Source organism: Triticum urartu, chromosome 6 (genome assembly GCF_003073215.2).
Source record: "Triticum urartu cultivar G1812 chromosome 6, Tu2.1, whole genome shotgun sequence".
In the NCBI taxonomy this organism is placed as follows: Eukaryota; Viridiplantae; Streptophyta; class Magnoliopsida; order Poales; family Poaceae; genus Triticum; species Triticum urartu.
Window position 1 is genome coordinate 5,401,375 of NC_053027.1, and position 72,089 is coordinate 5,473,463.

General features: G+C 46.7%; 2 protein-coding genes across 2 annotated transcripts; both read left to right on the forward strand.

Moving 5' to 3' along the window:
- The first annotated feature begins 2,481 nt into the window (after positions 1-2,481).
- Positions 2,482-14,236, forward strand: LOC125516104 (disease resistance protein RGA5-like). Its single transcript, XM_048681583.1, has 13 exons — positions 2,482-2,833; positions 4,825-6,363; positions 6,443-6,523; positions 6,802-6,954; positions 7,204-7,367; positions 7,462-7,609; positions 7,690-7,812; positions 8,035-8,122; positions 8,212-8,652; positions 9,048-9,879; positions 10,825-12,873; positions 13,127-13,235; positions 13,362-14,236. Exons 2-13 carry the CDS (start codon positions 4,936-4,938, stop codon positions 13,545-13,547), a joined length of 5,802 nt encoding a protein of 1,933 aa, XP_048537540.1. The 5' UTR covers positions 2,482-2,833; positions 4,825-4,935; the 3' UTR covers positions 13,548-14,236.
- A 16,567-nt stretch (positions 14,237-30,803) lies between these two features.
- On the forward strand, positions 30,804-40,146 carry LOC125517004 (disease resistance protein Pik-2-like). The gene is made up of 4 exons (XM_048682242.1): positions 30,804-31,950; positions 34,230-34,823; positions 35,052-35,621; positions 37,955-40,146. The coding sequence occupies exons 1-4, from the start codon at positions 30,865-30,867 to the stop codon at positions 39,944-39,946; spliced, it is 4,242 nt and encodes a 1,413-aa protein (XP_048538199.1). The 5' UTR covers positions 30,804-30,864; the 3' UTR covers positions 39,947-40,146.
- Positions 40,147-72,089: the final 31,943 nt, after the last annotated feature.

Here is a 72,089-nt window from a genome sequence, read left to right on the forward strand (position 1 = left end):
TTCAGGCCACGGCTACAGGCCGTGCCGCCCTTGAACCGCTGCCACCACTCCACAACCGCCCATGGAGCCGCCGCCATAGTGCACTCTCCTCTCCACCATCTTTAGACGAGAAGGGCGCCGCCACCACTCCACAACCGCCCATGGAGCCGCCGCCACAGTGCACTCTCCTTCCCACCATCTATAGACGAGAACGGCGCCGCCACCGGCATCGGCGGCGGCCGCAGCCTGGGGCACGCCGATGAAGGGGACTGGAGGGGACATGGGAGGATCCTCCGGAGTCGCCTGATCGAAGGCGACCTGGGAGGCGGTTAGGTTTCGGATCGCCGATGCGGATCTGGGGCCTTCCCTACCTTGGCAGAGAAGGTGAGGGTCGCGGGAGAGGGATGGAGCGGCGTCCCTGGAGGGAGAGGAGGTGGCCGGAGTTGGGGCTAGGGCGACGACGAGGTTGGGGTAGAGGCTCAGTGAGATGCGATCTGGGAGCCGCCGGCTTCCTGAGCGCATAGGGGGCGAAAGGCCCATATATAGCAGCCAGATTAGGGATTTTTTTTTCAAAACTATGACGTATTTTATAGCAAATTCGGAAAATATAGCAAAGAGTGGAGAAAAACAAAACTAGCACCCTGTCGGCCACGCGTGGGCCGAAAAGGGTGTTTTCGGCCTCCCTTTGGCCGAAAAGGTGCGTACCTGAGCCGAAAAGACCTTTTTGGTGAGTAGTAGGACGAAAAGTACTTTTTGGTCAGGAGTAGGCCGAAAAGTCCCTTGGGCCCACCTTTCCACGTTAATGGTTGACCGAAGGTGCATGGCTCCACTCTTCGGCTTATGTTAGGCCGAAGAAATTTTTTTTAAAATTTTGGTATATAAATACTGTGCAACCATTGTCCATCTTAGACACTAAAAAAAAATTCCGCGCAACCCTTTCCCCTCAATATTTCCCCGTCAACTCTTTCCCGCCATCCGTTTCCCGCCAACTCCTTCCCGCCATATGTTCCCGCCACCCGTTGACGGGAACATATGAAGAATTTATTTAATGGTATACTGTGGTATGGCGGGAAAGGGTTGGCGGGAACATATGGCAGGAAGGGGTTGGTGGGAAACGGGTGGCAGGAACATATGACGGGAAGGGGTTGGCGGGAAACGGGTGGCGGGAAAATATTGAGGGAAAAGGGTTGCGCGAAAATACATTTTTTCAATGTCTAAGATGGGCAATGGTTGCATAGTATTTATATACCAAAATTTTCAAAAAAATTGCTTGGGCCTAACGTAAGCCGAAGAGTGGAGCCATGCTACTTTGGTCAACCATTAACGTGAAAAGGTGGGCCCAAGAGACTTTTCGGCCTACTCCTGACCAAAAAGGTCTTTCGGCCCAAGTACGCACCTTTTCGCCCAAGGCAAGGCCGAAAAGTCCAATTAGGCACTTTTTCGTCCAAGGCAAGGCCGAAAAGTCCATTTCGGCCAAAGGAAGGCCGAAAACACCATTTTCGGCCCACGCGTGGCCGACGGGGTGCTAGTTTTGATTTTTCTCCATTCTTTGCTATAGTTTCCGAATTTGCTATAAAATGCGTCATAGTTTTGAAAAAAAATCCAGATTAGAACCGATTGATAAATAGTTAACTAGTACTACGATTGATAAATAGTTAACTACCTAAAATGCCCTTAACTACTCAATACACTACCAGAGATCTAGTGTAGTATTGGCTCATTTGGACCCTCCAATCAAATAAAATGAATGGTCCAAATATATTTAATGTACCGTAAAAAGTTTCAAAAACAATCTGTATTGACCTAAAAGAAATAGCGCTGGACATGCAAAACGATGAGAGGGACTCAGTTAGGAAAAGAGTTGTATATTCGTAGGCATCAACCCACCCGTTGGCTATAAAAAAAACAAGGCCATTCAAGACTTGCCCTTGAAGGTATATTTTGTAGAAAAAATTCCAAACATCACGAATCACTTCGTGACTCGAACCCAGATGAGCTAGATAACACCGTGCTATCCTAGCCAACAAGGTGACACCTTATTATCAAATCTCAACCCGTTGGCTATACACTACGACATTTTTGTGCTGAGCTTAGAGGCTGGGCATGGGTGGTCCCGGCTTAGAGGCAAGCCAGCCTCCAACCACCGTGTGGATGCCCTTATACGTTAATTGCTTGCATAAAAAATGGAGAAAATATAATAATACTGTACTACCAAAGATCCTAAGGCCCTCCACTATGTATCTGGTGCCAAAATTCTGACAAGTGTGCCACATATACATCAATGTCAGATGAAAAGCTTTTGGCACCCCTCTCACAATGTAGATAATTTGGCACCGGTGAAAGACTGGCCCACATCTAGCAGAATAATTGATCGAAGTACTAGTCTTCCTCTCACACAGAACCCATTCCATCTAGTCTGCATGCAAGATATGGATTTCCTATTGCCTCACTGAATTTGGCATCGGAGCATCTAGTTGCTCCGGTTCCCATAATTTTTCTTAAGGCACCAGCTGGGTAATGAAGAGCACCGATGTCAAATGAATCAAAAGTGAATATGGCACCACTTTTGGTCTACATAGTGGAAGCCTAACACGCACCCTCTGCTCCTTCTCCATTCCTCTTGTCTTCATCCCCTTCTCTTCTCTGCTCTCTCTCTCTTCTCCTCTCCTGTGCCATGTGTGCTTGTGCGCAACAAGTTTCAAATCCGCTCGTCCTCTCCGACCACCCAGTCTCAACCTCAAGCGCGCCCACCAATTACTCCCTTCGCCGCCGCGGCGCCTCTGCTGGACTGGCGACCCGGCGACCCGGCGGCGGGGAGCGGAGATCCACTCCACCGGGACTCGGAACTTGGACGGTAACCAGCCTTAACTTTCTTCGATAATACTAGCGAGCGCTAATCCCAGCTTCCGTCGGGTCAATAACTATTCCCGAATCCACCCTGATGCCCCCATCCCATGTTTACTCACCTAGGGTTCACTTTTCTTCTTCTCCTTCTATACTACCTGTATCTCTGCTGTATCCATCTATGTATTTTGTCATCGCTTACCATGGAAATTTGTGGGCAATCCCTTGAAACCACGGACGGATTTATTCTTGTTTAATCTCCATGCCTGATTCCACCAATCTGCACCTACACCAGCAACCGCTGCTTACTTCACTTTGACTCCAATCGACTCCTAGACCTTATTAGTTGCTTGCTTGCACATCCACCGATTTTTACTGCCTGTATGCTCTGTTTGTTTGTTTGTATGTAACCTCAACAACAGGCGATCTCCTGTCGGCGCCACCGCTAGTCTGCCCCATCTTCGATGGCCTTTCGGACATGGAGGTGTGGAGCATCTCGGCCCCCTACCGGCGGTAGGAATAATGTCTATCATGTTCTATCCCCGTCCCGATGATGCGTTTAGCATCGCCGGAGGACATGTGGAGGTGTGCCTCCAACGGATCTCGCGGGATTCGGTCGGTGCTGATCTTTGATGGATTTGTCTGGATCCAGTCTTTGTTTCTCTTGTTTGGTGCTTTCGATATATGACTTTCTTCATCAGCGACAACTTCCCGTCTAGTGCGCTGGTCCTACGGGGCCTTAGCATGACAACTTCCCGACTGTCTACTACAACAAGGTTTGCTCGGCTCCAGCGAGGGAGGGGTGATGACCGCGGTGCCTCGAATGCACTGATACGGATATGGGTACCAGTATCGGGCCAATGCGGATACATAAATTCGTCATTAAAAGTACCAATACGGATAAGTTGTAGCTATACTCAAAGCAATCTGGAGGAGATGAGAATAAGAGATCTTCAGAGATTAGAGAAGAAAGAAGAGGATATGAGCTTGGCTGGGAAGGACAAGTGTACATACATGGCTGCTGCGTGAGGGGACATTGGTGAAGAGGAGGAGCAGCTCGTCGCCGGCTAGCCGCCGCCGCCACTGGCCTTGGGACCTGGGTGAGCAGCCGCTGGCGACACAACCGCTGCCTGGTGCGAGCACGGGAGGGAGAAAAGACGCTGTGAGGGAAAGGATGGGGGGCATTGGGGCACTAGGGTTGCTAATTTTGCCTCTGAACTGGGCTGAGTGGGCTCTTACCTGGGCTGGAAAAGTATCCAAAACGTACTGGCTAAGTATCCCTTGAGTATCGCAATTGTTTTAAATTATTTACTCTCGGATACTCCAGGGATATGTATCAAGGGCGTATTGGAGGAGTATCGGTATCGGATACGGTATCTGATACGGATTCGGTTGTCGGTTGAAGTATCCGTGCATTCGAGGCGGCGTGCCTTCCGGTCGCTCTAGTGCTTGTAGTCGTCGCTAGGTGGTCCATGGATCTGGTTGTAATTCTTATTACCTCTAGTGTTTTTTGTACTATCGTTATTGGAGATGAATAGACTGGAAGTTTCTCAACAGGCGACCTATTCCTTGCAAGGAAATGGAACAAGCGTATCATATAATATAACTCATATTGGAACAATGTCTATCTAGTGTAGGCTTGTATAGTTTCAGGTGTCCCCTGTTCATTTTTCTAGTGTAGACTTGTGTAGTTTGTATACTCCATTTTTTGAATCGGACCAACTTGTGTACGTCGGCAACCTCTTGTTTACTTGGCTTTGACTCGAATAGGTTCCTAAGTCTTGCTTGCTTGCACACCCTCTGAGTTTTACTACTTGTGTACAGCGAAATGGAAGGAGTGTGTGTGCGTGCGCGCGCCCCTCTGTGTTACCCATAAGGGAGCAGCATCAGCATGTATCTAGTGTAGGCTTGTATAGTTTCAGGTGTTCCTTGCTAATGAATAATGATCTTGTTCGTTTCATGGTTACATCTGACATACATTCTTATGCCTGTTTACTTCAGGTCAGGTTCACATTTCCCTTCCTGCCTGCCAAGTGCCAACTCTTCGACACACTGCTCGCAAGTAGTAAGGAAGCGTCAATGATATGAACTGCAACAACACTTGACAGCGCAATGGACCCTCCAAGGGACGCGGCTGGCTCTGCTGCCCAGAGAGCCATGCACGTGCCGTCGACTTCGCCTTCCACTGCTACTCCTCGCCTCCCCGAGTGCCATGCGCCGGGCACTGTCAAGCCCATTCTCAATTATTCTATCCAGACCGGGGAGGAGTTTGCCCTCGAGTTCACGAGGGACAGTGCTATGTCCCAGAAACACCTTGGTACGTCTGGGGACCAGAACGCTGCGACAAGTGGTTACATGGACTTGAGAGGAATGCTTGGTGCCAGCCACACGGCATCAGAAACTGGTCCTGATATATTCATGCTCACACCTATTGTCGATCCGCAGCAGGAGTCTGAAAGAAAACCTGTTACTCAGGTTCAGAATAGAAGCAGGCACTCGTCGACTAGGTCGGGTCCGCGAGCTCTGTCAGGTGATGGCAGTAGTCGGGGACTGTCTCACGGCTATGCTTCTTCCGAAGCTTCAGATACCTTCAGGAGAATCAATTTCCTATGCACCTTTGGGGGCAAAATCTTACCCCGGCCCAGTGACGGGAAGCTTACGTATGTTGGTGGTGAGACGCGCATAATTCGAATCAGCAAGGATATTTCCTGGCAGGAGCTCAGACAAAAGACGCTTGCCATCTTCAACCAGCCCCATATCATCAAGTACCAGCTTCCTGGTGAAGATCTCGATTCTTTGGTCTTGGTGTCAAGCGATGAGGATTTGACAAACATGATGGATGAATTCGCCATGATTGAAAGTGAAGGAGGTCCTCAGAAGCGCCGTGTTTTTCTGATTTCCTCGCTCGATTTTGATGATAACCGGTTGTCAAAATCTGATGATTCAGTTGCTCAGTTTCTAATACCTCAGTCTCAGTCTGGTGCGGCTAGAGAATTCATTGCAGAGGCTGCTGATTCTGTCGAAGGAGTTGAAAATTTAAATTCAGGGGCCCCATCACTTAACCTGAATGAACCATCTAGCGATGATTGCCTAGTACAGTTTGAGAAAAACTTCTGGAGCACTACTCGAGCTGTTGTAGACAGTGAATCTACAGCTGCTAACTCAGAGAACATAGATATTTTTGTGGACATCAATGACCGCCTCCCCCCTGATATTCTTTCTGATTTCTTTGCAAAGGATGAGTTCCCAAATAAGAATAATGACCAACGCCTGGTAAAGATTGACGAAGGGGTTTATACATTCCGAGAAGATAATGATGCAATCAGCATGAAGGGTTTGTATCCTAATTACAATTTTGACGCTGAGAAGAAGGCAGAGCCTTCCATCATAGTTGCTGATGTTAGCAGCATGCCTCCAGCTTATGCCTCATCACATATTGACCATCACCCAAAGATGAAGAGGAGTGTTGAAGCATTTCAAGTTGACAATCCATATGTACCTATGGGGGACAATACGAATCTGCCTGCTCCAGATTTTGAGGTATGCATGTTTAGTAGAAGTCCACTGTCTCTTTTATCATCGCACTGTGTTGTCATATTTATGATTATAATGGCTTCAGGAACCAAAGTTCAAAGAGGACAGAACTGCCGCACAAGTCATGGATGCTTCTCTTCGAGATTCTGATTTTGAACAGTTGCAGGTATGGTGGTTTTGTGTTGCAACAAACTTAATATGTTTTAGCTAAATTCTCAAAGCAGAATCATCTAAAGCCACATGACATTGCTATCTTTGTTCATTTTTGTCAACACGTTTAAGTGTTATTGTTAGATCTGGAAAGACAATATTAGCATTTTTTGGGTGCATAATATCCAATGGTTCTGCCAACCAAAGGGCACCTCACAACCTCTGTTACGAGCATGACCAGTGACATGCCAACAATGCTCACTTTATTCTTTTGGGAAAAATATATTTTAACAGATTATCAAGAATGAAGATCTCGATGAGCTTAGGGAACTTGCTTCTGGCACTTTCGGAACCGTTTACCATGGGAAATGGAGAGGAATTGATGTGGCTGTCAAGCGCATCAAGAAAAGCTGTTTCACAGGACAATCATCTGAGCAAGAAAGGCTGGTTAGCTCCTGAACGTGTGTTGAACTTGTGTTTTAAGTATGCTAGTTTGATTTCACGCTTTTCTAGCATATACTATATGACAGTAGGCTCTGAATATGAAAGGTAGTTGTAGCATTACTGAACATTAACATTCTCGAAATCTGTGAGTCATATTATCAATGTGGTGTTATATACCACAGCTGAAATTTCAGTAGAACGGAGTTGTTGGGTGCGGTAATGATATGATGGTCTAAATATTGTGGTTTCTAGGCACAAGAATTCTGGCGAGAAGCTGAGATTCTGTCAAAGCTTCACCATCCAAACGTCGTAGAGTTCTATGGCGTCGTGAAGGACGGGCCAGGCGGTACCCTAGCGATTTTGACAGAGTTCATGGTTAATGGTTCTCTTTGGCATGTCTTGCAGCGGAAGGACAAGTAAGATCTTCTGGTGTTTTTCTTGTACTTGTCCTTCTTTGGATCTAAAACGTAAATAGCTAAGCAAAAAAAAATTTCTCTTGTAACTTGAAAGGTGTCCTGATCTCCGTAAGCGGCTCATCATAGCGATGGATGCGGCGTTCGGAATGGAGTATCTGCATTCGAAGAAAATTGTGCATTTTGACCTGAAGTGCGATAACCTGCTGGTCAACCTCAGAGACCACGCACGCCCTATCTGCAAAGTAAGTCGAATTTCTGTTCCATCCATTTAAAATAGTGTTGTAATGACCACCTGAGTAAATTTACCGTCGTCGTTATCTAGGTGGGTGATTTTGGATTGTCCAAAATCAAAAGGAACACCTTGGTTTTGGGGGGCGTGAGGGGGACGCTGCCGTGGATGGCCCCAGAGTTGCTCAACGGGAGCAGCAGCAAGGTGTCTGAGAAGGTAAATCATGTCTGCCCCTGGCTGCAGCAACTCTATTTTTTGTAGAGATTGTTCTTGTTTGTTTAGAAATATAGGCCTGACTAACCTACATCACGTATGTATGTTAGTGGTTGTTTTGTTTCTGGCCTGACCGACTAGCTTAGAGTTTGGTGAGGAAGAAGTTAAACTAGTACTAGTAACTACAGTAATAGGGCAAGCTTGTTGTTTTCGGCATGGATGCAGGTCGACGTGTTCTCGTTCGGCATCGTGCTGTGGGAGATCCTGACCGGGGAGGAACCCTATGCCAATATGCACTACAGCACGATAATAGGTACGTCTGATGATTCCTTGAGATGTTTTTCTTTTTTCCTCACTTGTGAGGTGTATATATCTTTAAACTGTGGTTGACCGAACATCCAGGTGGCATCGTGAACAACACGCTGCGCCCGCCGGTGCCGTCCAACTGCGGGCCGGAGTGGAGGAGGCTGATGGAGCAGTGCTGGTCCCCGGACCCAGCGCAGCGGCCGGTCTTCACGGAGATTGCGGCGCGGCTGCAGTCCATGTCAGCGGCGGCCAACCAGCAGGCCAAGCCGTTCCTGATGGGGATAACGGGGGGCCAAAAGGTGCTGCAGGCGCCGGCGGACGCGGCTGTCGAGTGGGTGCCCATGCGTGACGGGGTTCTCTTGGATGTCGAGGTCATGCAGGTCCTCACCCCCGAGATGGCTACACCGGCCCCCGACCACGCCGCGTCCGCGCCCGCCTCCGTCCTCGCGCCGGAATCGCTGCCCACGACCACCCCCTGGCCGATGCGGCTGCCACCAAAGACAGAGACCATGCTCTCCAAGCTTGAGATCTCAAAAGGTAAGCTTGTTACTCCTTGTTTATACCATTCTCATACCTTAATTGGGCTAATTGTACTAAACTATCTGAATGGTCTAAAACTTGTCCCATCTAGATCTAGTCTTGATTGGCATTTGGGATCTGGGATGGCTGTTATGATTTAGGTCTTGCAGAGCCTCACTTGAGAATTAGTTAAATCAGTATAGCATGTTTCGTTATGTTAGATAGATCACCTGATCGATGCCCGCCGGCGGTGAGCTCCAGTGCCACCTGCCCTCCTCCGCCCGAGTAGCTGTAGTTCAAACATCCAGACCTGGATCTCTTCTTCTGTAGGCTTCCTCTCTCCTACTTTTATCCTGCATGTGTAGAAAGTGGTAGCGAAATTTCACATCTAACAATCTATGTTTTGGTGACAGATATGGACATGGAGCTGAGTCCAATTAGTGCTTCTCTGGGCGCCATGGGCTCCCTTCCACGGAAGCTCCACGAGCTCCTTGCGACCAAACACTGGGCTCTGCGGGGGGTTCTGATGGATGAGATCCATCATCTCACGGCTGATCTGTGCATCCTATACAACTTCATGCTGAAGCTCTCAGATGCGCCGCAGGACCCTCCTATGGCCGCGAGGTACTGGATGAAGGATGTGCGCGAGCTGTCCTATGACATGGAGGACTTTGCCGACCAATTCGTCCATGCTCATGGCCGTGCCAAGATCCCTATAGCTAATCACCGCAAAAATAAAACCCTTTCTCGGGTAAAGATTGACCGCCTTCCAGAGAGGCACAAGTGGCGACCTGGGATCTCCCACAAAATTTCAGAATTCAGGTCTCGAGCATATGAGGCGATTCAGCGATACTGGCGGTACAAGTTTGATGATTGCGGCTCCGATCCTGGGTACTCACGTATTGCCCATGGCCGTCCAACTAATTTGCCAGATCCTGATGATCTTGTTGGCATAGAAGGCCCATCGAAAGAGCTCGAGCGGTGGTTGATCGATGGAGAAGAGCAGCTCAAGGTGGTGTCCATTGTTGGTGTTGCAGGGATCGGTAAGACCACTCTTGCCTTAAGGTTGTGGGGTATGCTCCGTGGACAATTTGAGTGCGGGGCATTTGTGCAGACAGCCCAAAAACCCGATATGAGAGGTATTCTTAGGAACATACTCTTCCAAGTTCGGCCGCACCAACCTCCAAACCATGGCGAGATGCGCCACCTCATCAACGGCCTCAGGGAATATCTACAAGACAAGAGGTAATAGTGCTCTGTAGCCATTTCATTTACTGCTATACTAGTCTATTCAGAAATTTTCAGTTTGTGGAGCCGATGATTATAATCGCTGTCCAATTATATGCACATTTCAATTTGCAACATAGATCTATTTTCTTGGGAAGGAAAATCAGCATACAGTATTTCAATTCTCTAGCTCCACTTTAATAATGCGGAATAGTAGTGTCAAGTGAAGACAACAGTACACCCGACGCCACAAGCCACATGAGAAGACGTCAGATGTGGCAAGGGATTAGAGATAAGCCAAATTACTTTGTTCCCAAGTTTACCTCTGTCGTATTCGAGAAAAAGTTTACCTCTGTTCATTTGGGCTTCAGCTCCTGGCCCGTAGAAATCACCCACATCTTGTGCATCCATGTTGTTTTTCTGGACTGCTTTCCAGCAGTTACTTCTGAAAACAACTACACTCAAAACACGCCCTTAGAAGATATACTGAAAATAACATAAGTTCGTTGGTTTGCTAAATTGAGATTGATTATATTGCTTTTCTAGGAGCGATCCCATAAAGGGATTAGGCACTCTCCCTACTGTTCTTAAAAAAGGAAACAGAAAAGAAAAGAGAGTCAACATCTAGGAATTCTGTCACTGCCGTTTGCTATGGTTTTCTTGGTCGATGTTTTTCTGATCTCTTAACAGGGCCAATGAATTTTTTGTCAGGTTAATTATACTATCCATGGAGTGCCATAAAGAGTATCTATTCATAAAAAGAATTGACATTCAATGAAACAGGTGTCCTGACATCACATTGAAAATCACAGAAGTCAATGCGCTGCACTGTACAGTAGAATTCTCTGAATCATCTTAAAAAAATGATGCTCTTGAAAAACCTCAAATGTTACTCTTTTTCTATTTTATATTGTCCCCTTGGTGTTTGGCTAACAAGCATGCTATGTATAAAATATCTGTCAGGTACTTAATTATAATTGATGACATGTGGGCTACATCAGTGTGGGATGTGGTTAGTCGCGCTTTTCCACAGAGTGATTGTTTCAGCAGAATAGTTACTACGACAGAAATTATGGAAGTAGCTCTTGCATGTTGTTGTTTTTTCCCTGAGCATATTTTAAAAATGGAACCTCTCAGTGATATTGACTCGGAGAAGTTACTGCTCCAAAGAATTCTTGTCTCACGAAATCAAAGTCCTCCACAGTCTGATGATGTTACACCTCAGATTATAAGAAGTTGTGGTGGCTTGCCACTAGCAATCATCATTGTAGCCAGAATTTTAGCAAGCCAACCTGAGAAACTAGAGCAGTGGGGCAGTACACAGAATTCTTTTGATTGCATTATTGGGGATAATCCTACAATGGAAGGGTTTATGGGACCAATATTGAACATTTGCTTCATTAATCTTCCACATCATTTGAAGACTTGTCTGCTCCATCTTAGTACATATCCAGAGGGCTACCTATTCTTGAAAGAAGACTCAGTGAAGCAATGGGTAGCTGAGGGTTTCATATGTGCAAACGAAGGTGAAGACATGGAGGAAGTTGCTGGGTGCTATTTTGAGGAGCTTGTCTGTATGGGCCTGATCCAAGCTATGGATATCAACTGCGATTATGAGTTGTTATCTTATTTAGTACACCAGGTGGTACTTGATCTCATTACATACAAGTCCATTGAAGAGAACTTCATCACTGTAGTGGATTATTCGCAAACAACAATACCACTTGCTGATAAAGTTCGTCGATTGTCGCTCCACTTCGGCAGTGCAACATGTGCAACTACACCAGAAAGCACCAGATTATCACAAGTTCGATCACTTTTCTTTTCTGGCCTGTTTAACTGCATGCCTTCATTTGTCGTGTTTAAGCTTCTTCGAGTACTAATACTTCATCTTTGGGATGATACTGGAACCAAGACATTGAACCTCGCAGGAATTTGTGAACTTTTTCGGTTGAGATATTTGCAGATCACATGCAATGTCACTGTAAAGCTACCAGATAAGATTGAAGGGATGAAACACCTGGAAACACTGCAAATAAATGCACAAGTACTTGATATTCCACCGGACATTGTTAGACTTCCGAGCTTGTTGCATCTCAGTCTTCGAGGTGCAAATCTACCTAGTGGGATTGGGTGCATCAGATCTCTACGTACACTCATGTATTTTGACCTTGGCAATTGTTCTGAAGACAACCTATGGGGCATTGGTGAGCTGACAAACCTGCGGGATCTTCATCTCACATATTCTTCATCACTCTCTAGTGAACATTTGAAGAGAAATCTGATAGCTCTGGCCTCTTCACTCGGGAAACTTTGTAACCTCAAATCTCTCACTCTGGCTGCCCGTACCACTGGTACTGCTGGAACGGTGGTTCTTTTTGATGGTTCGAGCGGCATGTCTGCCCCCTTCTTTCTCGAGAGACTTGAGTTGTTGATGCCCATTTGCATCTTTTCCAGACTTCCCAAGTGCATCGGACAACTCCGCAAAATCTGCATTATAAAAGTTGCTGTCAGAGAACTGCCGATGAGTGATATTGCTATCCTTACAGGATTACCTTCTCTCACAGTTCTCTGGCTGTCTGTGCAGACAGCTCCTGAGGGAAGGATCGTCTTCAACGACAAGGCATTCCCCGTTCTCAAGTATTTCAAGTTTAGATGTGGTGTACTTTGCATGTCTTTCATGGCAGGAGCCATGCCCAATCTTCGTAGGCTCAAGCTAGGTTTCAATTCCCATATCGGGGAGAAGTATGACAATATGCTAGCCGGAATTGAGCACCTTCTAACCCTCCAGTGCATTGCTGCACAAATTGGAGCTACCACCGAATCTGACTGGAGGGCTGCAGAGTCAGCGATCCACGATGCCATTGACAAGCACCCAAGGTTTCCTAGAAGTAACACACAGTGGGTGGATCTGATTGAGGAAGAATGTCGTCCTTCAGAGAAACATCATTGGAGCCAAGAAAAAGTCTCATTAGGTGAAAAATATGTGATGAACAAACATGCTGATAGTGGGTACGAATCTTCCTTATTCACGAAGCAATTCCTCGCAACTTTGCCTTTATTCAACGGTTTCTTTTCCTTCAATGCTACCATTATCTGTCAGGAAAAAAGACCAAGTGCTATAACAAATCTTTCTTGGCCATTTTCCAAGCACTGTAAAACATCGCACAATGTGGTTTTAGCCAGAACAAAGCTTGCTATAGTGTACGTATATTGTCATTTCCTCTTGTCTTTAACGTTTTGACGTTTTTTTTGTTCTCTCCAGGTTGTCTCAACTTCCCAATCTGCCATCAACTATCGCTTCAGGTCACCTGAAGTCAGGTAGTTCAATCGAGGAACCAAAAAAGTCGGTAGCACCATCGTTACCCTGTACGGTGAGTTCCCTCCCCTCAAATATAATCGTAGTTCCATCAATCTGTTTTCTGAAAAGGAGAATAGAGCTGGACTGCAAGTAGTTTTAGTAAATTCTGATTTGCAAAAGATGTGCATGGATATTTCAGTTACACCACACACGGATATCAATTCGAAAGGATGCATACAAGAACCAGAGAGCCCGGCTGCCCTGGGCGGCGGTGGTGGATCTAGCGGCGGTGGCGGGGTGTCGTTGTTTGCTGGGACTGGCAGTACACCACAGAAGACGCCGAGCTGGTAGGGGCAGACGCCGAGCCGGTATGAGGAGACGCTGAGCGCCCTGCCCCTGCCCCTGCCCCTGCCCACTGCACCAGCCACCAGGCGTGGGGGTCACTCAGATGCGCTCGACGCCTTCGTGCTGCGTTCCAGGAGCATGGTGGCCAGCCCGAGTCCAACCCCTTCGCCACCCACGCGTGCGGTCTGCCTCTACCTTAGCGAGGTCTGCGAGCACCTGGCTCACGGTCGTGGCGTCAGCTACGGGAAGAAGCAGCACAAGAAGCCGACGCCTGGTGATACCAGCAGCAGCAGCAGCCACCAGTCTCCACCCCCACGGCAAGAAGCCTGGTGACACCAGCAGCAGCAGCAGGGGCAGGCGGCAGCCACTAGCCACGAGGCTCTACCCGGCCACCCACACCGGAAACCGACGCCTGGTGACACCAACAGCGGCGGCTGCTACGAGCCTCAACCCCCACTGCGGCCTGCTGACGATTAGCACTACGCAGGTGCCCATTTGGTGTGACCGACTGACGAGGGAAATACACCTTGGTTCCTGGTTGTAGGTACATCCTATATGGAGATATATTTTTAATAATTGAACAAAATGTTAAAATAGTTTACAAGTATTTTTAAAATAATCTTTACTTATTTTCGCAGTTAGTATAAATTTTCAGGAACAAAAAATCAATGTCGACTTCAGAGCAAAGAAGACAAATTTATTTGCTATGATAGATCACTATTCACATCATTTTGGTCAATTTTTTTGTTTTTTTAAAAGAAGTCAAAGGGGGATTTTCTTTAGGTACGAGAACTATGATGGTGTCATTCCAACACTCCGAAACTATGTTATTATAGATTGCTTCCAAAACCTCATCAGTAAGTTTATCTGCCAAAATATGCCAGCACTTCTTAAAGAATATTGCATTAGGACCATTTGGGCCCGCGGCCTTCAAATCCCCGCAGAGGAAAGCACACGTTCACCTCTTCCGTCATGCAATCTTGTAAAAGTGCATCTTAATTTCATCATCTTTCAGACCCTCAACATGACCTCATTTGGAGGTTTGTATTCAGGCCGCTAACTTGGTTGTGAACGAACCTATAAAGTAGTCTGAGATGAAAGGATTAAGGGCTGATAGATCATCATGCCAAACACCTGGGTCATCTTTGATACTTTCGATTTCACTCCACTCCCGAAGTAGCTTGTATTATTATCACCAGATTTAGCCAGTTAATACGACTCCTTTGTCCCCAATACATCTAATCCTGCTCAAGAACTTTCCCTATACCACACCCCTCCCCCTACTTATGAGGTGAGTGGCGTTGGTCGAGATGCGGTCTTGAAAACCATTTTAGTTCAGGCGCTTTTGTATTGTGTTTTTTAGGGTGCTTTTGTATTGTGGTTGTGAGGTGCATCCGTAATCAAGTGTCCAGGTGCTGAACCTCGTTAAAATGCACTCAAACGGTGTTTTCCTTTTTACCAAGAAAACTTTCAATCTATTAATTAACTGTCAAGACAGTACAAACAACATCAAAAGTAAAAAAATACATCAAGGTCTGTAGACCATATAGTGACGACTACAAGTATTGGAGCGAGCTGAAGACGCGCTGCCTGATGAGGTCACCTACTACAAGTAGGGTCATGGACCTGACATCTGAGACCCGCCTAGGGCCTCACACCATCATTGATAGGTTTTTGGACCATAGAAGCATTCCGATGCGTATAAGAAAGTACACTCGGACGCGCCGACAATACTTGGAAGTCTTCTCTCCACTCGACCCGGCCATCACGACTAGGACAAGGAAGGTGAAGGGACGACGTAGGAACTGCAATGGTCGAGCAGTCTCAAGTCAGACTTTAAGCATAGTCAAGACTATGTTACCTGTAATTGCCGCAGTTGTGGCTATTAACACAAGTAACTGCCATAGTTATCTCTATTAAGCCACCCTTGTACGTGGAAGTAAAGAGGCGGCGTCGCACACCATATAAGCTGCCCTCAACCTCCTTGACAAGGGCTAGGCACTCTCTGTAATCTTAAACCCCCCCCCCCCCCCCCCCCCCCCCAAAGAGAAAACAAGCCTAAGGGCGAAGTAGGGTTGTTATGAATTCGTAAAGACCGACTGTTACATCTGTGCCGTAGCTAGGCTCTACCCCTCTTTCATACCCCTAGTACTCATTGTCAGGATCATAACCCCGACACCGCCGTCATCGCTCCTCCCACGTCGGAGCCGGGCAAACCTTGTTGTATTAGACAGTCGGAAAGTCGTCATGCTAAGGCCCCATAGGACCAGCGCACCAGAACAGCAATAGCCGCCAATGAAGAGAAGTGTAGATCTGAAGTATCCAACCTGTAGATAGACGAACACAGATGAATGAAGACTGGATCCACGTGGATACACTAAAGACAAACGCTGGCCGAATCCCATGAGATTTGCCAAAGACAAAACTCCACACGCCCTTCGATGATGCTAGAAACACAACCGGAATGGGGACTAGGCAAGGAGGACAATATTCCATCTGCAGAGAGCCGCCTCCACCTCGCACCTCTGAGTAGGACAGAAACCCTAACAAAACTAAAAAAAAGTATAAGAAAATGGAGCTCTCCCATCAGCAATGGTCGGGATCCATAGTGCCTCCATGGTCCTAAGACCACAAAAGACGAGGTAGACCGACGACGGCACCTGCGGGCTGCAGGAGAAACCCTAGCATAAGGTGCATGGTACGAGCGGCTGCCCGCCGCCATGCGTGGTGTCCTTACGATGTTTGGTTGGTGTTCGATGCAAGTAAAGCACCACCTCTCTCTTTAGTTTGTGGGCCTGACAGAAACAGGTAGCTAGCATCATTGGGTGATGGAAGAAGACTGATCTCCACGAAAGCATTTCTCTCCTAGATGAGCTGTAATTAGCAGCTTTGTCTCCAAAAAAGATGGGAACCAATGAAGCATTCTAGAGTAGTTTTAGCATCCAGGGAAGCATGGGCATGCAGAAATGGTGAGGTGATGGCAGATTGTTCTGCAAGAAAGCATTGCCTGATTGCCTCTGGACATGATCGATCATAGCGTGCAACTTTGTCAACGAACTCAATCCGGCTTACTCTGACGAATATTTGTTACTGCTGTAGAAAAAGGTGTGTATTAGATTGTTTTAAGGCATACTATTAATTTGGATCAGCAAGTAGTGTCTATGGAGAATCTTATCAACATCTATAGTACCAAGTCAATACCATTTGATTCGTCCAAAAAAATCTCTACGGTATATAAATATAAATAATTTTCTCTATAAACTTGATCAAAAATTGTAAAGATTGACTTTTTGAAAAACAAACAAATGAGCACTATATTCACTACCGGAAAAGGGTCCTACCCCGACAGACAAAACAATGCCGACGGCCACCGTCGGCCTACTTGGAGCTATGTCGACAGCCACGTCCTGGCCGTCGGCTTATCCTAGCCGTCGGGCTACCCCGAGCTAAGCCGACGGCACCCGTCGGCACAATATGGCCGTCGGCCTAGCTGCGAATACGCCGACAGCAGCCGTCGGCATAACCCAGCCGTCGGCATAGCAGTGGGCCCGGCGACCCTACCCGTGACCAGCGACTAACGCCGTCAAATCTATGCCGACGGTCGGAACGGGCGTCGTCGGCATATCTCCGCATGCCACGTCACCAATCCGCGGCGCACCGTCCAGCACATATGCCGACGGCGGCCATCGGCATACCCACCACGTCACCGATCTGCGGCACGCCGCCCACCCAAACCCTGCCGTCTCTATGCCGACGGCAATGCCGTCGGCATAGTTATTTTATTTTTTATATATGTTTTTATTCTTTTTATGTATTATTATATTAACTGACATGTAGCATATGCTTTTTATGTATTATTATATGAATATATATGTACTTTGTCATTTTTTCCATAGATTATGAATATATATATATATATAGTTTGTATTTTTTTCGAGCACGTTAATAATGTGCCATCATGTTCTTTTGAATATAGGTCCTTATATTTTATTAAAATGAAAAACAGCTATGCCGATAGAAGTTTTGTGGCGGTTGCAAACGCCCGGCACCCGTCTCCGGAGTGTGACCCCCTCACGTCCGCGGTGTGCCCCCCTCACGGACGGCGCCACTGCCGGCACCTGGAGGACGAAAACAGCCGCATCGGGTCTATACGGAGGGGACGTTGCTCCCAAGTGTTTCTATAGGATGACCTACCACAACCGGGTGGTGTTTTGGCATGTCCCCCCCCCTAACGGACGGCGCCGCCGCCGGCACCTGGAGGGGGGAAACAGACGCGTCGGGTCTTAGTATTTAGATCCAACTGCCATCAAGGAGAATTTCATGTCCCTTAAGCGGGACGGGTGGTGTTGTGGCATGTCCGAAGAGGCGACACGCATCTCCGGGGCGTGGCCCCCCTCACGGACGGCGCCGCCGCCGGCACCTGGAGGGGGGAAACGGACGCGTCGGGTCTACACGGAGGGTATGTAGTTGTGGGTTTGGCCCGGATGTTGCTCCCAGGTGTCCCTCTGGGCTGACCTGACATAACCGGATGGAGAGGTCCACTGGTCAAAGCCCGTCCGCAGAAAGTCAAAGGGCTAGATCTTGTGGTCAACCGCTCCAGGGTTAGGCGAGACGGGGGCCCTGGGGAGGTAGCAATGCCACCAGAGCGTCGCACCGGCCCCTCATACATGTGGGGTGGTGTTGTGGCATGTCCGAAGAGGCGGCATGCATCTCCAGGACGTGGCGCCCCTCACGGACGGCGCCGCCGCCAGCACCTGGAGGGGGGAAACGGACGCGTCGGGTCTACACGAAGGGGATGTAGCAGTGGGTTTCGCCCCGGATGTTGCTCCCAGGTGTCCCTATGGCTGACCCGACACAACTGGGTGGAGAGGTCCACTGGTCAAAGCCCGTCCGTGGAGAGTCAAAGGGCTAGATCTCGTGGTCAACCGCTCCAGGGTTAGGTGGGACGGGGGCCCTGGGGGTAGCAATGCCACCGGAGCGTCGCACCGGCCCCTCATACATGCGGATGGTGTTGTGGCATGTCCGAAGAGGCGACACGCATCTCCGGGGTGTGGCCCCCCTCACGGACGGTGCCGCCATCGGCACCTGGAGGGGGGAAACGAACGCGTCGGGTCCACACGGAGGGGATGTAGCTGTGTGTTTGGCCCGGATGTTGCTCCCAGGTGTCCCTCTGGGCTGACCTGACACAACCTGGTGGAGAGGTCCACTGTTCAAAGCCTGTCCGTGGAAAGTCAAAGGGCTAGATCTCATGGTCAACCGCTCCAGGGTTAGGCGGGACGGGGGCCCTGGGGGTAGCAATGCCACCGGAGCGTCGCACTGGCCCCTCATACATGCGGGGTGGTGTTGTGGCATGTCCGAAGAAACGGCATGCGTCTCCAAGACGTGGCCCCCCTCATGGACGTTGCCGCCGCCGGCACCTGGAGGGGGGAAACGGACGCGTCGGGTCTACATGGAGGGGATGTTGCTGTGTGTTTGGCCCGGATGTTGCTCCCAGGTGTCCCTCTAGGTTGACCTGACACAACCGGGTGGAGAGGTCCACTGGTCAAAGCCCGTCCGTGGAAAGTCAAAGGGCTAGATCTCGTGGTCAACCGCTCTAGGGTTAGGCGGGACGTGGGCCCTGGGGGGGTAGCAATGCCACCGAAAGCGTCGCACCGGCCCCTCATACATGCGGGGTGGTGCTGTGGCATGCCTGAAGAGGCGGCACACGTCTCTCGAGCGTGGCCCCCCTCACGGACGGCACCGCCGCCGGCACCTGGAGGGGGGAAACAGACCCGTCGGGTCTACACGGAGGAGATGTAGCTGTGGGTTTGGCCCGGATGTTGCTCCCAGGTGTCCCTTTGGGCTAACCTGACACAACCGGGTGGAGAGGTCCACTTGTCAAAGCCCATCCGTGGAAAGTCAAACGACTAGATCTCGCGGTCAACCGCTCCACGGTTAGGAAGGACGAGGGCCCTGGGGGTAGCAATGCCACCGGAGCATCGCATTGGCCCCTCATACATGCGGGTGGTGTTATGGCATGTCTGCAGAGGCGGCACGCGTCTCGAGGACGTGGCCCCCTCACGGACGGCGCCGCCGCCAGCACCTAGAGGGGGGAAACGGAAGCGTCGGGTCTGCACGGAGGGGATGTAGATGTGGGTTTGGCCCGGATGTTGCTCCCAGGTGTCCCTGTGTGCTGACCTGACACAACCGGGTGGAGAGGTCCACTGGTCAAAGCCCATCCACGGAAAGTCAAAGTGCTAGATCTCGTGGTCAACCGCTCCAGGGTTAGGTGGGACGGGGGCCCTGGGAGGGTAGCAATGCCACCGGAGCGTCGCACCGGCCCCTCATACATGTGGGGCGGTGTTGTGGCATGTCCGAAGAGGCGGCACGCGTCTCCGGGACGTGGCCCCCCTCACGGACGGCGCCGCCGCCGGCACCTGGAGGGGGGAAACGGACGCGTCGGGTCTACACAGAGGGGATGTAGCTGTGGGTTTGGCCCGGATGTTGCTCCCAGGTGTCCCTTTATGCTGACCTGACACAACCGCGTGGAGAGGTCCACTGTTCAAAGCCCGTCCGTGGGAAGTCAAAGGGCTAGATATCGTGGTCAACCGCTCCAGGGTTAGGCGGGACGGGGGCCCTGGGGGGTAGCAATGCCACCGGAGCGTCGCACCGGCCCCTCATACATGCGCGGTGGTGCGGTGGCATGTCCGAAGAGGTGGCACGCGTCTCCGGGGTTTGGCGCCCCTCGCGGACGGCGCCACCGCCGGCACCTGGAGGGGGAAACGGACGCGTCGGGTCTACACGAAGGGGATCTTGCTGTGGGTCTGGCCCGGATGTTGCTCCAAAGTGTTCCTATGGGCTGACCTAACACAACCGGGTGGAGAGGTCCACTGGTCAAAGCCCGTCTGTGCAAAGTCAAAGCCCGACCGCCGCCGGCACCTCGAGGGGGAAACGGACGCGTCGGGTCTACACGGAGGGGATGTAGCTGTCGGTTTGGCCCGGATGTTGTTTCTAGGTGTCCCTCTGAGCTGACCTGACACAACCGGGTGGAGAGGTCCACTGTTCAAAGCCCGTACGTGGAAAGTCAAAGGGCTAGATCTCGTGGTCAACCGCTCCAGGGTTAGGCGGGACGAGGACCCTGGGGGGTAGCAATGCCACCGGAGCGTCGCACCGGCCCCTCATACATGCGGGGTGGTGTTGTGGCATGTCTGAAGAGGCGGCACGCGTCTCCAGGACGTGGCCCCCCTCACGGACGGCGCCGCCGCCGGCACGTGGAGGGGGAAAACGGACGCGTCGGGTCTACATGGAGGGGATGTAACCGTGGTTTGGCCCGGATGTTGCTCCCAGGTGTCCCCGCGCGAAGCATCTCCCTCCGATGGACTTGGATCCGCCGCCTCCCCCACCCCACCCCCCGTCGACGACCCCCCTCCCCCTTCAGTCACCTGACCTACTAAGCTCCAGATCAAGCACGCGAGGCGGCGGCCGTGCGCTCTCAGACCAGCGACCAGGCCACAGCCTCGGCGGAGGAAGTTGCTCGAGTTCGGCGCCTCCCCTCCCCCCCCCCTCTGTGTGGTTTTGGGAGAGGAGAGGGCCATCGGCGTTAAAACATAAAAAACATGAAAAAGGAAAAATATAACTATAAAAAACATCAAAAAATTTATATGAAATAGAAAAACATAAAGAAGAAGAAATATAAACTATTAAAAAAATTAAAAAAATGAAAAAATAACTATGCCTACGGCTAAGCCGTCGGCATAGGTGCCACGTGGCATCGCTAGATATGCCGACGGCTTAGCCGTCGGCATAGTTGCCCTTATCCATCCGCGGTCGCCCCTCCACCACTCATTCCTCCCCGACCCTAGAGCCCGACCCGCGCCGCCGCCAGACACCGACCCGCACCGCCACCGACGCTCCCGGTCGCCCGCCTCGCTCCCCGCCGCCCACTGCCGCCCGCCCGTCGCTGCTCCACCCGCGCCACTCCCCTTCCCTCGCCCCTCCCCCTCCCCACCTACATCCCCGACCCTTCTCGCGCCACCGCCGCCACGCGATCGCCACCTCGTCTCCGCGCCGCCGCGACCATCCCCCTCTCCGCCCCCCCCCCCCCCCCCCCCCCCCCCCCCCCGCCACCTCTCGCCGGCGCCGTCCACCACCCCCGACCCCGCGCCCTCCCTGTGTCCTGCCCCGAACCCGTGCTATGGGGCGCCGGAGCTAAGAGGCGCCCCTCCGCCGACGCCCTGCTGCACCCCGACCGGCCCTGTCCACCGTTCCCCGGCAGCTGCCCCCCGGCCTCCCTGCTGCCCGCTGCACCGGCGGCCAAGGTGAGCTTTTTTTTCAATTTTTTGCATTTTGTTACTGTTTCTTTTTGCATAGATGGATATATATGTGATGAATGGATATATGCATGTACAGATTGATGGTGAAGTTTGTGATAGATGGATGCATTAATGGATATATTGGTCAAGTTTGTGAATTTGGAAGCTTAGTTTAAAATATGGATAGATGATATTGGTCAAGTTTTTGAATATGTGCATGTATAGATTGATGGATATTGGTCAAGTTTTGCATTTTGTAAACACTTAGTTTAAAATATGGATGAATTGATGGATATTAGTAAGTTTTGTGTTTGGTCATGTTAGTGATAGATGGAAGCAATTCGAGGCACTTGGTTTCTAAAATACTTAATGAAGCTTTTTTTTTTACAATTTGACATGTTGTTTCATGTTCATTCATAATGTTGTGTCAATGCTTAATGTGAGGTGATGACCTAATTTTTTCACTCAGTGTAATTAACAGGATTTGTGGTGTTCCATCTTCATGGAGTGATCGTCGGCGTTGGAGGTGTTGGTCCACGATCGTCCCTCTCCTTTGATCGAGTACATCGGAGGGTGAGCAACAATTCCATGACCTTGCCCTCTTTTTTTTCCATGTCACTAGATTAAATTTTCACATCAAGTCGCGTAACCTAGGTCTCCCATCCGAAAGGGTTGCATCGATAAATATGCATTCAATTGCATATTTATCACCGCAGCTCTTTCGGATTGTCCAGCGCTTTCCACGGACAGCCTGAGGATGTGTAGATTAGGTACGTTGTTCATGCTCTACCCCGTTCCGAGACAGGATTTCGGTGGCGCCTCCCTGTTGTTCTTCGGATGCACATTCGCTCGGCATTTTGCTGAGACGTGTATTTGGAGAACAGCGGGGAGGTGCTGCCAAAATTTTGTCTCGGAATGGGGTAGAGCATCGACAACGTACTCAATGTACACATTCTCGGGTGGGATTAGGACCCATCTTTACCTATTAGAGATGTAGGTGGATTAAATGTCGTTTCTCGTCAAGCTTGTAAAAAATAAAATATTGATGTGAATAATTTAAATGAATCCTTAATTTTGTTGTGTGGCTTCCAATAAAGCAGATATGGCAGATAATCAGTGGATGTATAGTGGGTTTTTTCGTCGGAATCAAGTAACAACAGAGTGGGTCGAGAAAACTGATGTGTTTTTGAAAGAGATATTCCGTAGTCCAATGAGGGTGGTGCCAGAATGCCCGTGTGCCAAATGTAAGAGACATATCCGCAGAGATAAGAGTGAGATGACTAAGCACCTTCGCACACATGGATTTATGCCCAACTTTAATATGCCGATAAACTTTGCCCAGCGGGACCATGGTAGAGAGGATGTGATACGACAACGCGTCGCTGGTTATGAGGACGATGGGGTTAGAGACATGCTAGATGATGTCTTTGCTGCATAGCCGACACCTCCGTCACATTCAGCCAATGAACCGGAGGAGCCGGAGGAAACCGCAAAGGCCTTCCTGGAAATCTTGGCCTCGTCAAAGAAACCTCTCTATGAGGGTGCCAAGCTGTCTGTGCTGGATGACATCTCGCAACTGATGGCAGTCAAGGCTGAGTACGGCTGTAGCCGAGGTTGCTTCGAAGCATTTCTGGGAGTATGGGCTAACAGCCTGCCTGAGGGCCATGAACTGCCGAAAACCATGTACGCTACGAAGAAAATCATGAAGGCGCTCTCCATGGACTATGAGAAAATACATGTTTGTCCAAAGAATTGCCTTTTGTTTAGGCATGAGTATGCGGATGACAAGTACTGTAGGAAGTGCGGTTCCTCTCGGTATATTGAGGTGGTCGATAAGCATGGTCAGAAGCAGCAGCTAAAAATCCCCGTGAAGGTTCTTCGGTATCTTGATTTTATAAAAAGACTGCATTGCCTTTTCGTCACCGAGGAGTCTGCCAAAATGATGAAGTGGCACAAGGAAGGGAAAAGGTACAATCCAAAAAAAATTGTACATCCATCAGAAGGTGAAGCATGGAAGTCATTCGATATAAAGTACCCGGAGGAAGCAGCCGAGGCTGGGAATGTCAGAATTGCTATAACCGGTGATGGGTTCAATCCATATGGTATGTCGTCTAATCCATATAGCTGCTGGTCCGTATTTGTTATTCCACTCAATCTCCCTCCCGGCGCCATAATGCAACGCAAGACCATGTTCCTGTCGCTTATAATTCCGGGGCCTGAATATCCGGGGAAGAATTTGAGTGTGCTTATGCAGCCATTGGTGGATGATTTGCACCATTCTTGGTACTTCCCGAGGTTGACATACGACCAGCATCTACAGAAAAATTTCTTGATGAAAGTTTGGCTACAATATTGCATGCATGACTTTCCCGGCTATGCCTTGTTCTGCGGATGGTGTACAAGTGGAAAGATGCCTTGCCCAGTGTGCATGCAGGCCTTGATTTTCATTTGGCTAAAGAAGGGTGGCAAGTATGTTACCTTTGACCTGCATCGACAGTTCCTCCCTCCAGACCATCCTGATAGGGAAGACAAGAATAACTTCACAAAAGGCAAAGGTGTCCATGAAGTAAACGAGATTCCAACTTTTTGTGGTGCGGATGTGCTTGCTCAGCTGAAAGCTCTTAAGCCTGCCGGTGAAGGGAAAGGCAAAGGCAAAGGCAAAGCCACAGGAGAAGACGAGGGCGAGGGCAAAGGAAAAGGTAAAGGGAAAAATGTTTTGAAGGATATGGTGAGACGCACAACTGGACTCACATTACCCCCTTCACGCAGCTTCCCTATTTTAAGGACCTCAAACTTCCATACAACATCGACGTGATGCACACCGAAAAGAATGTCGCAGAGTCCCTTTTTCACACGATCCTCAACATTCCTGATAAGACAAAGGATAATGTTAATGCTAGAGTCGATCAACAGAATATTTGTGATAGACCACGTCTACACATGCAGCCTCCCACAGGCAGTCGAAAATCTTGGTTCAAGCCAGATGCTGACTTCGTACTTAAAAAGGATCATAAGATGGAGGCATTCAAGTGGCTGAAATACGTCGTGAAGTTCACTGATGGTTATGCGTCGAATATAAGTAAGGGGCTCAATCTTTCAACGGGCAGAGTGACCGGGCTCAAGAGTCATGACTATCATGTTTGGATTGAGAGGATTATGCCGGTGATGGTTCAGGGCTATGTTCCCGAGCGTGTCTGGCATGTGCTTGCGGAGTTAAGCCATTTCTTCCGCACGCTTTGTGCTAAAGAAGTATGTCCTGAGAAGATAAAAGAAATGCATAAGAATGCGCCGGAGTTGATATGCAAGCTAGAGAAGATCTTCCCGCCAGGCTTCTTTACTCCGATGACACATCTCATTTTGCACCTCGCGAACGAGGTATTGTTGGGGGGCCCTGTGCAGAATCGTTGGCAGTACGGCCCTGAGAGACAGAACAAGCATCTGAGACAGAAATGTGGAAACAAAGCTAAGATTGAAGCTTCCATAGCTGAGGCGGTTATCCTAGAGGAGGTGGAAGACCTCAGGACAGCCTACTATCCGGATCATGTTCCCACGTTGCACAATAAGGTGTCTCGATACAATACAGAAGAACCCAAGTATAAACCCAAGTTGCCTCTATTCATCGGGCAAGGTGGCAGGGCTGGATGCTCGACACCTTATCTCATGCCATGAGATGAGTGGGAGGATGTCATGTTCTATATCTTGCACAACATCAAGGAAGTTGAGGATGAGTGGATGAGGTAATACCTTTGCACCATTCTTTTAGTCAATTCATTATGTTCACTTTGCCTAGTTCTTATACCGCTTTTCTTATTGTAGTCAATTCATTGAAGAAGAGTGGATGGGAATGCTGCCTCCGACTGAAGCGGAGGCACTTGCTCTTCTCCGAAAGGGTGCTGATGGAAGGAAAAAATTCGTTGCGTGGTTCATGGAGAAAGTAATTTTTCACACTTCACTATTACCTATTTAAATTAAACTCATGCACCCTATAATTTCAATTAAACGCATGCACCCTATAATTTCAATTAAACTTGTAGGGAAATGATCCGACCGAATCAATGGATGAAGAATTGAGATGGGTTTCCATGGGTTTTGACCCTGCCGTCATGACATGCCAAAAGTATGATGTGAATGGATATCGCTTCCATACAGAGGAGCACCAGAACAGTTGGCCTGATCCCAAAACCATAAATACCGGAGTCTTCACTGAAGGAGATAATAAAGTAGATTACTATGGAAGGGTAGGAAAAATATACGAGCTTACATTCAAACGTGGCCGCGAACACCTAAGTCTCACTGTGTTCAAATGCCGATGGTTTGACCCCAAAAAGGGTCTGAGACATACGCCTTCTGTTGGTTTAGTTGAAGTTAAACCATCAACCGTCTATGCCGGAGTTGATCTCTTTATCGCCGCTACCCAGGCCACACAAGTATATTATCTGCCTAACCCATGTCAGAAAGAGTACCTAAAGGGTTGGGAAGTTGTGTTCAAGGTGTCGTCACATGGTAAGCTACCGGACCCGAACGATGATGATTACTACAACATAAACCCCATGACATACGAGGGAGTGTTCTATCAAGAGGAACATGATGACGTGGTCGGAAACAACGAGGATGATGACTTGGGTTATGTTGACCTGGACCCAAACGACGACGACGCACGGATTGATGGTGAGGCGGTTGTGAATCAAAGAGACATAATTATGCTTGAAAAGTTAAATGAAGACGCTGACGATGAGGAAGAGCCTCCACCTCCGTCAGACAACGAAGAAGATATGCGTGATAGTGATGATGAGACCGGTTCACAAATAGATTACAATAGTGATGATTCATATGGGTTCTAGAAAATGTAAGTTCTTTTAATGATCATTACAATAGTATGCTTAATGTGCTCTTCTGTTATTAATGTTTTTCCTGTATGCTTGTTTATTTGATATCCTTACTAATTGTTTATTCTCTTCTCAATGCAGGTTTGCTAATCATGGGCAAGTCCAGCGGCGCCAGTTTCCTTAGTAAATTCAAAGGACTTACTCGGAGTGGACGAGCCCACAAGGTTCCCTCCCGACTACGCGAGGATGACACCTCACAGGGAGGTGGAGGGGTCGGGGGAGGAGACCCTAGAGGAGGAGGCGGTGGGGGAGAGCCCCTAGAGGAGGAGGCGGTGGGGGGAGAGGCAGCCGGAGCAAAAAACTCCGGGCCGTGTCTGAAATAGGAGGGTCTTCTTCGATGCCCTCCTATACAGAGGCACCTTCTGAGTCTGAGGAGGAGGAGTATGTTCCTGATGGTGAGGAGGAGGAGGAGTTCGAGGAGGAGGGTGAGGAGGGCAAGGAGGGTGGTGGAAGGGAGGTTGATCCCGAGTTGTGGGGTGACTTGCCACCTGGTGCTCCACAGGGGTGGCTGCGTGGTAATGCCGGACTACCTACACCACCTTCTATCGAGGCGCACAAGTGGCTCATTGAACCTGCGGGGACAGAGTAAGTGCCTCTCAATCATATTTTCAACACATGACAACATTTTCTTATTGTACACATGGCAATCCTTTGATTCTTTTGCAGAAACTGGATCCTTCGCGGAAAGGGCCGTAAACCGAACGGCCTTATCGCTGTCCTGTTGAAGGAGTTTTGGCCTGGCCTATTCTGCCCGCGGCCAGACAGGGACCCGCAACTGCGGGTTTTGGCCACGAGCTGGGCCCACTACGAGGCTTGCAGCAACGCGGAGTACGGGATGGCCGCTAAGGCCGTGATCACCAAATTTTGGGTAAGTTCTCTTCTGAATCACTTGTCTTCAGTTTCGTTCATAGTTTATCATTGAATCACTCAACTCATGCCTTGTTTGCTTCTGGTTTATGCATGATTGCAGCAACTCTATAGAGTTCTTAACGAGCACAAGGCCAGAGCCGACGTAGTCTTGCTTGCGGCTGCGAAGAAGAAAGCTCGTCAGTTGCAGTACGAGGTGTGCTGGGTTGCCGTCTCGCAGTACTACCACATCAACCTGCAACAAAAGATGACCAAAACTCAAGCGCAGAGGCAACGACTTACCTTGAACAGGGAGCAGTTCATGATGGTAACTATTACTAACTTATCATTGTTTCAAGCAGTCAACTATATGTTTCGTGCTCACATGTCATGCTTCCAAAATTTGCATAGGTTGTTCCTCGTTGGTGCTATGGAAGGCATGACGGATGGGCGAGTTTGGTGGATAGGTGGCTCGGCGACGATGCAGAGTTTGCTGCCAAGAGCATCAAGGCCCGGGCTAACAGTGGAAAAGACGGGACACACGGCCAAGGAAACAGGAACCACTGGGGCTTTAAGGCCATGAAGGTATATCTATATGCATGATGCATTTTTGTTCTTCTTTACCGTCATGTTCTTATGTATGGCTAACTTCTGTTTGACGTTGCAGGAGGACAAGTTGAAGAGGCCGCTCTCAGACATTGAGTCGTGGAAGCTGGCCCGCGAATGGAGTCATCCCAAGGAGGGCGAGAGCCAGTACTACGGCAAGACCGAGGAGCACCTGGAGTCTTACACTCAGCACTATCAGAAGTTGCATCTGGATGTTCCTGTTCCTGAGGTCGCCCAGTCTCAGATCGACGACACGCCGGTGGTGGCCATCCAGGGGAAGTCACATGGACGGTATTTGTGTTTCGATGGCTTGATAACTCCTTCGATCTCGTACACACGGCTTCGGTCTACCAACCCAAGCCAGTTAGAGAGTACGGGGCGTTCACAGACTCCCTTAGCCCGCCAGCATGCTGTAAGTACTTCCCCTTTATCTTTTTCTCCCTAGCATTCTCAGTTCATTTTCAGCATTGCTCACTTAGAAACAACCTAAATTATGTAGGCATATAAGGCCTTTGTCGAGCATAGGAATCTCGAGGTGCGAGAGTACTTGCAACGAGTGAAGGCAAATGATGATTACAACCGTCAGATGATGGCAGTTAGTTTTGCCCTCTTAAAACCAAGCTAAATTTTTGCACTTTCATTCCTTCTGACCTTCTAGTTTGCTTGTTTAACTAATATCCAGGCTATGTTGGCGCCTTGGAGTAACCGCACGGATTCACCACAAATGGGACCCCCACCACCACCTGCGGGAGAACCCCCACACGTGCCCACGTTCGATGAATGGGTGGCACTAGGCAGTGATAGTCCGGTTAGTACATTTGCCTAACTACTGACAAACTAGTTCTCGTTCATTCAACACTATCATATCATATTTACCGTTAGAATCTTCTCTCAAACATGTAGGGGACCAGTGGCTCGACTCTTGCTCCGTCGACCCCATTCACTCCGATCTTCCAGAGTGATGGTGGTCGCGGTGGTGGTTTTGGCGGAGGTGGTCTTAGCGGTGGTGCTTTTGGCGGAGGTGGTCTTGGTGGTGGTGCTTTTGGGGAGGTGGTCTTGGTGGTGGTGGTTTTGGCGGAGGTGGTCTTGTTTGATGTCATGATGATTCCGTGCATGTGGCCGTCATGCCATGCCTTTCATGTTGCTAATTTTATTATGTTCCATGTCTTGCACTAGTTTTATGTTCATGAACTTTCGCCGGTGATGATCTTTAGATGATGATGATGAACTTGAGTATGTTTAGATGATGATGATGAACTTGAGTATGTTTAGATGATAAACTGTCATATTTCTGCATAATTCTATATTATTCTGCTTTGAAATGCTGTCAAATGAATTGAAAAAGAGAAAACAGAGAAAATAAAAAAATAAAAAAAGTTATGCCTACGGCAAAGCCGTCGGTATATATAAGCCCAGGAGATACCAGGACGCGCCACGTGGCAGAGATATGCCGACGGCAAAGCTGTCGGCATAGTTTTCGGTCTATGCCGACGGCTTTGCCGTAGGCATATCTCTGCCGCCAGGAGAAACCAGGGGCCGACACGTGGCAGAACTATGCCTACGGCAAAGCCGTCGGCATAGATTCCGTCTATGCCTACGGCAAAGCTTTGCCGTAGGCATAGACCTGCCACCAGGAGGCACCACGGGGTGCCACGTGGCACCTCTATGCCGACGGCATACCTCTGCCACGTGCCATTCCACGATTCGCCCGTGCTTTTGACGGCGCCGTCCGTTGCCGTCAGACGGAAAACAGTGCCGACTGCTATACTATGCCGACGGCTGACGTCGGGCCGTCGGCATAGGCCCCTATGCCGACGGCTATACTACGCCGACGGTCTGACAAGACTACGTTGACGTGATCTACGCCGACGGGTCTATGCCGACGGCAGCCGTAGGCATAGGACCTATGCCGACGGCCCTGGGCCGTAGGCATAGTCCGCGAGTCCGGTAGTGATTCTAAACTGAGGTAGCAATATATTGCAATATTTCTACATGTTGGTAATATCATATATTGTTATCGGATTAGTACGTACTAGCTCATAAGGATAGGGGGCACAGAGGTGTACAACGGGAACATGTAGAAAATATAAACCTACAATATTCCTTGTATTGATTTGACCCTTGTGTAGCGTATATATAGCAGTACAATCTGGGAAAAGGATTGGAGTACAAGTCAAGTCATTGTTTGTTTATTAAACCAAAATCTCTATATCTCCTAATCCCTAGAGCTAACACGTTTATACTTCAAACAGAACAGTGTTTAAAACCTTCAGGTAAAGCACCATCCTCTCTAGAAAGCTCAAAGTAAAGCACCATTTCCGCATAGTAGATGGAAACGGGAACAGTGTTTGAAAGCTCCAGGTAAAGCACCATCCTCCGACTCTCTAGCAGCTTTGTGTGGCTTGCTGTCTAGGACAAGAAAAGGATGGAAACGTATCATGCATGCGGAGGAGTTTTAGCATCCAAGGAAGCGTGGTGAGATGTGATGACATATTCTTCTTCACGAAAGCAAGCATTACCTCTGAGCTGGACCAAAGCATGTCCACCTCTGTCAAGGTACCTACTCGATTTGGCTCACGCAACGAATTTATGCTCCCTTCCTTCTTGGAGTGCTTTCGGCTTCATAAACCCATGCCCACTGCTGAGTTGCACCCACCAGCGGAAACCATACAACACATCCCACCTGCAGAGAGAAAGAGAGAGCTTCCACTGAGAGAACAAACAAACAATGGCGGACTTCGCGCTTGGGCTGACCAAGACGGCGGTGGAGGGGACCTTGAGCAGGGTCAAGTCGGCGATAGAGGAGGAGGCGAGGCTCAAGGAGAAGGTGCATCACGACCTGGTGTTCATCACCGCCGAGTTCCAGATGATGCAGTCCTTCCTCAACGTCGCCAACAAGGAGCGCGCCAAGAATGAGGTGGTGCGTACTTGGGTGAGGCAGCTCCGTGACCTGGCCTTTGACGTGGAGGACTGCGTCGAGTTTGTTGTCCATCTGGACAACAAGTCGACGTGGTGGTGGCGCATGGTGCCGTCCTGCGTGGTACCGCAGCGGCACCGGCACCTCGACGAGGCAGCCGCCGAGATAAAGCTGCTCAAGGCCAGGGTGGAGGATGTTAGCCAGAGGAACACACGCTACAACCTCATCAGCGACTCCGGCTCCCATGCCAAGACCATCACGGTGCAGGTGGAGCACTCGGCCCCGGCCAACCCATCACCATCAACAGCATTCCCTCTCCTATGGGAAGTGTGGGAGGCTGCTGGAAGGACACGCAACATCCACAACCTCCAAGATCTCATCACTCGTGAAAGCAATGACCTTGAGGTCATCTCCGTATGGGGAAGCACAGCAGGTGATCTTGGAGCCACCTCCATATTCAGAAAGGCGTATTGTGACAGAAAAATCATGGAAAAATTCAAGATCCGGGTCTGGATAAAGCTGATGCATCCTTTTAACCGGGAGGAGTTCCTCAAGAGCCTGCTGATTCAGTTATGCACAAGCTCTCACCAAGCAACTGTGGGAATGGAGGACTTCCGGACAAGGATGAAAGCAGCAGCACCAGTTACTCAAGACGATCTCATCAAGGCTGAGCAAATCATGGAAGGGAATAGGTATCTCGTCGTCCTGGAAGAGGTATCCACTCTGGTAGAGTGGGATGCCATCAAAATGTACCTGCCTGACTCTAAGAATGGCAGTCGGATTGTCATGTCTGCCCATGACTTAGGGGTTGCACTTATGTGCACTGGGGAGCCATATGAAGTGTCACAGCTCAGACACTTCTCTCACGGTCAATCCATTTGTGCATTTTTCAAGACGGTAAGCCTGTAAACCTAGAACAAAATCAATTATTTTCTTGAAATTATTATTTTAGGCTAGCCCATAAAAATAATTAAATTCCCTAAAAGGAGACCAAGTTATGTCTCTAAATAACATATCTCATACTTCTGTCATTTCTCAGGGAGACGTTGATCTAAATGTTTATCTTGGCCAATATATAGATCAAATTTTCATGCATTTTGATATAGCATCCCGTTGTTTGTTCATTGAGATCCATTGGTGATTGTACGTAGCTCCAAACATCTGCCTATATGGTTTAATATTTTGCATAAAAATATCTATGGTCCAATGTTTAAATTTGTGGAGCATTCCTATTTTATGTGAAACAGACTAATAGCATAAAAAACGAAAGCATATTTTTTTTTGAACACAGTACAGACGCAAGCGCTCATACATACACGCATACACTCACCCGTATGAACACACACGCAGACCCTACCCCTATGAGCACCTCCGAAAGACTGAGCCGACATATCATCTTGAGATTTATGAAGTCACCGTAGGCGCCTCGTCGTCGACGGGAACATCTCCTCCCACTGAAAACGCATCGTCAGAAGTCCTGAAATAAACTCATGAATAATGCGAGCACCAGGACTTGAACCCTGGTGGGGTGGGGATACCACTGTCCTTCTAACCATCCAACCTTCGCAAAACAAAAGCATATTTCGTGTGACTACATACAAAATCGCATGTGCCAACTGTTGTTGCTATTGCTCTGCGCGCGAGCACACCCACATACATTTTAATATTACTGAAAAAGGGTTTTCCCCCGCTTTGTATTACAAAGCAACCAACACTGATCACATAGCAATGCTCGGGCGAGAAGCACAACAAGACCAGAAGAAAAAAGGAAGAACAAAGAAGAATAAAGAAATGCCAATAACGGCAGCTTGACAAAGCACGGATGACTAGCCACCGCTGCGCCCTCCGGAATCGACCCACCACATACCAAGGCTCCGATCCGCCGCGTACCAAGCAGCACCTCCAAGAAGGAATGCAACGCCGACGGCGCTGCTGCCCGGACATGTCCTAGGGTTTCCCCAGGCATGCGGAAGGGAGTGGGGGATGGATACCTCCGACACCCTCTAGGAAGGAATGGTGGCACCCGCAGGTGTCACCGCATCGGAGCTGGAAGAGCCGCCAAGGGATTTCTCCCGTACTCCAAACCCCAGCGCCCAACTAGGCTAGAGCCAACCAGTCACCTCGTCGCCCACCAGCATGTGCCACTGCGGTCTTGACGCCACCCACGCCGCCTCACTGGGATTACCACCACGAGACCAAGAGGATGGAGAAAGATGCACGAGGCGGCGGGAGCAGCAACACCATAGCCACGCGGGAGGGAACTACCTCCACCGCCGTCGTGCGGGAGGCCCGAGTCTCCGGCACCGTCGCGATCGTCGTCCGTACGCAGTAGCAGGGCATACCAAGCCACCCCTGGCCTGGCCAGGCCCAAATCGGGCCCGTAAAGCCCCGCCAGCCACGCTGCAGCAGGGCAGCACCAGCGCCGCCAGCCACCACCCGCGCATCATCGCTCCCTGCCTCCCCGAAGCCACTCTGACGGCCCTCCCCGCCGCTGGCCCGCCCAAACCTAGATGGGCCCCAGAGGGCCCAGATCTGGGCCGATCGGGCGCCGCCCCGCCGCCAACGGCAGCGCTGCCGTCTAGTAGATCACCCGCCACCACGCCGGAGAGCCACGCTGCCATGACGTACCGTTGCCGCCTAGGAGCAGCCCGCGACGCCGCACCGCCCCGCGTCAGTGCGACCCGAGAGGGGAAAGGCCAGGGGCCACCGCCTGCGCCGCCCGGGTCAGGCCCGACGCCGGACGCCAGCGACGGCGGCAAGGAGGGAGGGAAGGGGGACCGCTCAGGGAGGAGGTGCCGGGGGCGCGGCCAGTCGCCCGGTGGCGATGCAGTCGCGAGAGCCAAGTCGGGGGGAAGCTGCGTTTCTGTATCAGGCCAAGGCAGGCTGTATTCACATTTTAGTATTATAATAACATACTTAAACATATGGAATCACTTGGATAAAATATATCTCCAAGCTTCAGATTAGTAATAAGAATGTAAAAAAATGTCAACCCAACAATTCTACAATTGAGCAAAATTTCTTTCATCTACCACCTTTTGTATAAGACTATAACTGCACAACAAGATCATGACGCGAAAGGGGGACGAGGTTGAATCCTGGACTAGTCCATAAACTGAATTCTTAGAATTAAGTAACAAAGTCAGGAATTTTACATCTTTGTTTCTTACTTGCAGGTCTCCTCATGCCGTCGCCGTGATAGGGATGAACTTAAACGACTGATAAGACAAGGCGGTGTGATCTCCGTGCATGGTCGCACTCAGAGAAAATTAAATATTGTCAAAGAATTGTACCGCTGCATAAAACACAATTATCAGGAACAATATTTAGATTTGAGCTTTGAAACGTACAGATGGGTCAATGTTTCCAATCCGCTCAATCGGATGGACTTTCCTCGACGCTTACCTGTGGATTCTGATGATACTGATGATGATGATGATGATTCAGATGATAATGACTCAGATGGTCTCCAAGCCAAGGAAGTCGTGTCAGCCAACCAGGATGATTCAGGGGGTCCTCAAGCCAACGAAGTTGCAGCTGCCGACTCGGACTTAATTGAAGGTTGTTGTAAGACACTACATGAAAAGGACTGCCTTGTTGTCATCGATGGTCTGCAGTCCACAGAAGATTGGGACTGGATCAAAGGTACCTTCTTATCGCAGCCTATTAAAGGTTGTATTGTTGTCATTACAAATCAAGAACGGGTGGCCAAACATTGTGTTGATGATGAAGAAGATCGAGCCATCAACTCTGAATATCTGGAGGACGAGGTATCTTTACTCACCAATCCTTTCTCTATTTTTATGTTGTTCCAAACAGTAGATTTATAGGAAAATATCGAACCTGCTTTCTCACTTCTCCATGTTTACTCGATCTCTTCTTTGATATACTCTTAACACCAGTTCTAATATCCCCCATGTTTACTCTTTTGTTGCAATCTACACACTGCTAGGAAAATTTGAATTCTTCATTTTAACAACTATGTTTCTACATTGTAGGGTCGCAGAAAGAAAAAGGCACGTGTCTGGACTAAAAAATTTGGGGTTGATGAGGAACTTTCACTAGAAAGAAATGGGCATGTGGCTGCAGTGTGGGGGATTGCTGGTATTGGGAAATCAGCTTTTGTCAGAAACACGTACTACAACCGCATACTTGGTTACTTAGACTCACAATACATTGGAGAAATGTTTAGCTATTATAGCTGGGTCGATGTGCCCCATCCCTTCAATTTGACAGAATTTTCTTGGCGCCTACTTCTAGATTTCTATTCTGACGATCTTCAAGCCAAGGAAGCGGCAGCAATTAGCATCATAGAAGGTCAGGACCCAATTCAAAGGTGTCGTAAGATATTAACTGAAGAGGAGTGCCTCGTTGTCATTGATGGCCTGCAGTCAAAGGATGAATGGGACTTGATAAAAGCCGCCTCCTTATATGGTGGTTCTAGAAGCACTACCGTTGTCATTACAAATGAAGTAGGTGTGGCAAGTTATTGTGTACGTAATAATTTTGAATCGGTGGTCAACATCAAAGGGCTAGAACCTGATGAGGCCCTTTGTCTCTTCAAAAAGGTATGTTTACTCTCAAGCTCTGTTATACTATTTTTAGGTTGAAACAATATTCTAGATATTGTAGTACTATTTACACATATATGCAGTATATGTTGAAATAACTAGCAATGTGTTGAGATAATTTAATCTAGATTAAAATCCTGACAATATCACTAGCAATATTAACCCCAAATGACTAGACACACAAGCACAAATAACACACTGAACTAGCACAGCTATGAAATTTGCATGAGCAACAAGCACACGACCACAATAGTGGTGGTGTCCGCAGCCATAGAGATGAAAACAATGTAGTCGAAGTAGTCAACGCCATCATAAGGATAGTAGTTGACCATATGCGAGCAATCACACCAAGATACTCCCAAAAAACATTATCGCCCATCACCTAGTGCAGGTTCATAAGAGGCAAGGTTGAGTAGGCCTCCTCTCCTGTGCGACCATGCACGTGGTTGTTAGGTTGGGTAGTCGAGAGCGGCATAGAAAGAGTAAAATGATTGTTGTGGTACATGCACGAGGAGATAGATGGGTTGCCTTATATAGCTGGTCGGGTAAGTTCTTGCATAAACCCACAATCGAGTCCGTGATAACACAACACCAGAGTAAATCGGAAGCGCCATTAATGTGACTCGAGAAAAATTAATCATAATTGATTATCCATCTGGATAATACAAAGCACACACTGCATGGATGTGAGCCAGGATTGTTCACAGAACACAATGCATGATATACTAGGGATATCATCCTTCTAGCAGCCACCATCTCGAGATGAAAGAAATGGAACTCGGACTATCAACCACAAGGTACACAATGAAATCATCATCAACGGACATTGTAGTCATCCATCTTTTGCCCCTTTTAGGAGCTTCGTTATCTCCATTCTCAGCATTTTTGTCATGGGTTCATTCATAATATTCCGTCGAAATGGAATATTCAAGAGTTACATTATATTCATGTGCTAACAAATGCTAGGGATATCTTCCAGAGGAAAAATATCCTTAAAATCCGTAGCCTCCTTAGACTCTATAATGGTACCGACCTTCAGGTCAAGTATGTCAAATTTCACTACTATAAATCATTATCCAACAATGTTTTCAAAAATAGCCTAGAAAAACATAATGCATGATTTTTGGTTCAAGCTTAAGTTTATTGGGAATTGACAAGTTGACTTTCTCAAAACAACCCCAAGTCCACAATGAGTGACTATTAGTCCTCTCTTCTCCTACTTTTCATAGTGATTAATATCTTTATCTTTCATCGGAACTTGGTAAGGATATGATGAGATGGCAATGTCATCTCCCCATCATTGTCTTGGAAGTATCTAACAATGTGTTAAACAAATCAATTAGAGTATGTTTTTTTTCCTTTGAGTAATCCAATTTGACTAGGGTGAATAGGGAGCTAACCTCTCATGGATTATACAATGTTTCACACATAATAAATTGAGCTCATTCAAAACGTACTCTCCACCATGATCGAACCAAAATCTTTTAGTTTATCTGTCAAGTTGATTTTTTAATTTCTGCCTTATAGATTTTAAAGTAGTGTAGAGCATCAACTTTAGACTTTATACACATAACGATATCTACTAGAATCATCAACTAAAGTCATGAAATATTTATTTCCACCCTTTGTCAACACACCATTCATAAAATATATGAGTTATAGTGGTGCCAAGTTTGTCTACTTCATAGCCTTGTGAGGCTTGCGAGGTTATTTAACTCGCACACAAGCTTGACTCTTAGAACCTAGGGGTTCTAATTTTCGTGATATAGATCCTAGGGTTCAAAACCACTCAGTGGTCCAGAACATGAGCCCTCCCAGGCTCTTTTTGTTTTGAGACACCCTCCCAGGCTCTTAAGAAGTTCGTTTGTTCTTGGAGAAGAAAGTTAGACATGTGGCCTCCAACCATGGGCCAGCTGATACCAAATCAGTGGGCCTATGTCTAGTATGTTTACATTTGAACTGTGACTACCGCATCTAAACTGCAATATTAAAGCCGACCTACAGGCCTGTTTTCACAATTTCGGGCATGTTTGATCCATAGGATTACAGCAACAAAAGAATAGGAAAACACATGGTTGTACTATCATGCTCATTCCGATCCTACATGATTTTGTTAGCAGTGAAGTTTGTTTGATTGCACCACATGAAAATAAAGGATATTTCTTCAAACCTAATTAATAAGCAAACTATTGCCCATTTGACAACCAAGCCTTGAACCATAATTTGGTGATAAATTTATCTGAATTTCTAATTTTATTTGTTTATATGTAACATTGATTTTGGAGTGAATTTGTATATATTTCATAGTTAGATTTCTTTTATCAATGTAGATACTTGGTCCCCACTGCAATATATTGAATCCGGAGGAGATGGAACTTTCAAAACATATCTTGGCCAAGTGTGGTGGACTCCGCAAAGTAGTAGCTGCAATAAGCGACTACTTGTATCGTCGCAATAAATTTGGGATGAAGAATATAAATGAAAACTTTATGGAAATGTTGGAAACCAACGTCGAATTTGACTGTTTAAGAGGTCTATTTTCTTGGATGCAGTCCTACTTTGAAGATTGCAAAGATTCACTCAAGCCATGCATCTTCTATCTGCCAATATTCCATACAAACCACAACATTAGGCGGCGCCGTTTGCTGAGGCGGTGGATTGCAGAGGGTTATTCTAGAGAAACATCTAGTGGTACCGCGGAAGAGAATGGAGAAAGGTTGTTTTCTGAACTTGTTGACTTGAGCATAATCCAGCAGCCATCAAGCAAGTCCATGTGCCAAGTCAATGGTTTCTTCCACGAATACATCATGTCACGACCAATGGAAGATAATCTTTTCTTTTCTCTGGAGGGGCATTGCAGTCTGAATTCGCAAGTTGTCGGACAACACCTCACCATAAGGAATAGCTGGGATAGAGACATTAATGTGTTTGAGAGCATTGATTTCTCATCACTAAGGTCTTTGACGGTGTTCGGGGAGTGGAGGCCATTCTTCATATCTACCAATATTAATATGAGACTAGTCCGGGTGCTGGATCTGGAGGACACGTCAAATGTAACAGATGATGACCTTAAGGATATCGGGAAGCTACTGCCTCGTCTCAAGTTCCTCTCCCTGCGAGGACGCAGAGGGATTACCCATTTGCCAAAATCATTGTCTTGCCTGAGGCAGCTTCAAACTCTGGATGTCCGACACACCTCCATAACCGCACTCCCACAAGCCATCATCAAGTTGCAAAAGCTACAGTACATCCGTGCCGGCACAAGTAAACAACCATGGAATGAAGGTGGTAGAGTCACCAGCCTACCAACACTAGATGATGACAGAACATCGACACAAGCAGAAGAAGATGGTGCTAGCACCCGCTCAAGCCAAGAACCAGCAGCAGCGGCAGCGCCAACACAAACAGAAGAAGGTGATGGCACCAGCTCAAGCCAGCCAGCAGGACCAGCTGCGGTCTGCACATCAACACCGTCAAGGAGAAGGCCACATACTTTGGTATCTAGCTGGTTTTCCAGGTTGTGTTGTACAACACGACAACTTAATAGTCGCGGTGTCGAGGTTCCTGCAGGAATCGGGAAATTGAGGGCCTTACATACTCTTGGCGTTGTCAACGTCAGTGGTGTAGGCGGGAAGGCCATAGTGATGGAGCTCAAGACTCTTTCTCAATTACGCAGGCTCGGGTTGTGCGGCATCAACCGGGAAAACTTGAAGGAGTTGTGTTCGGCCATCTCAGGTCACAGCCATCTTGAGTACTTGTCAGTAGAAGTCGACAAGGATAAGGAACAGGGTTTATTCTGTTGTTTCGATGGCACGATCTCCCCGCCGCCAAAGAAGTTAAAGAGTCTTAAGTTGTACGGGTATGCACATATATTGCCAGACAGCTGGATGAAGCAGCTTGACAACCTCGAAAGGCTGGATCTTGAGATCACCATATTCAAGCAACAAGACATAGACGTCCTTGATGAGTTGCCAAGGGGTAAAGCCTTACGTCGTCTATGTGTCAAGCCGATTCAAGAAGGCGAGCTCCAGCTTGCAACCAAGGGAGATGCCTACCACTTCCTCTTACGGGAACTCGAGATAGATTGTACCTCCAAGTTACAGGTAACCTTTTTGCCAGGTAAATGGTTGACCCACTCTGTTAAGGTGCTTAAGGTGCACTGCTCTAGTGGGTGGTCTATGCGGCTTTCTGGGCTAGAGCATCTGCGGCATCTAAAGGAAGTGTGGCTCAAGGGTTCCTTGGGCGACCAACTCAAGCAAGGCTTGCAGCATCAGCTCTCCAAGCATTTGAACAAACCTGCCTTGAAGCTGGTGAAGTCCTGACTCCTGAACCGAACAGTGAAGACTGCAAGTGTGCTCTGAATTCAGTGCTGAGATATATGTACAAGCTGTATGCACTTGTGTTCATTTCTATGTTCGAATTGTCAGCAGAATTGGTAGCTAGGATCTGTGTCACTCAGATGATTGATGTATATATGCGTGTTTATGTACAGTATAGTCACTGTTGCTGTATTAAAACTTATCTGGTGAGCAGAAGATAACCGAGTGCACAGCTCCCGACCTCGAAGACGCAAACCACCGAGTAGTTTCCGACGAGGTACGCACAACCACACAAGCCTCCTAAGCAAGCAGGCTGCTGGATTGATTCCCAGACAGATGCACACGTACACGTACTTACGTTGCTTCTGATCCGTTCTGGCAAGGAACACTCGAAACCACGCATGGCGATTGATTGCAAATAGGAGCGTGTCATCTGTCATCCCTGTTTTTTTTTTACTTTCGAACTGAAATTTACAGGGGATATTACATGGGCAAAACTGGATGCATTTCATGTATAAAATGCACAATCTTTTTCGAAGTATCAGGGTTTTATACGGAAACTCGTCTGTTATAAAGGGATTTCATTTTTTTGAACTTATTTGAACTCCATATTTTTTCTGTGTTCAAAATGCACCATTCAAAGCCACATCATCAGTTTTCAACCCTTTCTGACTTCATTTGTTATTTTTCATGCATTTACTGATTATTTTGAGCTATAAGACCCTGAAATTGAAAAGCACTACAAATGAACTCTGAAAAGGCTGAAAGTTGGCATGGTATCATCATTTCACCCACGTAGAATGTGCAAGAAAGTAGAAAGGCTTACGACAAAAACTGGATGCACTTCGTGTACAAAACGGACAATCTCTTTCGAAGTATCAGGGTTTCATACGGAAACTCGTCTGTTACAAAGGGATTTTATTTTTTTGAACTTATTTGAACTCCATACTTTTTCTGTGTTCAAAATGCACTATTCAAAGCCACATCATCAATTTTCAATCCTTTCTGACTTCATTTGTTATTTTTCATGCATTTGCAGATTATTTTGAGCTATAAGACCCTGAAATTGAAAAGCATTACAAATGAACTCTGAAAAGGTTGAAAGTTGGCATGGTATCATCATTTCACCCGCATAGCATGTGCAAGAAAGTAGAGAGGCTTACGGCAAAAACTGGATGCACTTCGTATACAAAATGCACAATCTCTTTCGAAGTATCAGGGTTTCATACAGAAACTCGTCTGTTACAAAGGGATTTAATTTTTTTGAATTTATTTGAACTCCATACTTTTTCTATGTTCAAAATGCACCATTCAAAACCACATCATCAATTTTTAACCCTTTCTGACTTCATTTGTTATTTTTCATGCATTTACTGATTATTTTGAGCTATAAGACCCTGAAATTGAAAAGCACTACAAATGAACTTTGAAAAGGTTGAAAGTCGGCATGGTATCATCATTTCACCCACATAGCATGTGCAAAAAAGTAGAGAGGCTTACAGCAAAAACTAGATGCACTCCATGTATAAAATGCATCATTCAAAGCTACATCATCAATTTAGTACATATAGCTCTCATGAATAGATAAGTGACCAAATTAATAGAAGTTCATCATCACATTAAAAACAAAGTACATATATAGTTCTCATTGAACAACATATAGCTCTCCAGGGCATCTAGTTAAACCATACATTGAAACTATGTGAAACCTTTCAATGCAACAATAAATGCGATCATAATCACAACCAAGGTAAAAATTGATCCAACGGCATAATGATACCAAGCCTCGGTATGAATGGCATATTTTCTAATCTTCCTCATCTTCAACCGCGTTGCATCCATCTTGATCTTGTGATCATCGACGACATCCGCAACATGCTACTCCAATATCATCTTCTCCTCCTCAATTTTTTTATTTTTTCCTTAAAGTAATTGTTTTCTTCTTCAACTAAATTTAACCTCTCGACAATAGGGTCGGTTGGAATTTCTGGTTCAACTACCTCCTACATAAATAAAATCTATGTCAACTTGATGGGCATAATTGTCATAAACAATAAATGAACCAAATAGTTATAAAAGATAATATATACCACATCCGAATCATAGCCAGGACGAGGGCCGACGGGGGCGGATACCAAAACCATCGCACTATATAAGCACAAGCAATAATAAAAGTAAGAAAATTAGACAAGTATCTATCTAAAGTAAGAATTTATTTTCTTTCAGAAGAAGATAAGAGTCTCACCACAGTGGTGCAGGCGACGAGATCGGCACGGGCGATCGACGGCGGTGAAGACGGGGACGGGACGTGACGGACCGCTAAACCTAGACAAATCTCGGGGGAAATGGAGCTTGGATGTCAAGCTTCGAGAGGAGAAAGCTTAACTAGCATGGCTTGGGCATTTCATCGAACACCTCGTGTGCATAGGAGGTGAGCTAGAGCACCCAAATGCCCTCTCCTCGCCGGCCAGAAAAAATAGAGCACTGTGGAGTGCTCTGCTGCAGCGACGGGGTATATATAGGCAACTCATTTGTCCCGGTTCATGACTGGAACCAGAACTAAAGCCCAGCCTTCTGTCCCGGTTCGAGCCAAGAACCGGGACAAATGTTTGTGGGCTAGGAGCGAGGCCCATTGGTCCCGGTTCGTGCCTGGAACCGGGACAAATGGGTCCATACGAACCGGGACCAATGCCACGAGGCCCCGGCTGGTCCCCTGGGCTCACGAACCGGGACGAAGGCATCCATTGGTCCCGGTTCGTGGAAGAACCGGGACTAATGGGCTGGCCAGGCCCGAACGAAAGCCCCTTTTTCTACTAGTGAAGAAAAACACAGAAACCGGATGTAGAACGTCGAGTGTCGGGACAACCAGCCCAGTCTGCATCAGAATACACGGTGAGAGAGGTGGGGGATGAATTTTTTATGTGGAGACCATGATCGAGAGTACCTTTGAGATACCGAAGGATGCGTTTGATATGATTATAGTGAGGAATTCGAGGATCATGCATATAGAGACAAGCTTGTTGGACGGTAAATGAGATTTCATGACGAGTAATGGTAAGATACTGAGAGCACTGGCAAGACTACGATAAAGAGTAGGATCAGAGAAAGGATCACCATTGGCATAAAGTTTGAAACTAGTGTTGACAGGAGTATGGGAAGGATGACAGTCTAGCATACCAGCACAATTGAGAAGATCTAGAATGTATTGATGCTGGGAAAAAACAGACCAGATGAATCACGAATCACTACAATACCTAAAAAATGATGAAGAAGACCAAGATCGGTCATAGAAAACTCGGAGCGTAGATGAGTAATGATGCGATCCAAAAAAGGTTGAGCAGAAGCAGTGAGAATGATATCGTCAACATAAACAAGTAAGTAGGCAATGTCAGAATTATGATGGTAGACAAAGAGAGAGCCGTCAGAAAGAGAGGGAATAAAGCCTATGGTTTGAATAAAGGAAGAAAAGCGTTGAAACCATGCACGTGGAGCTTGTTTGAGACCATAGAGAGATTTTTGAAGAAGACAAACATGGTTGGGATAGGAAGGGTCTTCAAAACCGAGAGGTTGCTGACAGTAGACAGTCTCTTGAAGAGAACCATGAAGAAAGGCATTTTTGACGTCTAATTGGTGAATAGGCCAGGTGGAGGAGACAACAAGGCTGAGAACAGTGCGTATGGTACTGGGCTTAACTACAAGAGAAAAGGTTTCATCCTAATCAATGCCATGCTGTATGGAATAGCCGCGACATACCCAACGTGCTTTGTAGCGGGAAAGAGTACCATCGGAGTGAAACTTCTGGCAAAACACCCACTTGCCAGAGACAATGTTGGTGTTGAGAGGCGAGGAACAAGCTGCCAGGTATTATTTTCAGTAAGGTCCGAAAATTCTTCTTGCATAGTTGCAGACCAATTAGGATCGAGAAGCGCAGTTTTGTATGATTTGGGAACTTGAGACAAGGACAGTGTGGCATGAAGGTTGAGACGGTCGATGGGTTGACGAAAACCTGATTTGGAACGAGTGCGCATAGACTGATCATTGACTGATGGCATAGTGGGAACAACGCAAATGGGAAGAGGAGCTATACTGGTGTCTGGCGCAGCGGAAGATGAGGACAATGGAGGAGATGGTGGTGGATCGGCATGTGTGGGTGATGGTGCCGGAGGGGATGATGGCGGATCAGCATGTGTGGGTGATGGTGCTGGAGGGGATGATGGCGGATCGACATGTGTTGGTGATGGTGCTGGAGGGGATGGTGGCGGATCGGCATGTGTGGGAGTCGTCGGTGTATCGAGCAAAACAGCGGTGTTTGGTTGGTTTGGTGGAGAAGAGGTATTTAGAGATTGAGATGTCCGGAGAGGAGCATAGAGAGGGAAACATGTAGAAGGGAGGCCAGGTGTGGAAGTAGTGGTGTGTGATGGAGTAGTACGTTGAGCAAATGGAAAGATATGTTCGGCGAAGGTGACATGCCGAGACACAAGAACCCGACCGATGTATAAGTCAAGGCAACGATAGCCTTTGTGCTCATCCGAAAAACCGAGGAGAACACACGGGGGAGAGCGGGGAGAGAGCTTATGAGCAGCGGTAGCGGAAGTGTTAGGGAAACAGAGACAACCGAAAACACGAATGTCGGAGTAGTTTGGATGGCAAAGAAACAGAGAAAAATATAGGGTGATGTTGGGATTGTCTTTGGTAGGACGAACATTGACAAGATATGTAGCGGTGTGGAGAGCCTCAGCCCAGTATTGGGGTGGCATGGAAGATTGAAGAAGAAGGGTACGAACAATATCATTGATAGTACGTAGAGAACGTTCAGCTTTGCCATTTTGAGGAGAAGTGTAGGGACAAGAAAAACAGAGAAGAATGCCATGCTTGAGAAAGAAAGTGTGATTTTTAACATTATCAAATTCACAACCATTATCACATTGGATGAAGCGAATAGGGAGAAAGAAGTGTACAGAGACGTATCGCTGAAAATTGAGAAAGAGAGCGTGAACGTCGGATTTGTTGCGGAGAGGAAAGGTCCAGACAAAGTGTGTAAAATCATCTAAAATGACAAGATAGTATTTAAAACCAGAGACACTAGCAATAGGCGATGTCCAAAGATCACAATGTATTAATTCAAAGGGATAAGTGCTTGCAGAACTAGACGAACTAAAAGGAAGATGCACACGCTTGCCAAATTGACATGACTCACAAACGGAGGAATCGTCAGAATCTCTATTACAAGGTATGGTAATTTCACTAAGAATAGATGCTAAAACTGCCGGGTTGGGATGCCCTAAACGCCGACGCCAGAGATCAAAAGATGCCATCATGGAGGTTGGAGAAGCGGCGGCAGTAACACCATTTAGAGAGTATAAGTCGCCGGAGCTATTGAACCGTGCAATCTCGACCTTGGTCTGATAATCCTTCACAGATAGGCCAAAGGGGTCAAATTCGACAGAAACAAGATTATCACATGTGAATTGATGGACAAAGATTAAATTTTTGATAAGAGCGGGAGCAACAAGTACATCACGATGAAGAAGAGGTTTAGTGGTGGAGGGAAGTTGAGCCTGACCAACACAATAGATGGGGATAGAAGAACCGTCACCGAGGTGATGGATTTAAAGAGGGGTGAAGTGCAAGAGGAGAGAAACATACTAGATGCAGACATATGAATAGAAGCACCGGAATCGAAAATCCAATCCGTAACTGTGTTGCCTTGGGCGGCAAAATTATTCATGGCCTGGATGAAGGCGGCTTGGTCCCAGCTTGGTGGTGCAGCAGAGGTCGGTGTTGGCAGCAGAGCTAGCTGGTACGACAACGAGGGCAGGAGGGCCGACGATGGAGCGACGGCAGGAGAGCCGGCTGGTACGACGGTGAGGGCAGTAGGGACAACGGTGGGGTGTAGTAGTGACCTCCATCAGTGTAGTAGGGAGCACCATATGTTGGAGCAGCATGATAGGCATGGGCCGGCGGGCGGGGCGCGAGGAAGCCTGGGGCACTAGTGTGGGGCCGCATGCCAGGCTGCGAGGCATCGGCATAAGCCGGTGGAGCGCCTAGGGAGCCGGAGCGGACCATGGCATGGGCCAAGCTTGGACGAGCCCCGTCCAGGGATCATGTGGAGGACGCCAAGGTGTAGATGCTGGTGGCGTACTTGGAGCCGGCGAAGGTGAAGGAGTAGACGCTGAGCGCATCGTAGGCGGCCTGTAGATGGGGTTCTTGCCGTGATAATTAGGGCTGGGACGCTAGCCCAGCAGTGGAGCAGGCACTGCCGGGAAGGGAGGCACCGCTGGTAAAGGTGGTGTCGCGGATGTCGGAGCACGCAGAATGGCGGCGAACAGCTGAGGGCGAGCGTCCTTGTTAGATTGAGCATGATCGGCCCACTTGAGGATGGAGCGCGCCTCGACAAAAGTTGGTTGGGGCCGCATCATGGGGATGAAGGAGGCCTGCTTGTCGAACTTTTTGTTGAGCCCAATGAGGAGGATGTTGATGAGCTGTCGGTCTTCAACGGGATCACCAAGTTCACAAAGTTCATCGGCGATGGACCTAAGGCGTTGGCAGTAGACACTGAGAGAGGAGTCGCCTTGCACTGTATTCCTAAGCTCGGTGTGGAGTAGATTGGTGCGAGCATCAACGTTGTCTTGGAACAACTGCTGAAGAGCTGCCCAGAGACCGGCGGCGGTGGCGGCGTCCCCGAAGACGAGATTGAAGATCTCGGTGGAGACGCACATGTAGATCCATTGGATGATGGCGAGGTCATCCTTGACCCATTGGGGATCATGGGATTGTGGCACGATGGTGGCGTCGATGTGGGAGCGAAGATTGCAGCTCCCGAGGTGAACTTCGAAGAGGTGGCGAAAATGGTAGTAGTTGTGGGAGTTTAGATCGAGGATGATGGGTATATAGGGACTAATATCGGAGATTGTATCGGTGAAGGAGATCACGGGGGCATAGGCGGTGGTGGTAGATCTAGGGTAGAGGAGGAGGAAGTCGTGCGGCGGCGCGGGCGAGGGTAGCGGCCTGGCGCTCGAAGTAGCCGGGCGGCTGCAGCGGCAGTGATGTGGGCGGAGGACCCATACCCTAGGACCAGGAACTCTAAGATACCATGTAAGATTTGAATAAAACTATTGTTATTGATTTGCTGGCCACATATAGCGGTATATATAAGAGTTTACAAGACAACTAGACCTATTACAATACGACTAGGACTGGATAACTTGAGAGCCAAGTAATAGTCTAACAACATTGAAAAAGATGAATCGAGACAACTCCAAGAACACGAAACTCGCCGCACCACAATGGCAGCCATGGAGGTCCTGAGCATGCACTGCAACACGGCGACACTGACGAACACCACCATAGATGAACACATACCACCGTCGACCCAATTGGCCGCACCACCACCACTAACAACCCAGCCGCAACACCCACACTCCAACCAAGCAGACCCCAAGATGATGCCTTCAAGAAGGGCCGAGACGTAGCACCTGCCGAACAGGCATGACACAACGTAGCACCTATCGGCCAGGCATGACTTGACATCTTCACCGAAGCTCCATGCAAGACGAAGCCGCTCCACCTCCTACCTCTGGCTTCCAGCGCTACTCCATAAATGACACTCCCAAGAGAGAAACGACACCGCTATGTCATCATCGTCTGATATGGAAGACCAGATCCTAGGGTTTCCCTTGGAGCAGCACGAGTGGGTCGATAGTAGTTACACGACGATGCCTTCATCAAGGTAAGGATGCAAAATGCCACCATCACCCGATGTCTTCTCCGTACCCGATGTCTTCTCGGTTTCCACCTGCAACTATGTCTCCCTGACTCGTAGCCAGGACTAGATGATAGATCTCGAGATCGGACCACCCAGCCTCAGGACTATCACCTCCTACAGAGAAGATGACCACCATCGCCAAGCCTAGGGTCGCCGCCCCGGGCGGCCGTGTGATGCAGATCAAGACCAGGAGCGCCACCATGACCCGAAGCCAAACCGAAGGTTGAGCAGCTGTAACATGACTGTCGCCGCTACCTGCCGCTGCGGTTACAGACCCGCCGCCACACTCCAGCCATCGTTGTCCACCATCACCGACGAGGAGATCAAGATCGGAACCGCCGTAGCGATCCTGAGCAGCAGACGCGGGAGAAGAAGGCCGCCACTGCCGATTCGCTCAAGCTTTTGCCCTAGCGGCGTCGCCAGCGGCGGCGAAGAGGAGAGTGGTGGCGGGGGATTGGGGGAGGGAGGCGGGGATGCCCCGGTGCGGCGCGGCGGCACCACGCGGGAGCGGGAGTAGGTTCAGGTGAGATGGCGACGGATGAAGAGTCCGACGGTGGCGCTAGATCGGGTTGCGAGCCTCCTGGTCGCTCTAAAATTGGGGAAGAATTTCACTTCCCTGGCCTTTGCACCAACTAGGGGTGCATTTGGCCTTTTATGTATGAGCACTAGAATATCTCGGTTACACACCGAGCCTAGTCCTCAATATAAATGTGATACGTCTCCAATGTATCTATAATTTTTGATTGCTCCATGCTATATTATCTACTGTTTTGGATGTTTATGGGCTTTATTATACACTTTTATATCATTTTTGGGACTAACCTATTGACCCAGAGCCCAGTGCCAGTTTCTGTTTTTACCTTGTTCCAGTGTTTCGAAGAAAAGGAATATCAAACGGAGTCGAAACGGAATGAAACCAACTGGAGAAGTTATTTTTGGAAGGAAAGCTACCGGAAAAACTTGGAGTGCACGTCAGGAAAGGAACGAGGGAGTCACGAGGCAGAGGGGGCGCGCCCTCCACCCTCGTGGGCCCCTCGTGGCTCCCCTGATGTATCTCTTTTACCCATATATACCCACGTACCCTGAAACTATCAGAGAACACAATAGATCGGGAGTTCCGCCGCCAGAAGCCTCCGTAGCCACCGAAAGCCAATCTAGACCCGTTCCGGCACCCTGCCGGAGGGGGACTCCTTTCCTGGTGGCCATCTTCATCATCCCGGTGCTCTCCATGACGAGGAGGGAGTAGTTCTCCCTCGAGGCTGAGGGTATGTACCAGTATCTATGTGTTTGATCTCTCTCTCGTGTTCTTGAGGTGATACGATCTTGATGTATCGCGAGCTTTGCTATTATAGTTGGATCTTATGTTTCTCCTCCCCCTCTACTCTCTTGTAATGGATTGAGTTTCCCCTTTGAAGTTATCTTATCAGATTGAGTCTTTAAAGATTTGAGAACACTTGATGTATGTCTTGCCGTGCGTATCTGTGGTGACAATGGGATACCACGTGATTCACTTGATGTATATTTTGGTGACCAACTTGTGGGTTCAGCCCATGAACCTATGCATAGGGGTTGGCACACATTTTCGTCGTGATTCTCCGGTAGGAACTTTGGGGCACTCTTTGAGGTTCTATGTGTTGGTTGAATAGATGAATCTGAGATTGTGTGATGCATATCGTATAATCATACCCACGGATACTTGAGGTGACATTGGAGTATCTAGGTGACATTAGGGTTTTGGTTGATTTGTGTCTTAAGGTGTTATTCTAGTACGAACTCTAGGGCTGTTTGTGACACTTATAGGAATAGCCCAACGGATTGATTGGAAAAAATAACTTTGAGGTGGTTTCGTACCCTATCATAATCTCTTCGTTTGTTCTCCGCTATTAGTGACTTTGGAGTGACTCTTTGTTGCATGTTGAGGGATAGTTATGTGATCCAATTATGTTATTATTGTTGAGAGAACTTGCACTAGTGAAAGTATGAACCCTAGGCCTTGTTTCAACGCATTGCAATACCATTTACGCTCACTTTTACCATTAGTTACCTTGCTGTTTTTACAATTTCAGATTACAAATACCTTTATCTACCATCCATATTGCACTTATACCACCATCTCTTCGCCGAATGAGTGCACCTATACAATTTACCATTGTATTGGGTGTGTTGGGGACACAAGAGACTCTTTGTTATTTGGTTGCAGGGTTGCTTGAGAGAGACCATCTTCATCCTACGCCTCCTACGGATTGATAAACCTTAGGTCATCCACTTGATGGAAATTTGCTACTGTCATACAAACCTCTGCACTTGGAGGCCCAACAACGTCTACAAGAAGAAGGTTGTGTAGTAGACATCAAGCTCTTTTCTGGCACTGTTGCCGGGGAGGTGAGTGCTTGAAGGTATATCTTTAGATCTTGCAATCGAGTCTTTTAGTTTCTTGTTTTATCACTAGTTTAGTTTATAAAAGAAAACTACAAAAATATGGAATTAAGGATGCCTCATATGCTTCATCTTTTTAATGTCTTTCGTGAGAATAAGGATTCCGATAATTGTGCTCAAGTGCTAGAAAAAGAATGCATTAGAATGTTTGGTGCTAAATATTTGAATGATGAGCATGATTGCAATGTTGTTAGTATGAATTTCTTGAATATCCATGATGCTAATGATATGCAAAGCCACAAGCTTGAGGAAGCTATGTTTGATGAAGGTGATATTTTTTGTCCCCCAAGTTTTGATGAGCAAATTTATTATGATGAAAGCATGCCTCCTATTTATGATGATTATATTGATGAAAGTGGATTTGGAGAGGTCAAGACTTTATTTTGTGATGAATCCACTATTCCGGAAGAGGTTCCAATTGATTATGAGAACAAAGTTGCTATCTATGATGATTATTGTGATGACTTGTATGCTATAAAGAATAATGATATCCATGAAACTTGTCATCATCATTTTAGTTTTCAATTGGATTATGCCTCACATGATAATTATTTTGTTGAGTTTGCTCCCACTATTATTCATGAGAAGAATTTTGCTTATGTGGAGAGTAGTAAATTTTCTATGCTTGTAGATCATGAAAAGAATGCTTTAGGTGCTGGTTATATTGTTGAATTCGTTCATGATGCTACTGAAAATTATTATAAGGGAGGAACATATGCTTGTAGGAATTGCAATAATATCAAGTTTCCTCTCTATGTGCTTAAAGTTTCAAAGTTATGCTTGTTTTGCCTTCCTATGCTAGTTGATTATTGTTCCCATAAGTTGTTTGCTCACAAAATCCCTATGCATAGGAAGTGGGTTAGACTTAAATGTGCTATTCATATTCTTCATGATGCTCTCTTTATGTTACAATTCTTATCTTTTATGTGAGCATCATTGATATCATCATGCCTAGCTAGGGGCGTTAAATGATAAGCGCTTGTTGGGAGGCAACCCAATTTTATTTTAGTTCCTTGCTTTTTGCTCCTGTTTAGTAATAAATAATTCATATAGCCTCTTTTTAGATGTGGTTTTATGCTTTTAATTAGTGTTTGTGCCAAGTAGAACCTTTGGGAAGACTTGGGGACAGTCTTTTTAATCTTGCTGTAAAAAACAGAAACTTTAGCGCTCACGAGAATTGCTGCTGGTTTTTATTGGAGAGTGCTATTGAGTTAATTATTTTTTCAGATGATTAATAGATAAATTCCTCACGCCCAGCAATTTATTTGAGAATTTTATGAGTTCCATAAGTATACGTTTGATACAGATTACTACAGACTGCTCTGTCTTTGACAGATTCTGTTTTCATCGTGTTGTTTGGTTATTTTAATGAGTCTATGGCTAGTAAAATAGTTTATAAACCATAGATAAGTTGGAATACAGTAGGTTTAACACCAATATAAATAAAGAATGAGTTCATTACAGTACCTTGAAGTGGTGATTTATTTTCTTATACTAACGGAGCTTACGAGTTTTCTGTTAAGTTTTGTGTTGTGAAGTTTTCAAGTTTTGGGTAAGGATTCGATGGACTATGGAATAAGGAGTGGCAAGAGCCTAAGCTTGGGGGTGCCCAAGGCACCCCAAGGTAATATTCAAGGATAACCAAGAGCCTAAGCTTGGGGGTGCCCCGGATGGCATCCCCTCTTTCGTCCTCGTTCATCGGTAACTTTACTTGGAGCTATATTTTTATTCGCCACATGATATGTGTTCTGCTTGGAGCGTCATTTTATTTTATTTTGTTTTGCTTGATGTTTAAATAAAATACCAAGATATGAAATTATTAAATGTTAGAGAGTCTTCACATAGTTGCATAATTATTCGACTACTCATTGATCTTCACTTATATCTTTCGGAGTAGTTTGTCGTTTTCTCTAGTGCTTCACTTATATCTTTTTAGAGCACGGTGGTGGTATTATAGAAATAGATGAACTCTCATGCTTCACTTATATCATTTTGATATTTTTAAATAGCATGGTAATTTTCTTAAATAATCCTAATATGCTAGGCATCCAAGAATAGTAAAAACTTTCATATAGAGTATTGAATACTAAGAGAAGTTTGATACTTGATAATTGTTTTGAGATATGAAGATGGTGATATTAGAGTCATGCTAGTTGAGTAGTTGTGAATTTGAGAGATACTTGTGTTGAAGTTTGTGATTCCCGTAGCATGCACGTATGGTGAACCGTTATGTGATGAAGTCGGAGCATGATTTATTTATTGATTGCCTTCCTTATGAGTGGCGGTCGGGGACGAGCGATGGTCTTTTCCTACCAATCTATCCCCCTAGGAGCATGCACGTAATACTTTGTTTCGATAACTAATAAATTTTTGCAATAAGTATGTGAGTTCTTTATGACTAATGTTGAGTCCATGGATTATACGCACTCTCACCCTTCCACCATTGCTAGCCTCTCTAGTACAGCGCAACTTTCGCCGGTACCATAAACCCACCATATACCTTCCTCAAAACAGCCACCATACCTACCTATCATGGCATTTCCATAGCCATTCCGAGATATATTGCCATGCAACTTTCCACCGTTCCATTTATTATGACACACTCCATCATTGTCATATTGAATATCCCGGTACACCGCCGGAGGCATTCACATAGAGTCATATTTTGTTCTAAGTATCGATTTGTAATTGTTGAGTTGTAAGAAAAAATAAAAGTGTGATGATCATCATTGTTAGAGCATTGTCCCAGTGAGGAAAGGATGATGGAGACTATGATTCCCCCACAAGTCGGGATGAGACTCCGGACGAAAAATAAATAAAAGAGGCCAAAGAAGCCCAAATAAAAAAGAGAAAGAAAAGAGGCCTAAAAAAGGAGAAGGCCCAAATAAAAAAATAAAAAAATGAGAGAAAAAGAGAGAAGGGGCAATGCTACTATTCTTTTACCACACTTGTGCTTCAAGGTAGCACCATGATCTTCATGATAGAGAGTCTCCTATGTTGTCACTTCCATATACTAGTGGGAATCTTTCATTATAGAACTTGGCTTGTATATTCCAATGATGGGCTTCCTCAAAATGCCCTAGGTCTTCGTGAGCAAGCAAGTTGGATGCACACCCACTTAGTTTCTTTTGAGCTTTCATAAATTTATAGCTCTAGTGCATCCGTTGCATGGAAATCCCTACTCACTCACATTGATATCTATTGATGGGCATCTCCATAGCCCGTTGATACGCCTAGTTGATGTGAGACTATCTTCTCCTTTTTGTCTTCTCCACAACCACCATTCTATTCCACCTATAGTGCAATGTCCATGGCTCACGCTCATGTATTGCTTGAAGATTGAAAAAGTTTGAGAACATCAAAAGTATGAAACAATTGCTTGGCTTGTCATCGGGGTTGTGCATGATTTAAATATTTTGTGTGGTGAAGATAGAGCACAGCCAGACTATATGATTTTGTAGGGATAGCTTTCTTTGGCCATGTTATTTTGAGAAGACACGATTGCTTTGTTAGTATGCTTGAAGTATTATTATTTTTAGGTCAATATTGAACTTTTATCTTGAATCTTTCAGATCTGAATATTCATGCCACAATTAAGAAGAATTACATTGAAATTATGCCAAGTAGCACTCCGCATTAAAAAATCTGTTTTTATCATTTACCTACTCGAGGACGAGCAGGAATTAAGCTTGGGGATGCTGATACGTCTCCAACGTATCTATAATTTTTGATTGCTCCATGCTATATTATCTACTGTTTTGGATGTTTATGGGCTTTATTATACACTTTTATATCATTTTTCGGACTAACCTATTGACCCAGAGCCCAGTGCCAGTTTCTGTTTTTACCTTGTTCTAGTGTTTCGAAGAAAAGGAATATCAAACGGAGTCGAAACGGAATGAAACCAACTGGAGAAGTTATTTTTGGAAGGAAAGCTACCGGAAAAACTTGGAGTGCACGTCAGGAAAGGAACGAGGGAGCCATGTAACGCCCTCGCTGCGGCTATATCTCCCACGTGTCGAAGCACGACTTAGAGGCATAACCGCATTGAAAGCAATGTCGCAAGTGAGGTAATCTTCACAACAACCCATGTAATACAATAAGGGAAAAGGATACATAGTTGGCTTACACTCGCCAATTCACACAATACATGAATAAAGCATTACATTCATCCAGATACAATCAAGGTCCGACTACGGAACCAAAAATAAAAGAAGACTACCCCAAATGCTACACAGATCCCCGATCGTCCCCAACTGGGCTCCACTACTGATTGACTAGAACGAAACAACACAAAGAACAAGATCTTCAACTAGCTCCACCTTGAGCTCGGTTGCGTCACCTGCGTGGTTTCATCGGCACCTGCAAGCTGGTTTTGGAAGTATCTGTGAGTCACGGGGACTCAGCAATCTCACACCCTCGCGATCAAGACTATTTAAGCTTATAGGAAGGGTAAAAGGTTTGAGGTGGAGCTGCAGCAAGCGACTTGCATATTTGGTGGCTAACATACGCAAATGAGAGCGAGAAGATAAAGGCAAAAGCACGGTTGAGAATCTATGATCAAGAAGTGATCCTAGACTACTTACGTTCAAGTGTAACTCCAACACCGTGTTCACTTCCCGGACTCCGCCGAGAAGAGACCATCACGGTTACACACGCGGTTGATGTATTTTAATTAAGATCAACTTCAGGTTTTCTACAACCGGACATTAACAAATTCCCATCTGCCCATAACCATGGGCACGGCTTTCGAAAGTTCAAAATCCTGCAGGGGAGGCCCAACTTAGCCCATCACAAGCTCTCACGGTCAACGAAGGATATTCCTTCTCCCAAGACAATCCGATCAGACTCGGCATCCCGGTTACAAGACATTTCGACAATGGTAAACCTAAACCAGCAAAGCCACCCAGATGTGCCGACAAATCCCGATAGGAGCTGCACATATCTCGTTCTCAAGGCACACCGGATGAGCAAGATGTCGGGTAGGCCAGCTCAGAGTTTCCCCTGGTAGCCCCGGACATCGCTCAGTTGGACCAACACTTAGAGAAGCACTGGCCCCGGGGGGGTTAAAATAAAGATGACCCTTGAGCCGGCAGACCCAAGGGAATGAAAAGGCTAGGTGGCAAATGGTAAAACCAATGTTGGGCCTTGCTGGAGGAGTTTTATTCAAGGCGAACTGTCAAGGGGTTCCCATTATAACCCAACCATGTAAGGAACGCAAAATCCGGGAACATAATACCGATATGACGGAAACTAGGGCGGCAAGAGTGGAACAAAACACCAGGCATAAGGCCGAGCCTTCCACCCTTTACCAAGTATATAGATGCATTAATTAAATAAGAGATATTGTGATATCCCAAAAAAGTATCCATGTTCCAACACGGAACAAACTCCAATCTTCACCTGCAACTAACAATCGCTATAAGAAGGGCTGAGAAAAGCGGTAACATAGCCAAAAAATGGTTTGCTAGGACAAGGTGGGTTAGAGGCTCACGGCAATATGGGAGGCATGATAGGCAAGTTGTAGGTATCGCAGCATAGGCATAGCAATAGAGCGAGCATCTAGCAAGCAAAGATAGAAGTGATTTCGAGGGTATGGTCATCTTGCCTGAGATCCCGCAAGGAAGAAGAACGAGTCCATGAAGAAGACAAACGGACGTTGCCAACAGATACTCACAAATGCAACGTTACCGGATTACCGAGAAGAAGTACATCGGAAAGAAAGCAAACAACATAGTAAACAAACATCACATAAGCATGGCACTATGCACAAACAAGTATGATGCATGTCCGGTTTAATGAGGCATGGCATGGCAAATTGCACAAACAACCCTACAAATTAAGTGGAGCTCAATATGCAACTTATTTAGTTCCCTGTCATTTATGTACCCAACAAGATCAAATGTTGTTAGCATGGCAAGCGGTGAAGCATAATGAAACTATCTATCTAGGCAAGTTTAAATGAGGCCAGAACAACAAAACAACAAGTCCGGAAACTCCTCATGTGCATATTTTGGTTATGGTACTGTTCTGCCCTAAACAAAATTTTAGAGTTATTAAACATGCAAAGTAAATCCACCATGTTAAACTAGGCATTTTCCACCCCATTTACATATAAAGATTATTAAATTCCGAGTTATGGTTATTTAGTTATGAAACAAAGCATTTTAGCATGGCAAGGGCAAAATTTAAACAAACAACATTTTAAGCTTTTTAAACATAGATGAAAATGGCAAATTATTAATCTACACAAAATTCTAAGCAAGTTTCATATATTAAGTTTTTACATGTGATGCTTAGTTTGTGAGTTAAAATATGCATGAAGTTCAAGGGTGTTTCTGCAAAACTGACGTTCTCTAGGAAAAAAATAGGAAAACGTTCTATGTAAAAAAAACACGATACGGGCCGGATCTGGTTGGCCCATCAGTGCACAGGAGGGGCTGGGGGGTCTCTCACCATGGGCCACGGCCCAGCTGGTGGAGAGGTAGGTCGGATCTGGGCTTGGAGGCTGCTGGCCCAGGCGTTGTCGCAGTCAAAGCGTGATGCGGGCGAGCGGGCGCCTCGTCCTGGAAGCAGAGGACGCAGGCGGCGGCGGGTGAAGCAGAGGACTGGGCGGGCGGCGCAGGCGCAGTGGCTTGAGCAGGACGACGACGAGGGAACTTGGGGCTCCACGAGCGGCGATGAAAAAGGACTTGACGCCCGAGGCTTGAAGCTTGAAAAGGCGGCGCCATGGCAGGGCGTCCTTGGCGGCAGACCTCGTCGGCGGGGTCAAGGGGTCGTGCTCGCACATCAGGCACGCGAGGAGGTAGCTGCCTCAGACGTGGCTTGCAGGGGCACGGACCCAAGCATGGGGAGGCGAAGCAGGGGTCCGACCGCTCGAATCGGAGGCGATGAAGAGAGCTGGGGAGGCCGGCGTCGTTCCTATAACAGAGAAGGGGGAAAAGGGGGGTGAGGAACAACAGGGAAGAAGAAGAAGAAAGAGAGCACGGAAGGAGGCATAGGCGGACGAGGCCGTGGCCTCGATCCATCCTGGATCGGGCGCCGGCTGGCTGTGGGAGAGATCGAGCGTGGGGGGCTGGCTGTGGATCCATTTGATAGGGGAGGATGCGGGATGAATCCCGATGTGGATTCAGAGTGGCGGTGGCTGGGAGGATGGGACATCTCCCTAATTTTTAGGGTTGGTCTTAAAAGACTAAGGGTGGACTATATATACATCACAAATTAGGTTAGGGGCTATATCGTCCCTCCGATCGCAATCGGACGATCGCGAATAAAATAGTTAGGGGGTCCAAATAAGAAAACGGTGACGTTTTGTAGATGTTTGGGGATGATCCAGATCCAACGGTGACGACAGTCTGAGTCGGGTTCAGGACAACTATCGGACGCGCGCGCGAGGAGGGCCGCGGGCTGACGAGAGAGCCTAGGTTAGGCCTGGCGGTAGGTAGTGGACTGTGCAGAAGGTCTCAGGCTGAGAGAAGAGAAGAGAGGCCCGGCGACTGTTTCAGGAGACCGAAAATGTCCGGCGTGTGCCCGGCTATAATGCCGCTATAATTTAACGGTTGGGCTATCAAACGAACTCCGAATGCGATGAAACTTGACAGGCGGTCTATCTACACTATAATAAGACCACACGCCAACTTTCAACCCAATCCGAGAACATTTTCCGACCACTTCTAAAATACTATTTCGGACATGCCGCGGGCGCATGCAAGTGTGGCTGGGCTCAGAACGGACAACAGAAGGAATTGGGGGAACCCGAACAGATGCAAGTTTTGCAAACATGAAGATGCAATGCGTATGATGACATGGCAAGATGCAACACGCAAGCAAAGACATGGCAACGACAGCGAATAACTGGACGACACCTGGCGCAACGGTCTCGGGGCGTCACAGAGCCATGAGGCAAGGGGGCGCGCCCTCCACCCTCGTGGGCCCCTCGTGGCTCCCCTGACGTATCTCTTTCACCCATATATACCCATGTACCCTAAAACTATCAGAGAACACAATAGATCGGGAGTTCCGCCGCCAGAAGCCTCCATAGCCACCGAAAGCCAATCTAGACCCGTTCTGGCACCCTGCCGGAGGGGGAATCCTTTTCTGGTGGCCATCTTCATCATCCCGGTGCTCTCCATGACGAGGAGGGAGTAGTTCTCCCTCGAGGCTGAGGGTATGTACCAGTAGCTATGTGTTTGATCTCTCTCTCTCTCTCGTGTTCTTGAGGTGATACGATCTTGATGTATCGCGAGCTTTGCTATTATCGTTGGATCTTATGTTTCTCCTCCCCCTCTACTCTCTTGTAATGGATTGAGTTTCCCCATTGAAGTTATCTTATCGGATTGAGTCTTTAAAGATTTGAGAACACTTGATGTATGTCTTGCCATGCGTATCTGTGGTGACAATGGGATACCACGTGATTCACTTGATGTATGTTTTGGTGACCAACTTGCGGGTTCCACCCATGAACCTATGCATAGGGGTTGGCACACGTTTTCGTCGTGATTCTCCGGTAGGAACTTTGGGGCACTCTTTGAGGTTCTATGTGTTGGTTGAATAGATGAATCTGAGATTGTGTGATGCATATCGTATAATCATACCCACGGATACTTGAGGTGACATTGGAGTATCTAGGTGAGGTTTTGGTTGATTTGTGTCTTAAGGTGTTATTCTAGTACGAACTCTAGGGTTGTTTGTGACACTTATAGGAATAGCCCAACGGATTGATTGGAAAGAATAACTTTGAGGTGGTTTCGTACCCTACCATAATCTCTTCGTTTGTTCTCCGCTATTAGTGACTTTGGAGTGACTCTTTGTTGCATGTTGAGGGATAGTTATGTGATCCAATTATGTTATTATTGTTGAGAGAACTTGCACTAGTGAAAGTATGAACCCTAGGCCTTGTTTCAACGCAGTGCAATACCGTTTACGCTCACTTTTACCATTAGTTACCTTGCTGTTTTTATAATTTCAGATTACAAATACCTTTATCTACCATCCATATTGCACTTGTATCACCATCTCTTCGCCAAACTAGTGCACCTATACAATTTACCATTGTATTGGGTGTGTTGGGGACACAAGAGACTCTTTGTTATTTGGTTGCAGGGTTGCTTGAGAGAGACCATCTTCATCCTACGCCTCCTACGGATTGATAAACCTTAGGCCATCCACTTGAGGGAAATTTGCTACTGTCCTACAAACCTCTGCACTTGGAGGCCCAACAATGTCTACAAGAAGAAGGTTGTGTAGTAGATATAAAAATGCGTGAGTACCAGGAAAGCCTAGTCCTCAAGAATAAATATGAACCTAAAATTCGCCTCCATGAGGGGGTTTGTACATCCACAACCCTAACTAGTTGAGCTAGACTCCCATGGCTTTTTGGTTGGTGTGGTGGGAAAAAAGATTCGGTTACACTAAGGCCAGAGGAGAACCAACCTTTTAAGGTTATCAAGATGCTTCATCCAGCTGCCTGGCAATATGTGTGCACACCCATACAACTTAAGTGTCTTTAGGTTCATGGGTGGCATCATTGTTGTTTCTTCGGTTGGGCCCCTCCTCTGGTGACACGGGGGGAAACCCTAGTCATGCCGCCGCGTTTTCCCCACCCACCCCTCCCCCGTCCCGCCGTCACTTGACGAGCTATCGTTGAAGGCCGCGTGCGGTGTAGGGAAGGTGGAGGCGGGGTGCTACCGCCGTTTCTCCTGGCCATTTTCTCGCGAGAGGAGGAGCGACGAGGCGAGTCAGATCGGGCTGCTTGGGGGCCGGCGGCGGCTGCACCTTTGGCGCGGAGGGGGTGGCTTAGGGGCGTCTGCTGTGGCGCGAGGTCATGTTGTGGCCGTGCGGCAGCCTGGATGCTGCACGACCGGCGTGCAGCAGCATCGGTGAAGGTGCGTGCAGCCCGATCTGGGCCAATGCACGTGGGTGCGCGGCGCGGTGCTTCACCGGCGGCCGGGCCTAGCCGCATCACCTTCCTGCTGCTACATGTCGCATCCCCCCTCGTGGTGGTTCGGGAGGCTCCGGCTCTTCGGTGGTGGCTGTTTTGGGCGGCCCGATCTGAGGCGTGCAGGTCTGCGGACATCGTGGATGGTGGTGGGGCGGCTAGGGGAGTTCCGGCTCGTGGTGGAGGCTCTGTGGTGGTGCATAACTAGAGGTGCGCTGAATTCCTCTCGCTACCGGTCGTTGTGTAGGGGTGGGCATCTTGGCAGCTCGGGGTGTGAACCCTACTCCGTCCGGAGCCGGTGATGATGACTCCTGTGGGCGCCGTAATCCTCCTTGGAGGCGTCACGGTGAGCCTTTTTGCCACCCCCTCTTCGACTCCGAGGGAAACCCCTAGTCCTGGTTCTCCTGGTTTGGATATGGCGGCGCAACCTGCGTCGCGTCCTCTCTTGAAGGCGTCATCTTGGAGTCGGCATGGTCGATGAGATTGAAAGGACTCGTTTCACAGCTCTCTTCGGGTTGCATGGTGGTGGTGGTGTGGATGGCTGGGGGCCGACTGTGGAGTGTTCGGTGTCAGTGAGTAGGTGTTCCTCTACCAGCGTCATCTTGGCTTGACCATTCCGTGGAGTGGGTTTATTTCTTCCATCTGAAGCCGGGTTAGCGGGGTGTGTTCATCTCTGGACCACCTCGTTACTGTATGACACCCCTTCCCTCTCCGAGGTGTTGTTGGGTGGCGACCAGACGGCCTACGTTCAAGGCTCACCTTGCTTGGTCAGATGAAGATGGAAGTTGAGACCCCTGGGGAAACCCCTATCCAGGTTCTCCTGGTGCGGGTGATGGCGGTGCAACCAGAGACTTCAAGCTGTGTCGGCTGGTGGTACTTGGTGGCATGGTGCTGCGGTGTACTGGCGATGACCGCAAGGTGCTCAGCAGTTTGCGTGCAGGGAGGTGGTGCCGTTGGTCGTCGCGGTGGCGTCGACGAATGGCCGGACTGGCAAGGAAGATACAAATCTCTTTCCTGAAGATGGGTCAACTGTTTGATGATGATGACGGCTTCTGAAATGTGTGCATGTGGTGTACACTTTAGATTTGCTACACCGGCTGTTGGTTCTGATATGTTATGCGGATGGATCGGCGACGACACCGATTTTAGATATGGGGAGTGAAAATACTCCATATTATTACAGAGTTTGTAGGTGTGAGTGATAGTTTCGGATAGCTTGATGTATGTTCTTTCAGATCTTTATTGCATAATAATAAAGATGGTTGTATGCATCGATTGATGCAAAGGCCAGGGGGTTTATCCTCCTTTCCCAAAAAAAAGCCTATATAGTGCAGAATGGGATTGAACTTGATCTTCGTAATCGACTAACCACTACTATGGTTGTAGAACTTGTCTCTCTAAACTCTTTATTGCAGGTTGTGGCACTCGCAAGTTCCGGACTCTCGCAGGTTGCTTAATGTGGCTGCTTTCTCCACTCGTGGGGCATATGCTGCAATGAGAGTCCAGCTCACGGACCCATTACTGGCAGCTATTTGAGATTTCAGGGCAAAAATGCTAGACTTATGGATGGCTGCTACGGAATTTTCCCACGGACTCATTTCCCCATAACTCATCTACCCCCGGCAGGGGCGGAGCTGGGCCCCGGGCACCCAGGGCCCAGGTCCGGGGCGTGGAATTTTTACTAGCCTATTATATATATGTATGATTTTCTGCAGGTCCCGGGTGCAGAGCCCAGTAAAACGAAGGCCCAGAGCGGTATTTGCTGCCTCACCTCGTGAAACAGATGCACGAGCACGAGGAGACTTCTCTTCTAGAAAAAAAAAAGAGCACGAGGAGATCTCCAACTCGTGCACGCACGCAACAGGAAAATAGAAAACTGACGGACGGACGCACGCACGCACATCACGAATCTTCAGGAGACGCCAGCGATCGCGAGGCCGCCGCCGATCTAACGCGCACACGACGCACGCAAGATCAATCTGCAGAAGTACAGAGTATAGACTCCAGCGCTCGCGCCGGCCGCCGGCGCCGCCGTTCGCCGCCGTCTCGGCTACCGCTGGACAGCCCTCCTGTGCGCAGTGCGCTGTTCGCCCAATCTACCGCTAACCGCTTCTTGACTGCTGTACCTTGGTATTTTTTTATGCTTTCCCGGTTTCCCTTGGTAGCTGATGCTTCTGCTCGTATCATGTTCTACAACGCCGGTGTGTATCAGTGTATATAAACTGCTCTTAATTTGAATAATGTGTGTATGTGTATCAAGTCATATATCTAGTGTATTGTTGAACTCAAATTAATGTAATTGCCAATTTCGTTTCATATTGTAGAATAACAAGATGAAGAGATTTTTTTCACTGGTGTCTCCAACGAGCGTGTCCATACCTATCATTTTAGATGGAGGGAATCAAGCGATAGAGGATGCTGAATCAACACCGGAAACTGAAACTACCATTGAAATGGGACCACCGCCTTCGACTTCAAGCGACCCACCTGCAATGTCAACTCGAGAGAGTAACAATCTTGGTAATCCTGCTGATGCCCATGATCAATTCCGTAAAGGTGATATTGAACCTGATCCTGGTCTTAGGAAACCAATTGAAAGCTTAGATCCGAACATTAGAGATGCTGCTAGAAGGATTTATATAAATATGGGTCCATGCCAACCAACTGATCATAAATATAAAAAAACACCCCAAGGAAATTCTTCAAAGAAAAGAAGCTTTCATGCTAATTGGTTCAAGAACCATGGCGATTGGTTGGAATATAGTGTTGCTAAAGAAGCAGCCTTTTGTTTCTATTGCTTTCTTTTTAAGCAACCAAGAGCGGAAAATTATGGTATTGAGGCATTCACAAGGGTAGGATTTAGAAATTGGAAGGATGGACCTAGTGTTCATGATACACATGTTGGTAAACATGATAGTGCTCACAATAAAGCTAGACAACAATACAAGGCTTTCAAAAATCAAAGGCAATGTGTGGCACATGTGATGGATCGTGGTAGCAAAAAGAGTGAACAAGACTATAAAGCTCGTCTTATCATTATCTTGGGTGTTATTAGATTTCTTCTATTACAAGGTCATGCTTTTCGTGGTCATGTTGAGAGTTCAAGCTCAAACAATATGGGTAACTTTTTGGAGTTGGTGAGTTGGTATAAGAAGAAAGATCCAATTGCTAGGACTCTTCTTGATAGTGCAGGCGGGAACCATTTGATGACTTCACATGAGATACAATTTCAATTGTGCCAAGCTTGTGCAGAAGAGACCACCAAATCCATTATTGCTGATATTGGAGATAGGAAATTTTCTTTACTTGTTGATGAGTCCAGAGATGCATCTATAAAAGAGCAAATGATTATGCTTTTAAGGTTAGTAACTTAGTATTTTTTTTTATTTTAATTGTTGTTTTGTTCATTACTAATAGTAACACCTAGTTGTTGATTACTTGTGCCTCTTTGCCTCATGTAGGTATGTCAACAGTCATGGGTACACGATCGAGAGGTTTATTCAGATTAAGCATGTTGGTGACACAAGAGCAACTTCTCTAAAGGTAGCTTTGGACGGTATGTTTCTTGAACATGGTTTATCTATGTCTAAATTGAGAGGGCAAGGGTACGATGGAGCTTCTAACATGAGAGGGCAATTTCGTGGGTTGCAAAAGTTGATACAAGATGAAAATCCTTATGCATTTTATATCCATTGCTTTGCCCATCAGTTGCAGTTAGTGGTTGTTGCTGTTGCCAAGTGTTGTTCCTCTGTAACGGATTTCTTTAATCACATAACTTTGATTGTGAACACCGTCAATGCTTCTTGTAAGAGACATGATGAACTAGCTCAACAACAACATGACAATATTGTAAGCCAATTGGAGTCTAGGGAAATTTTTTCAGGAAGATGGAAAAACCAAGCAACCAACCTTGTACGACCTGGGGATACACGGTGGGGCACACATCATAAAACTTTGTGTCGCTTTCTAACTATGTGGAAATCTGTTTTGCAAGTGTTCCAGAACATTCATGATGATGCAGAAAATTTAACACAAAGAAGCACAGCAGGTGGCTTAATTTCTCATATGGAAAGCTTCGAATTTGTTTTCATGTTGCATCTAATGATCAAACTATTGGGCAAGACTAATGAGTTGTCACAATGTTTGCAAAGGAAAGATCAAAACATTGTTCTTGCAGTGAGTTTGATCGGGGTCACATTGCAGAAACTTCAAGATATAAGAGAAAATGGTTGGGATCAGCTCTTGGAAGAGACAAATGAATTTTGTGTTAAACATAGCATTCTATTGCCAAACATGGATGATACAATACCAGCTCGAGGTCGTTCAAGGGGGCGTGGTGGTCAAATGGTAACTTATTGTCATCGCTTCAGATATGAATTGTTCAATGTTGTGCATGACCAAGTTATTACTGAGTTAAATAACCGTTTTGCTGAGAGATCTACTCAATTGTTAAGATGCATTACTTGTCTTGATCCAAGGAACTCATTTGCTAATTTTGATGAAGACAAACTTGTTGAACTTGCTAAGATGTACGCTGATGACTTCTCCACATATGAGATTTCGTTTGTCCTTAGAAATCAGCTTGAAACGTTCATTGCGGATGTGAGAGCTAATCCAATTTTTTTGAGTTGTAATGACCTTGGTAATCTTGTTGTGAAGATGGTTCAGACTAGTAGACACGTTGTTTTCCCTTTGGTATATCGCCTCATTGAGTTGGCATTGATTTTGCCTGTTGCAACCGCATCGGTGGAAAGAGCTTTCTCAGCTATGAGTATTATCAAGACAGAGTTGAGGAATAGGATGAGTGATGACTGGCTTAATTATAGGATGGTTTGCTATATTGAGCGAGATATATTTGCAAGTACTGACGATGATGATATTGTATATCGATTCCAATCATATAGGTCTCGCAAAGGGCTTTTACCTCGTCGAAGTGGTAAGTTTTAGATTTGTATCAATGATAATTCTTTCACTTGATATCTATGCCTTCTCTTATGAAACTTTTCTTTTCATGTCTTGAAGGTGTTGGCTCTTCTTCCACCGATGATGAGGTTCTGTGACGCACTAATGAAGCAAATAATTGATTTGGTATCTTTTTTTATCACATACTGTTCTTTGTAGTTCTTGACATGTTTTTATCCATTTTGTTGTATCATTAAGCATTGAACTTAAATTCTAAATTTTTCATGCAATTGAGACATATTTTGTATGGCATTTCTTTTATGGTAGCTAAAAAACCTTATGGACGTTAAAATTTTAACTTGCGGCAAAAAAATATTTGGGCCCGGGGCTTGCTCCAATCCTGGCTCCGCCACTGACCCCCAGATTCCCTGTTGTGGCCCCTCCTCCCCCTTTGATTTCCTTTCACATGTTGACAGCTCATCCCGTAACTAGACTCCCGTGGAATTTGTCCGTAGGTGTAGCGTTGTCCATTCCAGGGTCCCAAAAAAGGTAATGATCTTGGGGTGGCTGTTCTACCTTGATCGTCTCAAAAGGAAGAACTTGCACAAGACGAGTATCCTTGGTACGGACATTTCCAAGGTGCTCTCAAGGGGTGGAGAATCGCGAACACCTCTTCTTCTGATGCCCCGCTGCAAGTAGAATTTGGTGGGCAACTGGTATCACCCCTCTCTTTACGCCCATTGGGGCTTTTTTCTGCACCACGTTACTAGACGCTCTGCCTAACTCAGTTAGCACTTTCATGTTCCTGTTAATTCTTTGGAAGATTTGGGATGCACGGAACAAGAAAGTTTTCCAAAACCTAGAAATCGATGTCAGTACTTCCATTAAAGCTACCTTAGATGATTTCATTGTCTGGGCCCATAGGCTTAAGACAGAAACCCTAAAGGGCCAGGACGGTCTGTGTCGTGAGTGTCTCTCCTCGTGTAACCTGCGATCTTTGTGACTCTTAGTAACTTTTGAGTAAAGCCCTAGGTCGTCTTTGTGTGAAGCTGGTTCAAGATGCTGAGCTTCATTTTACAACCCAAAAGATCTTCCCTACAACGACCTACATCCGCGTGTATTCGAGATCGACTGTACCTCCAAAGTGCAGGTATCTTTTTTGCCACCAGCTCGGATGATGGTATATGTTGAGGTGCTTAAGGTTCACTGCTCTAGTGGGTCGTCTCTGCGGTTCTCTGGGCTAGAGCATCTAGTGTGTCTCAAGGAAGTGTGGCTCAAGGGTTCCTACGGAGACGAACTCAAGCAAGACTTGCAGCAGCAACTTTCCAAGCTTCAGAAGAAACCTGTATTGAAGCTGGTGCAGTCCTGACTCCTGGACCGATCAATGAAGACTTGAAGTTGCCATTAATATAACGCCGAGATATATGTACATATTGCATGCCCTAGTACGTGTTTATTTCTCTGTATATATTGTCCACACAATATGCAGCTAGAAATTTTATCGCTCAGATTATTAATGTATGTATATATGTGCGTTTCTGTACCGTATATAGTCTTCGTTGCTGAATGAAAAGTTATCTAGCAGAAGAGTATGGATGTATATATGTGCGCTAAACAATCTTAATATATTGCAGTTCGCATCTTAGGCCAAAAGGATTCAGCAAAGTTGAAAGAAATAACTACTCCCTCCATTTACTTATACAAGGCTACTATGAAATATATATTTTGCATCTATACAAGGCCACCAACAGTAGTCGAGGCAAAATTTAATGATATTTTCTCGTACTAGCAACCTACTCCCTCCTTTCCGGTTTACAGGATTCAATTCAAAAATCTCACCACAGTAGTTGGTGAGTGATGAAATACTTTTTGTAGTTTGCAAAAGCACATAATTAATGCTCTTATTTTCCTCAAAAAATTATGTTTATCAATGCATTAATTGCAATGCATGCATGTATAAAGTACATGCATTGGTCAATTTTCTCGTAATACTTACATGCAATGATTCAATGCACCTTGGAATCTGAACATGTGATGGGGAACAACCAAATTGAGCCTTATAAAATGGAAAAACTAAAATTTTGAGATAAGCCCTATAAACCGAAAGGGAGGGAGTATTTAGTATTTGCATGCTTGCAGTCATAATGACACTCAGTTACTTCCTCCACTCGGTTTTCTTGCATGCATGCGGTGTATTAATGATCCCAATAAACAAAAAAAAGCTAGCTTGCAAAGCAAGTATTTAATTTTGCCTTGGTACCAGTAATCCGAGTTAGTGTCCTTGTATATAAAAACGGTGGGAGTATTGAAAATAATCATGCATGTATATATGTCCCAAATAGATCAAGAGGAACGTTGTACGTAATTCATAGTTTCCAACAAAAAGAACACACTATCAAAACTCAAAAGAGAACATATGTGGCCCAAGTAAATTGACAAGAAACAAGCCTTGCTCCCTTCCTACCTCCATCCATGACAAGCTGACTGATTCTGGAGAGGAAGCCAAAGCAACCCTCCTCCCATCAATAAGCAGCATCCACGAGAGGATGAGAAAACGAGACTAGCCTAACCTGTTCTTCCTTGCTCGCTGCCGCTCAAGCTGGCCCGCCGTGCATCGGCGCAACGATCGTCCTCGCCCCTTCAGCATTTCTAGTCTTTATTTAGATAAAAACTATAGGTGGCCAAACGGGCCAGCTCCAGCCCGCGAGCACGCCGGCACGGTCAGCCATGGGCCAGGCACGGCACGGGCTAAACGGGCCGTGCCCGGCACGCTGCACGCCTTGGGCCATGCCTGGGCCTGCAGCCTGGGCACGTGGGCCGGCACGGCACGGCCTGTTTATTCTTTATATAATTTTCAGAAAATTTTTATATATGTATACCTAAAATATAGCCTAATAGGCCTAAAAATCAGCCCAACAGGCTGAAAATATGCGGCCCAGCGTGCTAAACGGCCCAACGTGCCGGCCCGTGTGCTAACTGGGCCGTTTGTGGGCATGGAAGCACAGGACACGGGCCGACACAGCCCGTATAGTAATCGTGCCCTGGCGGGCCGTGCTGGGCCAGGCACGATTACGATGGGTCGGGCCGGGCCGTGCCCGGCCGGCCCATTTGGCCAGGTCTGATTAAAACGGCACCTGATCAAGAGCTGCCCTAGACCTCGGTGACTAGCATCGTATGCAAGAAAATGAACAATCTGAATGTCGGGTACGTCTATGTATCGCCAGCAGTGAGTCCTACCCACGGCTCGCCCAGTTAACACGTCACGTGTCGTCATGCTGCCATGAAACAGAATTCACGAGTTTACGTAAAGACACTTATCCCTCAAAAAATGTAAAGAAACTTTACATAGATATTTGTAAATGTTAAATGTGTGTAAAAAATGTTTGTGACATTTAAAAAGAGTCACTTGTTCCAAAAAATGTACGTGAAATTTAAAATATTTTATAAAATGTAAAACGAAATGTCCGTGTAATTTCCAAAAAAGTGTGTTACATTTAAAACAATGTTCATGTGTTTCAAAATTTTGTTCATGAAATTTCATTAAAAAATTGTACAATGTAAACAAAAATTGCACACTTCAAAAATACTTTACTTCAATTTTCCATTGTGTATTTGATTTTTTTTCACACATATTCAGAAAAAAAATGCAAACATGTTTTTGTAAAAAAATATTAATCATCTATTTGAAAAATAAATGTGCATAAAAAATGTACAACGCGTATGAAAAAAAGTAGAAATCTAAACATATGTTTGAAAAACAATGTTAATCATGTGTTTCAAACAATTTAAATGTGTATAAAAAATGTTCTTGATGTATATTAAAAAGGTAGTCATGTATTTTTTTTAAAGGGTGAAAACCGAAAAAAAAAAAACAGAGAATGAAAGAAATAAACCCAAGGGAAAAGGAAAAAAAGAAAAAGGGAGCAGAAATCAAAGGAAAACCGAGGGAAAATGAAGGGAAAAACCATGCAAAACGGTGGAAACCGAAAATGTCGAGTTACAGTAAAGGGCCAGCCCGTCGTAGTGCCTCTAGAGGCGAGACGTCACTCCGCCTGGCTTCGGGCGATATATAACCCTGGCGTGACTACCCGATATCTACAGTACCCCTAAAAAGACCCGGATATGGACAGGCGCAGTACTGAAGCCAGCCAGCCAAGCGTCAGGGTAGTTCCCAGTCATATCGAAATCACTAGTTAAGGAGTACTCATTACAAAGAACGCTCCCACCTTCCCAAGTGGCGCACAGTGCGCCACTTGTCGCAACCTGGGAGTTTTTTTTTTCGTAGATTTGTTTATTCAAAACGTTTAATCTCTTAAACCATGCGTTCATATCTCGAACCGTTTTCTTCCGGCGTGGAAAAACAAGCACAAGATTGGCCTCGAAACGTCTAACAGCTGTCCAGTTTGTGGAATGGAGGAGGAGGACAATTTCCATCCATTTGTGAGGTGCCGGTTTGGGCGAGATTTGTACTTGGCCATGGCTGAATTGTGGTCCGTACCACCACTTGAATCATTGAAACCCATTGGGAAGGAATGGCTACTGCAGGTCCTAGCTCCTCTAACTGATATTCAGAGAAGTATGGTGATGCTAATCTTTTGGAGAAGCTGGTATGTCCGGAACGAAATTGCTCACTTCAAACCTGCCCCACCTATGGTTGTCTCGACACGGTTCTTACAGGAATATATGGATATTTTGTTCTGCATCAAAATAAACCCCCATATGGACCTGGCAAAGGGAAAGCACAACATTAATTCTGAACAAAGAGCCGTACCACAAGTGCAAGCCCCTGTTACTGAAACTTCATGGAAACCGCCTCAACAAGGTTGGGTCAAGCTTAATACGGATGGTTCTCACTCATCGGAAGGTGGTGCGGGAGCTGGGATGATATTGCGGAATGTTGGTGGCACTATTGTCTTCTCAGCATGCAGAGCTTTGTTCTCGTGTAGAGACGCATTAGAAGCGGAGTTGTGTGCCTGCATGGAAGGGTTGTCTTTTGCAATTCAACAATCTGATCTTCCCATTGAAATCGAGATGGATTCGAGGGTGGCGGTGGAGATGCTATCCAGTGGTGTGGTGGACCGTTCAGTTTATGCTTCTTTAGTTGGTGAAATTAAATTTTTGTTAAACCTTAGGCATTCTTGTATTACTCATGTCCCTCGCTGTCAGAATAAAGCGAGTGATAGGCTTGCCAGTTTTGCTAGATTAGAAGGTCGGACCATGACATGGGTTGGGTCAGGACCTGAGGATGTTGTCAAGCTTGTCCTAGAGGATTGTAAGGACCTGATAATTGAGTAATACAAGTTTGTTTACCCGCAAAAAAAAATCTCGAACCGTTTTGACCGTTAGATTTCTCACGTCGAGATCTTCAAAACTAGATCCCATGTTGACAGGTTTTGACGAACTTTTTTTCATGAAAAAAACCGGATGAAAAAACCGAACCGGGAGCACGGGTTTTTCCCTTTCCGAAAGAGGAACGCCCGTGCTTCTCGCGAAATCATAATCGTACCTCTCGTGGAAGCAAAACCGTGCCTCTCGCGGAAGGAAAAAAAGAGAACACGCGTTTTTTTCCGTTTCTGGGGAGGCACGGCCGTGCCTCTCGCGAAAGCACAACCGTGCCTCTCGCGGAAACAAAACCGTTCCTCTCGCGAAAGAAAAAAAATAGAGAACACGTTTTTTTTTCATTTCCGAGAGGCACGGCCGTGCCTCTCGTGAAAGCACAACCGTGCCTCCCGCGGAAGCAAAACCGTGTCTCTCGCGGAAGAAAAAAAAACAGAAAAAGCGATTTTTCCTGTTTCCGAGAGGCACGCTCGCGAAAGCACAACCGTGCCTCTCTCGGAAGCAAAACCGTGCCTCTCTCGGAAGCAAAACCGTGCCTCCTACGCAAGGGAAAAAAATGAAAAACGGTTTTTTTTTCCGAGAGGCACGACCGTGACTCTCACGAAAGAAAAAAAACGTGTTTTTGCGCGCAAATTTTTTTTTGAATTTTTTTCTCCAAAAGTTAAGGAAGACCGGTGAAAAATTGAAATGTCGAAAAAAACGTTTAAAAAGCCGAAAATGCGTGCGGAAAAATAAAGAAAGCAAAATCCGGAGGGAGCGTCCAGAGCGCGACACGTGGCAGGCGGCTGAGAGTGCGCCAAGTGGCGTTGATCGTTGTGAGGCTCTCGTAGGAGCGCTCGTTAACTAGTTGCTCTCCATTTATATTAAAGATTTTAATCGTTTTCTAAACTGGTTTATTGACCAGTTTTATTTTTCTTTCTAATTTCTTTATTAATGACTTTATTTATATTTAAATAGTTTTTGTTCCCATAGTGTATTTTGTTTCTATTTGTATTTTTTCCTTTTTTTTACCTTTTCTTTTCTTTTGGTTTTTCGTTTAGGTTGACTGTTTATAAAAAAAATGTTCATATTATTTTTCAAATATGTCTGCTGAGCATTTGGAAAATATTTATATCACCTTTCTATTTCCTTATCTGCTTATTTTTCCTTTTCTTTTTTATTCAAGTTATTATTTATTCTTCATCTTCTAATTTTACTTTTACCTTTTTCCTTTTAATAGACCGCTGTGTCAAATTTCACCAAATAGTCATTATGTACATAGCGTGCACCTTCTCTGGTTTTCTGGTTTTTTTCTTCAATTGTTTTGGGTGTTTTATTGATTCTTGTCTGGGTTTTCTTTGTTTTTTCTTCTCATTTTTTAAAAACATGATATTTATAAATTTATGAGTTTTCTCAAATTCTTACACTCCATTTGATCCGCCGGGTGGGGGTTGGTTTCACGGAGGTATTCCCGGGAGTTGATTTTGAGCATGAGTTTGCAGACCGCCGGGAAGCCATGCATGCAGCAGATTAAACAGCACGGTGATTGCGGCGGCGCCACCGATCAGACACCACCCGCACAGTTCTTCGATCTCACATCCGGCGCTCAAAAGGTTGAGAAAGACGGCGAGTCGGCGGTGCCGAGGTCGGCCACGGAGTATTCGTGTAATCTTATAAAGGGCTAAATATATGTTGCTCTAATTAAAAAGAAAACTGCTGAAAATACTATATATGTGTACTAGGTTACAGATAAAACTAGGTAATTTAAATGCAGAACTAAAAGATATGAG

Excerpts from the sequence above, each read along its gene's own strand:
- LOC125516104 (XM_048681583.1), top strand. The coding sequence starts at position 4,936 with ATGGACCCTCCAAGGGACGCGGCTGGCTCTGCTGCCCAGAGAGCCATG. Across the intron at positions 6,364-6,442 it reads TGCCTGCTCCAGATTTTGAG|GAACCAAAGTTCAAAGAGGA; the intron begins GTATGCATGTTT and ends TAATGGCTTCAG. Across the intron at positions 6,524-6,801 it reads CTGATTTTGAACAGTTGCAG|ATTATCAAGAATGAAGATCT; the intron begins GTATGGTGGTTT and ends ATATTTTAACAG.
- LOC125517004 (XM_048682242.1), top strand. The coding sequence starts at position 30,865 with ATGGCGGACTTCGCGCTTGGGCTGACCAAGACGGCGGTGGAGGGGACC. Across the intron at positions 34,824-35,051 it reads CTGAATATCTGGAGGACGAG|GGTCGCAGAAAGAAAAAGGC; the intron begins GTATCTTTACTC and ends TCTACATTGTAG. Across the intron at positions 35,622-37,954 it reads CCCTTTGTCTCTTCAAAAAG|ATACTTGGTCCCCACTGCAA; the intron begins GTATGTTTACTC and ends TTATCAATGTAG.